Genomic DNA, 72,089 nt, shown 5'->3' on the forward strand with positions numbered 1-72,089 from the left:
CCCTCCAGCCCCTACCCCTCCTAATCTCTGTAATGCCCTCCAGCCCCTACCCCTCCCAATCTCTGTAATGCCCTCCAGCCCCTACCCCTCCTAATCTCTGTAATGCCCTCCAGCCCCTACCCCTCCCAATCTCTGTAATGCCCTCCAGCCTCTCTTCTCTCACTCTGGCATCTTGTGTGTTACCTGTTTTAATTTCTGCCCCTTTAATAGCCGTGCCATTAACTTTATTGGCTTCTATCAAATCTCCTCTCAGTCATTCTTCTCTCCAAGGGAAACAGTCCCAACATCTTCAGTATCGCTTCATCCCTGAAGCTTCTCATTCTGGGAACCGTTCTTGTGAATCGCTTTCTGCACTGCACTCACATCCTTCCCATAAAATAGCATGCACAACTGTACACAAATCTCCTGCAGCTTATGTAAACAAGCATCCTGTACAAGATCATTATCCTCTCCTCTTACTCGACACCCCGACGAGTAAAGCTGGGGGTCGGTGTGTATTATTTAGCTGTCTCCCAGTCTCTTGCCACCTTCAAAAATCTGTGCACACATCCTCCTGTGTTCCCTCCTACTTTCCCTTTAGAATTGTACCCCTGTTTTATATGTTCTTCTGACCAAAGTTCATTGTCTCACATCTCTCTGCATCCAACCCCATCTTCTACCTATCCACCCACTCCAACAATTTGTCCATGCTCTTTTGGAGTTCTACACTATCTCCTCACAGTTTACATTTCTTCCAAGTTTACTATCCTCCTCAAACTGTGAAACCGCCCCTGCACACCAGATCATTATTAAACATCAGCATAAGCATGCGTCCCAATGCTGACCCTGGGGAACTCCACTACAAACTTCCCTCCAGCCTGAGAAATATCAGTTGACCATTACTCTCTGTTTCCTATCATGCAGCCAATTTTATATTCATGTTGCTACTCTCCCTGTTATTCCCAGACCTATAATTTTCCTCACGTGTCTGGTTTGTGATCCTCCATCGAACACCCCACCTGGAATTCCATGTGAACTGCATTAATCTCAACAACCCTCTCGGTCATCCCTTCAAACAAAACTCCAGCACTATATTGGTGTTTCCCACCCTCCCCGTGCCCTCCTCACCAATCAAAAGGGCTCTGGGAGGGTGAAGGGTGGGAATTTGAAGTGGACAAGGGGACAGCCATTAAGGGAGTGGACCTGTGTTGGAGTGGAAGTGCTGGGGCATTAGCTCAAGAGGTTTCAGTGTGAGGAGACTGAGTAGGGGCACAGGTAAGAACAGGTAAGGGCTCTTTAACTCTACTTTCTTCTGTCCAGACTGAAGGCAGTGGGGACGGTGGTTAGGGCAGTGGCATGCTTCTCCTGCTGGGTGTGGGATGTCAGGGAGATTTCCTGTGTCCCTGGTGGCTTTATACCTGTGAGATGTCTCCGTGAGACCTCTGCATCTCCTGTGTTAGGGAACGGGAGCTGCATGGACTCTGGATCATCCAGGGTGCAGAGAATATCATTGATAAGAGCTACAGTGAATGGTCACTCCTGAGGTGCAGGCTACAGGTAGCTGGGTGACGGCCGGAGGAGGTATGGGGATTAGAAGGCAGATAGTACAGGATTCCACTGTGGCCATTCTCCTTAATAACAGGTATGCTGCTTTGGATACTGTTTGTTGTGGGGTGGGGAGGGGGTGGGTGACGAATGACAGTAAGACAGAGCGATACTGATAGGAGACTCAATTGTGGGGGGGCAGACAGGAGTCTGACCACGGCAGAGACCCCAGGACTGTGTATTGCCTCCCAGGTGCCAGGGTCAAGGATGTCTCTGAGCAGCTGAGAACATTCTGAAAGGGGAGGGTGTACAGCCAGAAGTCACTGTGCACACCAGTACGAATGACATAGACAGGCAAAGGGATGGGGTCCTGTGAAATGGGTATAGGGAGTTAGGTAAGAAATTAAAAAGCAGGACCTCAAGCGCAGTGATCTCTGGATGACTACAAGTGCCACGTGCCAGTGAGGTGCAGAAATAGAAAGATAGGCCAGACAAATGTGTGGCTGAGGAGCTGGTGTAGGGGGCAAGGCTTTCAGCTCTTGGATCATTGAGATCTCTTCTGAGGTGGAGATGACATGTACAAGAGGGAGGGGTTGCACTTGAACTGGAGGAGGGCCGATACCCTCGCGGGGAGGTTTGCTAGTGATACCCAGGAGGGTTTAAACCAGTTTGGCAGGAGGGGTGGGCCTCAGACCAAGAGATGGGCCATCGAGAAGCCAGGGGAAAATAGGTTAGCCATTGAGAGCAAGTTTACTATTCAGGATGGCTCGGGTACAGTAAAGGGAGGGAAAAGAATTCTGGTTTAAAGTGTAATTATTTCAACGCACAAGGCCTGACTGGCAAGGCAGGTGAGCTCAGACCATGAATTGGCTCTGCAGCCTGGGATATCACAGCCGTAACAGAAACATTGCTGAGAGAAGGGCAGGACCAGCAGGATACAGAAGCTACAGGTGTGACAGAAGTACAAATAAGCGAGGAGGGGGAGCTGCCCTTTTGATGAGGGAGGACATTACAACAGTGCTTGGAGAGGACATTCTTAAGGGGTCATCAAATAAGGCCATATGGTTAGAACTGAGAAACAAGAAGGGGGTGGTCACCCTGTTGGGACTGTATTATAGACCCCCACATCGCCAGCGGGTACGAGAGGAGCAGATGTGTAGAGGGACTGCAGATACCTGCAGGAACAACAGTGTCGTATTGGTTGGAGATTTTAATTTCCCCTGTATAGACTGGTCTACCCAAAGTGTAAAAGGCCCGGATGGTGTAGAATTTGTCAGATCTGTCCAAGAAAGTTTCCTAAATCAGAATGTAGAGGGCTGTACTTGGGAAGGTGCAAACCTGGACCTACTCTTAGGAAACAAGGTCGGGCAAGTGACTGAAGTGTCAGTCGGAGAGCACTTTGGGTCCTGTGAGCATAACTCTCTTATGGAAGTTATGGAAAAAGATAGGACAGGTCCACAGGTTAAGGTGCTAAACTGGAGCAGGACCAATTTTGGGGCCATTCGGCAGGATTTAGCAGTGGTCAATGAGGTGAGCCTGTTTGAAGGAAAAGGGACAACTAGCAAATGGGAGGCTTTTAAAAGAGTTTAGGGACATATGTCCCTGTTAGGGTGAAGGGAAAAGCTGGCAGGTTTAGGGATCCCTGGCTGAGGAGGGATATTGAGGCTTTTTTGAATCCCTAAATGACTACATAAAGTGTTGGCGCACATGCAATAGGGAAGTCAGAGGGGCAAAAAGGAGGTGTGAGATGGAGATAGTAGGAACTGCAGATGCTGGAGAATCCGAGATAACAAGGTGCAGTGCTGGATGAGCATAACAGGCCAAGCAGCATCAGGGGAGCAGGAAGGCCAACATTTCGGGCCTGGAATCTTCATCAGAAAATGGATCTGGCAGATAAGGTTAAATATAATCCCAAGAGGTTCTATATACCTCCATTTGTGAAGAAGGGTCCCGACCTGAAACGTCAGCTTTCCTGCTCCTATGATGCTGCCTGACCTGCTGTGTTCCTCCAGCTCCTCACTGTGCTATCTCTGACTCCAGCATCTGCAGTTCTTACTATCTCCAAAGAGGCTCTATAGCCACATTAAGAGTAAAACGGTGGCTAGCAATATATCCCTTTAAAGATCAGCATGGCCGTCTATGTGTGGAGCCACAGGAAATGGGGAAAATTTTTAATGAATATTTCTCCTCAGCATTCACTGAGGAGAGAATGGATATTAAGGAAATAAAGGAAACAAATGGGGATGTTTTGGACCACATGCACATTACCAGAGAGCTGGTTTTTGCAGCCTTAAAGCGCATTAAGGTAAATAAATCATCTGAGCCTGATCAAGTCTCTCCTCAGATGTTGTGGGAGGCTAGGGTAGAAATAGCAGAGGCCCTTGAAGAGATTTTTGCTTCATTTTTAGCCATTGGTGAAGTTCCGGAAGACTGGAGTGTTGTTAATGTTGTTCCACTGTTTAAGAAAGGTAACAAAGACAAGCCAGGGAGCCACTGGCCAGCGAGCCTGACATCAGTGGTAGGCAGGTTATTGGACAAGACACTGAAGGACAGGATCAATCAACATTTGGATAGTCAATGTCTGAATGGGGATAGCCAGCATGGATTTGTGCACGGGAAGTCATGTCTGACAAATCTTTTGGAGTTTTTCAAAGAGATAACCAAGAGGATGAATGAGGGTAGGTGTTGTGTACATGGACTTTAATATGAAGGTGAGGTCACACAGTGTCCAGGGAAAGCTAGCTAATTGAATTTAAAATGGCCTGTGACTAGCGGTGTCCCACAGGGGTCAGTGCTGGGACCTTTATTATTTGTTATTTACATAAATGATCTGGATGTGAGTGTACAAGGCGTGATTAGTAAGTTTGCAGATGATACAAAATTAGGAGGCATTGTTGAGAGTGAAGAAGGTTATTAAAAATTACAGAGAGATTGCGATCGTGTGTGGAAGTGGGCTGAGGATTGGCAAATACAATTCAATACAGATAAGTGTGAGGTGTTGCACTTTGGAAAGCCAAACCAAGGTAGGACTTGTACAGTAAATGGTGAGGTCCTGGGGAGTGTTGTGGAACAGTGGGACCTGGGAGTACAAGTACATGGTTCTTTGGAAGCGGCGTCGCAGGTGGACAGGATGGTGAAGAAGGCATTTGGCATGCTGGCCTTCATCGGTCAAGGCACTGAGTGTACGAGTGGGGACATTGTGTTACAATTGTAAACATTGTTGGTGAGGTTGCACTTTGAGTATTGTGTACAGTTTGTTTGCCCTGTTGTAGGAAAGACGTAGTTAAACTCTCTGGTGCTTGGAGTGATACCTGACACATAGGAAACCTGTTGTGGTTGTTGGAGGTCAGTCATCTCAGCTCCAGGACATCTCTGCAGGATTCCTCAGGGTAGTGTCCTAGGCCCAACCATTTTCAGCTGCTTCCTCAATGACCTTCCCTCCATCATAAGGTGAGAAGTGGGGATGTTTACCGATGACTGCACAATGTTTGGCACCATTTGTGACTCCTCAGACACTGAAGCAGTCCATGTTCAAATGCAACAAGATCTGGACAATATCCAGGCTTGGGCTGACGAGTGACAATAGACAATAGGTGCAGGAGTAGGCCATTCGGCCCTTTGAACCAGCACCACCATTCATTATGATCATGGCTGATCATCCACAATCAGTATCCTGTTCCTGCCTTATCCCCATAACCCTTGATTCCACTATCTTTAAGAGCTCTATCTATCTCTTTCTTGAAAGTATCCAGAGACTTGGCCTCTACTACCTTCTGGGACAGAGCATTCCATATACCCACTACTCTCTGGGTGAAGAGGTTTCTCCTCAACTCTGTTCTAAATGGCCTACTTCTTATTTTTAAACTGTGTCCTCTGGTTCTGGACTCCCCCATCAATGGAAACATACTTCCTGCCTCCAGATTGTCCAATCCCTTAATAATCTTATACGTCTCAATCAGATCCCCTCTCATCCTCCTAAACTCAAGTGACATTCGTGCCACACAAATGCCAGGCTATGACCATCACTAATAAGAGACAATCTAATCACTGCCCATTAACATTCGATGGTGTTACCATCACTGTGTCCCCCACTATCAACATCCTGGGGGTTACCATTGACCAGAAACTCAACTGGACTCACCACATAAACTCAGCGGCTACAAGAGTGGGTCAGAGGCTGGGAATCCTTCAGTGGGAAACTTACCTCCTGACTCCCCAAAGTCTGTCCACCATCTACAAGGCGCAAGTCAGGAGTGTGATGGAATACTCCCCATTTGCCCTGGATGGGGGCAGCCCCAACAACACTCAAGAAGCTCGATACTATCCAGGACAGAGCAGCCCCCACTTGGTTGGCATCACATCCACAAACACCCCACTCCCTCCCCCACCGATGCTCAGTCGCAGCAGTGTGTACCATCTACAAGATGCCCTGCAGAAATTCACCAGAGATCCTCAGGCAGCACCTTCCAAACCCACAACCACTTCCATCTAGAAAGACAAGGGCAGCAGATACATGGGAGGATCACTCCCTGCATGTTCCCCTCCGAGTCACTCAACATCCTGACTTGGTAATATATTGTCGTTCCTTCACCGTTACCGGGTCAGAATCCTGGAATTCTATCCCTAAGGGCATTGTGGGTCACCCCACAGCAGGAGGACTGCAGCGGTTCAAGAAGGCAGCTCGCCATAGCAATGGCTCAATGTAGCAACCACCGATGCCGGGCCCCATGCTCGTCCCTGCCAACTCCTCTGCTGCCATTTACTGGAGTATTCCGCCCTGAGTTCATGCCGGGCTCTGTCGCTGCAGTTGATGCTGTTGACAGAACCAGGCTCTTCACAGAAGGTAAGTACAAGGAGGACAAAAATGATGAGAAAAGAGAAAAGGAAGAAAAGAATTGAAAAGAAACGCCAAAGTAGCGGATGTCTCCCAGGCCCAGGAGCACAACTCCACTGCCATCTGATCAGAAGCATTGTCGGCGTGAAGAGGGGAGCTGAGATTTGGGGAAGGATGACGTTGTAAGGGCTAGCTGTTCGCAGTGAGAGCACCACAATCTGGAGCTCCTTCTGTGGAGTTAAAGGCAGAGAAATCTTTCTGCCCAAAACCGAGAGGCAGCTTCTACCAAGAGAATGTCATTGGTGCTTCACTGGTGCCTTGTGATGACATCACCTGGAGTACACCAATGGCAGCATGAGTAACAGTGGGTCCTTGGAACGTTGAGCAAAGAAATTCGAAAACTGCGTGCAACACCATGCAGAAAAGTTAATGAGCAGCATATTTCTTAAATCCAATTAGAATGTATTGATGAGAATGGTACCTTTAATAACTGGTAATATATGATATCTGTATCCTGCATGTCTTATTATAATATATGATGAGGGGTACCTCTCATATCTAATTACAGGATATAATGAGGGTCCAGTGACTCTAATATTGGAGTATAATATATTTATGATTGCTATCTTTGAAATCTAATTATAACTTATTAATGGTTGAGCTTTCAGATCGAAGTATATTAATGAGCCATACCATTCCACATCTAATTATAATTTATTAACAACTTATACCTTTAATATCCAATGATAATATATTAATGAGAGAGGCTTTATACAATCAGAGTGCTTTAATTGGTCCGGTCCCTACAATGGAACAGGTAATGGAAATGTTACACACAATGTAGATAACGAATAACTAAAGTCTGTGTCAGGTCTCAGTGTACAATATGCTTTTTCATCAAAGCTGCTCAAAGAAAGTTACAATGATGCACAGCAAGAGCCCAGTAACAGTTTAGCATTTCCTGGTGCGTTCTGAAGGAACTCTGGGTTTTGCTTCAGGAGTTCAGAGTTCGTGCGCAGCGCATGAGGAACGACTGCCAGGAGGAAAAGAATGGGAATTGTCTTCGTTGTTAGCATGCTGTCAGTCTGCTGTTTGAAATCCCGCCTCAGCGATTTCTGAGCCGTCACCCCTTCATATTGTTTCTGAGCACCTCTGACATAAAGACACACAGTCAGAGAGTTATACAGCATCAGAACACCTCAGTCCAAGCTGTCCATACCAACCAGATATCCTAAATGAATCAGGTCCAGCATTTGGCCCATATCCCTCTAAACCCTTCCAATTCATAAACCCATCTACATGCCTTTGAAATGTTGTAGCTGTACCAGCCTCCATCACTTCCTCTGGCAGCTCATTCCATACACCTTCTACATGAAAATAACTGCCCCTTAGGTCCCTTTTAAATCCTTCCCCTCTTATTTTAAACCTATGCCCCTCTAGTTTTGGACTCCCCTACCTTAGGGAGAAAGACCTTTGCTACTCACCCTATCCATGACCCTCATGATTTTATAAACCTCTATAAGGTCACCCCTTAGCCTCTGAAGCCCCAGGGAAAATAGCCCCAGCCCATTCAGCCTCTCCCTGTAGCTCAAACCCTCCAACCCTGGCAACATCCTTGTAAATCTTTTCTGAACCCTCTCAAGCTTCACAACATCCTTCCCATAGCAGGGAGACCAGAATTGAACACAATATTCCATAAATGGCCCTAAACAATGTCCTGTACAGCTGCAACATGCCCTCCCAACTCCTATACTGACCAATAAAGGCAAGTGTGCAAAATACCTTCATTACTATCCTGTCTACCTGTGACATTTTCAAAGAACTATGAGCCTACAAATCAGCGTTGAGACATCTCAACTCTCCAAGAGTAAACTAGAGTTCCTGGCACTGGCGAAGTGATGTGGTGATATGAAACACTGCACAGAGGCTGGTCACCCTGTACTTACATGTGCAGAGTACATGGGCTCTGACCAGCCAGCTCAGAGCCAGTCCCTGAACTGCGGAGACCTTCTGAATCTCCTGCTTATATCTGTCAGACAGGACTCCCTGATTGGACCAGGTTTACAGCCCAGTCAGGGATCTCACATTCTACAAGGTCCAGCTGGCCCTGGTAGAAACATGAGGTTCTAGACGTGTTCGCTGAGCCGGTGTTTAGTTACAGACGTTTCGTCACCCTGCTCGGTGACATTATCAGTACAGCTTTGGAGGACTCACTGACAATGCTACGGTGATGCCTGTAATCAAACACACCGGCTCAGCGATCAAGTCTACACCCTCATCCACAATCCTGAGCTACAAACCTTCTCAAAAACATAGAAACATAGAAGATAGGCGCAGGAGTAGGCCATTCGGCCCCTCAAGCCCGCTCTGCCATTCGATCGGCGAGCTCAGTACTCTAATCCCACCCTCACCCCCATCATCCCATTAGCCGCAATGGTTATATCTATCTCCTTTTTGAAAACACAAAGTTTTGACCTGAAACACTTTCTGTGGTAGAGAATCCCACATGCTCCCTGTTCCCTGGGTGAAGACATTTCTCCTTATCTCAGTCCTAAACGGTTCACAAACGGCGACCCCTGGTCCTGGACTCCCCCACCTTCGGGAAAATCCTTTCTGTCCAGCCCTATGAGAACCTTATAGATTTCTAGTCAATCCTCTCTCATTCTTCGAATCTCCAGTGAGTACAATCCTAAGCAATTCAGTCCATCCTCCTGCGTCAGTCCCAGGATTTAGTCTGGTAAACCCTTGCTACACACCCGCTATAGCGAAAGCATCCTTCAAGTGAATTTCCAGTGATAACAGATAAACCTCTTGTTGAATTAAATTAGCTTTATTGTGAAAAGTTTACGAGTTGCCACTTATTGCACCTCCTTAGGCACAAAGGTACCTAGGTACAGACTTTTGAATACAAATTTGTTGGAAAAAAATAGAAAAACAATGAAATAAACATTTCAAAATAACAGCCCTTCCATGATAATGTTGTAAAGAAAAGAAGTAAGAGAGTTTAAGGCAGTCTACACTTAGCCCATTTTATGGCTCTGGGCTCAAGGACCCAACCCCTCTCCAGTTGGAATCCTGGCTGAACCCACTGCAAAAACTGAAGAAAATATTGTATGGATACACAGGCTGACTGAAACACAGGGAGATCTGTTCACAGGAGGGGACATTGCTGGCTAGGCCACCATTTGGTGCCCATCCTTAATTGCCCTTGAGAAGGTGGCAATGAACTGCAGCAGTCACCCCCTCCCTTGGGATGTCAAGGTAAAGTGGCTAAGTCCCAGAGGACCATGGGGCTGCTCTCTCATTAGAGACAGTGAAAACTGACCTGTGAGTGTTCAACCTGAGGTTAGCCACTCCTCAGGCAGGGGGAGAGGATGATAAGGTGGGAGCTTGGAATGTGGATCAACCCAAAATGCCCTTAGGGAGGGAATTCCAGAATTTTGGCTCAGCAACACTGATTTTTTTCCAAGTCAGGATGGTGAGTGGCTCGGAGGGGAATGTTCCAGGAGTGGTGTTCCCATGTATCTGCTGCCCTTGTCCTTCGAGATGGACTTGGTCTTGGATTTGGATTTCTGAGGATCTTTGATGAGTTTCTGGCCCCTGTCTTTTTGCTGTTTGTTGGAGCTTGTTGTGCAGATATTGGGTGCTACTTTTCCAATGTCACAACAGTAAGAATTTGCATTTGTGTAGCACCTTTGAGATACCGACAGGTCTGAACGTGTTTCAAAGAAATGCTGGCAACATTTGAACCAGACATCACGAGGTGATGGTGAGAGAGGACAGTTTGAAGGAATATTTTAAGGGAGACAGAGAGAGAGAGGGAAAGGGTGAGGGGGAAATAGAGGGAGTGACAGCCAGATTGCGGGGAAGGGGAGAGATGGAGAGAGAGAGACAGGGAGAGGCGGAAATGGAGGGAGACAGGGAGAGAAGGAGAGGGAGAGCAGAGAGTAGGAGATGCAGAGAAAGAGAGAGGGGAGGGGGAGACAGTGAGCGAGGGAGAGACAGTAGGAGAGACGGAGAGAGGGATGGTGGAGGGAGGGGGAATGGAAGGAGAGAGAGGGAGGCTGAGAGGGAGAGATGGAGACAGAGGGAGAGAGAGAGGAGGAGAGGGAGAAAGACAGAGACAGAGAGACAAGGAGTGGGAAATGGAAATGGGGAAGGGAGAAGAGGGAGAGGGGAAGAGAGAGAGAGAAAGTAAGAAAATTTTGGAAGGAATGTCACAGCATGTGACCCTGTATGAAAACAATTCAATTATGGTTCATCGACCGAGAAGCACATTGGGCCATCCTTTGGTATTGAACAGTGCTACACAAAGGCAAAGCCCCTTTTCACCCCCTAACAAGGTCAGACGTAGTTAATATTGGGTGAGATAACATGGGGAGTTCCCTTATTCCTAACGCTGCCAGCAGGTGCTGCACAGTGCATTACACTGGAGATGATTGTTGGGTTATTCTCGTTTCGTTCAGGCTTGCTGACAGCTCACTAACAACACCCTCACCCTTTCTAAACCCTGGAAAACAATATCGGCCCTTATTTCAGTCTCGAGGTGTCAGCACTGACTCTGAGTGGATATCTGATGATTCTAGAATCTTCTGTCAATGTAGCACCTACACATGTGCCTGTGAGAGTCACCGTGGGCTGTAAGGAAGGTAAAACTTCACTGAAGCGAAGACCTTCACTTGTTTCTGTTTCCCTCGACTCTCTGAGGCAGTGTAGCCTACACCAGGCCCTTCTCTTTCCAACAGGACTTTTACCTGGTTCCAGATGAACACTTTTTTAAAAAATCCAATGTGAAGTTTACGAAGGTGCAATCAAGGAACAGGATTGGGCCATTCAGCCCCTCAAGGCTGCTCTGCTGTTCAATACGATCATGACTAATGGGATTGTCAGCTTAAATCCCAGTTAACGGGTGGCATGCTGGCTCAGTGGTTAGCATTATTGCCTCACAGTGCCAGGGACCTGGGTCCAATCTGACCCTCAAGTGACTGTCTGTGTGGGCACAACCAAAGATTAGGTGGATTGGCCATGCTACAGTGTCCATGGATGTGCAGGCTAGGTGGGCTAGCCATGGGGAAATGCAGGGGGAGGGGAGGTGGGATCTGCTTGGGATGCTCTTCACAGGGTCAGCACAGACTCAATGGGCTGAATAGCCTGCTTCCACACCTTTCTGATTATTGGAGTTCTAAAGATTCACAACCCTCTGACAGAAAAGGTCTTGGCCTCATCTCTGGCGGAAATCTTTGATTTTTAAATAGTGACCCCTCCCTCCCAACCCCCACCTGGATCCTTCCATAAGAGGGGACACCCTCTCCACATCTACCCTTCAGGTAAAACCCCTCAGGAACCTCTGTTTCACTCGAGCTTATCTCTTATTTTTCTACCCCGTAAAGGGGAACAATGGCCGAGTGGTATTGCTGGACTGTTAACCAAAAGACCCAGATAATGTAGAGGGCCTGGGTTTGAATTCTGCCACGGCAGATGGTGGAATTGAATTCAATAAAAAAAACGAGAACAAAGAGTCTCATGATGAATCCATTGCCGACTGTCAGGAAAAACCTATCTGGGTCACTGCTGTCCTTCAGGGAAGGAAGCTGCTATCCTTACCTGGCCTGGCCTACACGTGACTCCAGACCCACAGCAATGTGGTTGACTCTCGACTGCCCTCTGAGCAATTAGGGATGGGCAATAAATGCTGTCTGGCCAGTGACGCTCTCATCCTGTGAACGAATAAAAAAAAAACAGGATGAAAACTGACTTTCTCTCGAGGGTGAGGCCCCTCACTCCAGAGATTAATCTGGTGAACCTTATGATTGCTCATGGTGTGGAAGCAGGCGATTTGCTTCATTGAGCCCACTACTGAAACACATGCCACCCAGACCCACCTACCCTACCCTCCTGCTGCATTGCCCATGGCTGATCCCCCAAGCCCACACACCCCTGGACACTACGGGGCAATTTAGCATGACCAATCCACCCTAATCTGCACATTAGTGGGCAGTGGGAGGAAACCCACGCAGATAGTCTGTGGAACAGCAACAAACCAGCTCAGCGAGCCAACCAACCACAAGACAGTCACCCGAGGATGGAATCAAACCTGGGCCCCCTGGCGCTCTGAGGCAGCAGTGCCGCCCCACAGGGAGCTCTGAACTGTTCCCAACGCCATCACAATCTTTCCTCCAATAAGACCCCCATCACACCTTTGCCCTGTCCTCTGCAGATCCCTCTGCACCACACTGAGAGCACATTTGCTTTCCCTTCCCCACAGAGATTTCTGTCCCTCACTGCGAGGGGGGATGTAAGAATTTGTAATCGCGATCTTTGGAGATGGAGAGGCTGTTGCTTTGAAGATACCACAAGATTCTGGCTCTGAAAAACTCCAACTCTTACTGCAGACACATCTGAAGCATTTGCAAGTTCATAAGCCCGGTTTATGAGCATATCTTCCACGGCCTATCAAGACCAGGGGTGGGATTTGAACTCAGAACTTCTGGGTCAGAGGTGAGGGCCACTATCCACCTCCCCATATCTGAGTGGCATTGAAGTCTCGTTGCCCTGTCTGAGGACCGTTCTCAGCTCCTTCAGCTTCTGAGACTGAGGTGTGGCCCCCTTTGATGAGGAGACAGGCTATGGGCTTTTCTGCCAACTCCCTGGCAGTGGCTTGCAATTAAGTAGTGCCTTCCAGGGGAAGAATCTTCCCAAGGTACCCCAGAGAAACATGATGAAGCTAAGGAGGAGACATGAAGGTGGGGCAGGGAGGGCAGTGAAAGCAAGAATGTGATCAAACAGGCATAGTTTGAAGAGCATGAGTGGACTGGGGAGGCCGTGTCATTCCAGAGTCTAGACAGCTGGAGGCACTGCAACCCACCTCTGGATGATGGCAGTCAGAGTAGTGAGGGAGGGGTTTGCAGGGGACGGGAGGGCCAAGGATATGTAAGGGCTGAAACTGGGGGCATCAGGAGCGATGATGATGTTGTCTAAAATCTCTTTGCTGGATGGGATCTGAGTGAGTGAGTGTTGGATGTGAGTCTGCCTGGGGAGAGTACAGCAATGGTCAACCAGCTGGAAATGAAATACTCCCAAAAGCTACAAATCTCCAATCAACACGAGGCAGCGACAGATCAGCCAAATCACAAAGGTAGCTTGAGCTGCCATCTTGAATCTTTCCCCATGGAGAAATCCCTGGAAGATTAAATCCTTTATTTTTGAGTAAAATGCTTGTTGGTCTTGATAATGTTGGCAGTCCTGGGGTGTACTTGAACTTGCAGAAGGCTTTTCTGAGACGCCTATTCTTGGGACAGAAGCCTGGGGCTCAATTTGGAGTGACTTTGTGGATTTAAGATCCATTTCTGAGGATGAGAGCTGGAGCCAAGCAATAAAACATAGTGAACCAGTAACATAGTCCCATCACCCTCCCTTTTCATTTAATGTTTTATTTTTAAACACAGTTTGGGCATCCCCTGTGTTTGAGGGTAATTAGGGGCAAGCAACAAACAGAGTCGTTTGTTCAGCCATTTCACAAGGCAATTACAAGTCAAGCCCGTTGCTGTGGGCCTGGAGTCACATGTAGGCCACACCATGTAAAGACAGCAGATTTTCCAGCATATCATTTTATTAATTGTTAGTCCAGATTCCACCCCCCAACCCTACCTCTTTTCAGGATGTGAGGCCAAATTTCCATGAAAGGCTTATTGGTTAATTCCAGCAGGAAGTGAACCTACAACCCAGCCTAAGCTATCAGATCACACAACCCAGCAGCCTTACTGCGAGGCCATATTCCCCATGTGTGCACTGACTCCCTTCCAGCTCATATTCTTCACTCATGACAATCCTCACCTCAGTCCCCCCTTAACACTGTTAAGACACTGTTCAATAACCCATCAAGCATGTTGAGACTGATGCACTAATATGCCCTGATCCGGGTTTTCTTTTCTCTGGCAAGCCCTCCCTGTGGTGAAGGTGCCATATAAATGCATTGTGTTGTTGATATCTGACTTGCTCAGGGAGAATAGCCAATCTGCCAAAGGATCAGCTGACTGCCTATGTGCCTCTAAAACTGTAAGATGTGGGAACAGAACTGGGCCATTCAGCCCATCGAGTTGCCAGTCAGATTGTGGCTGGCCTTAAATCTGATGTCCCACCTTTCCCCTCGATTCCCTGACTGAATAAAAATCTCTCTGCCTCAGCCTTGAATATACTGAATGGCCCAGCCTTGAGAGCCCTCTGCGGTAAAGAATTCCTTAGATTCACTCCGCTCTGCGGGAGGAAAGTCCTCCCCACCTCCATCCTCAATGGGCGACCCCTTATTCTGAGACGATGTCCCTCTGGCCCCAGACTCTCCCCCACAAAGGGAAGCATCTCCCTGTTAAACCCCCCAAGAATTTGACACGTTTCACTAAGGTTGCCTGTCATTTCTACTAAATTCCAATGAGTACAGGGCTAGTCTACTCAAACTCTCCCAATCAGGCAGTCCCCCCAAGGCCCCTATCAGATGGGTGACCCTCAATTGAACTGCCTTCAATGACAGTCTCGATTTCCTACCATGTGCAGCAGAGAGAAATCCTATTGGATTCTTGTCCAAATGGTGGTGTGCCTTTAAGAGATGCTCAGGACAATCAAAGATACATCAATCAACTGTGAGACACAAGTGCAACCCCCCCCCACCACTCCCTCCCCCAGCGCCCCAACTCTCCTTCTCTTGTTTTATCCCCAATATGCTTCATTAATTGACTTTGTTTCTCATGCTTATTGCTCTAGACTTCAGCCTTGCTTCCTCCTCCCCTGTGAATACGGTCAGAGTTTCTCCTTTGTTGTGCTCTGACAGGGGTATAATTGAATGATTAATGTCCCTGCCTTACCCTGTCATTGACTGCTGGTGTTGGCCCTCAGACAAGAGGTTACTGTGGCTAGTCTGACACCGCCTGACCAACAATCCCATCGTTTCTCTTCTCCCCCAACCTCGGTGAGCACCATTGAACCACGCCATCTGTTTACAACCTTCGCCTTTACTTTTAAATCTTGACTTTCCTTTTGAGAATGGGGAGCTTGCTTCCCCAGCAGATATCCCTCACGAATCCACGTTGACCTCATTCTTGGTAGAAAGCAGTTACGTGGTTTTCCAGACCCTGCACTTTGCTGTGAGCAACTCGCAGCGATTTGGTGTCGGATTCCACAAAAGGTTTCTGCACCCAGAATCAACTTGAGGCGAGAAGGGGCACATTCGGCCTGCTCTGTCAGTGCTGGCCCTCTGATTCAGCAATTTTCACGAGTGAACCTGCCTCCCCCCAACACCCTCAGACAGTACATTCCAGATCATAACCCCGCGAGTGAACCTGCCTCCCCCACACTCTCAGACAGTACATTCCAGACCCTAACCCCTCGAGTGAACCTGTCTCCCCCCGACACTCTCAGACAGTACATCCCAGACCCTAACCCCTCGAGTGAACCTGCCTCAGCCCCACACTCTCAGACAGTACATCCCAGACACTAAACCCTCAAGTGAACCTGCCTCACCCCGACACTCTCAGACAGTACATTCCAGACCCTAACCCCTCGAGTGATCCTGCCTCACCCCGACACCCTCAGACAGTACATTCCAGATCCTAACCCCGCGAGTGAACCTGCCTCCCCCACACTCTCAGACAGTACATTCCAGACCCTAACCCCTCGAGTGAACCTGCCTCCCCCCGACACTCTCAGACAGTACATTCCAGACCCTAACCCCTCGAGTGAACCTGCCTCCCCCCGACACTCTCAGACAGTACATTCCAGACCCTAACCCCTCGAGTGAACCTGCCTCACCCCCACACTCTCAGACAGTACATCCCAGACCCTAACCCCTCGAGTGAACCTGCCTCACCCCGACACTCTCAGACAGTACATTCCAGATCCTAACCCCGCGAGTGAACCTGCCTCACCCCGACACTCTCAGACAGTACATTCCAGACCCTAACCCCTCGAGTGAACCTGCCTCACCCCGACACTCGCAAACAAGTACATTCCAGACCCTAACCCCTCGAGTGATCCTGCAACCCCTAAACTCTCAGACAGTACATTCCAGACCCTAACCACTTGAGTGAACCTGCCTCCCCCCCACACTCTCAGACAGTACATTCCAGATCCTAACCACTCGAGTGAACCTGCCTCCCCCACACTCTCAGACAGTACATCCCAGACCAAAACCCCTCGAGTGAACCTCCCTCCCCCACACTCTCAGATAGTACATTCCAGACCCTAACCCCTCGAGTGAACCTCCCTCCCCCACACTCTCAGACAGTACGTTCCAGACCCTAACCCCTCGAGTGAACCTGCCTCCCCCACACTCTCAGACAGTACATTCCAGACCCTAACCCCTCGAGTGAACCTGCCTCCCCCACACTCTCAGACAGTACATTCCAGACCCTAACCCCTCGAGTGAACCTGCCTCACCCCGACACTCTCAGACAGTACATTCCAGACCCTAACCCCTCGAGTGAACCTGCCTCACCCCGACACTCGCAAACAAGTACATTCCAGACCCTAACCCCTCGAGTGATCCTGCAACCCCAAAACTCTCAGACAGTACATTCCAGACCCTAACCACTTGAGTGAACCTGCCTCCCCCCCACACTCTCAGACAGTACATTCCAGATCCTAACCACTCGAGTGAACCTGCCTCCCCCACACTCTCAGACAGTACATCCCAGACCAAAACCCCTCGAGTGAACCTCCCTCCCCCACACTCTCAGATAGTACATTCCAGACCCTAACCCCTCGAGTGAACCTCCCTCCCCCACACTCTCGGACAGTACGTTCCAGACCCTAACCCCTCGAGTGAACCTGCCTCCCCCACACTCTCAGACAGTACATTCCAGAACCTAACCCCTCGAGTGAACCTGCCTCCCCCACACTCTCAGACAGTACATTCCAGACCCTAACCCCTCGAGTGAACCTGCCTCCCCCACACTCTCAGACAGTACATTCCAGACCCTAACCCCTCGAGTGAACTTGCCTCCCCCACACTCTCAGACAGTATATTCCAGACACTAACCCCTTGAGTGAACCTGCCTTCCCCCACACTCTCAGACAATACATTCCAGACCCTAACCCCTCGAGTGAACCTGCCTGCCCCCACACTCTCAGACAGTACATTCCAGACCCTAACCACTCGAGTGAACCTGCCTCCCCCCACACTCTCAGACAGTACATTCCAGACCCTAACAACTCGAGTGAACCTGCCTCCCCCCACACTCTCAGACAGTACATTCCAGACCCTAACCACTCGAGTGAACCTCCCTCCCCCACACACTCTCAGACAGTACATTCCAGACCCTAACCCCTCGAGTGAACCTGCCTCCCCCACACTCTCAGACAGTACATTCCAGACCCTAACCCCTCGAGTGAACCTGCCTCCCCCACACTCTCAGACGGTACTTTCCAGACCCTAACCACTCGAGTGAACCTGCCTCCCCCCACACTCTCAGACAGTACATTCCAGACCCTAACCCCTCGAGTGAACCTGCCTCCCCCCACACTCGCAGACTTTACATTCCAGACCCTAACCACTCGTGTTAACCTGCCTCCCCCACACTCTCAGACGGTACTTTCCAGACCCTAACCACTCGAGTGAACCTGCCTCCCCCCCCAATCTCAGACAGTACATTCCAGACCCTAACCACTCGAGTGAACCTGCCTCACCCCGACACTCTCAGACAGTACATTCCAGACCCTAACCCCTCGAGTGAACCTGCCTCACCCCCACACTCTCAGACAGTACATCCCAGACCCTAACCCCTCGAGTGAACCTGCCTCACCCCGACACTCTCAGACAGTACATTCCAGATCCTAACCCCGCGAGTGAACCTGCCTCACCCCGACACTCTCAGACAGTACATTCCAGACCCTAACCCCTCGAGTGAACCTGCCTCACCCCGACACTCGCAAACAAGTACATTCCAGACCCTAACCCCTCGAGTGATCCTGCAACCCCTAAACTCTCAGACAGTACATTCCAGACCCTAACCACTTGAGTGAACCTGCCTCCCCCCCACACTCTCAGACAGTACATTCCAGATCCTAACCACTCGAGTGAACCTGCCTCCCCCACACTCTCAGACAGTACATCCCAGACCAAAACCCCTCGAGTGAACCTCCCTCCCCCACACTCTCAGATAGTACATTCCAGACCCTAACCCCTCGAGTGAACCTCCCTCCCCCACACTCTCAGACAGTACGTTCCAGACCCTAACCCCTCGAGTGAACCTGCCTCCCCCACACTCTCAGACAGTACATTCCAGACCCTAACCCCTCGAGTGAACCTGCCTCCCCCACACTCTCAGACAGTACATTCCAGACCCTAACCCCTCGAGTGAACCTGCCTCACCCCGACACTCTCAGACAGTACATTCCAGACCCTAACCCCTCGAGTGAACCTGCCTCACCCCGACACTCGCAAACAAGTACATTCCAGACCCTAACCCCTCGAGTGATCCTGCAACCCCAAAACTCTCAGACAGTACATTCCAGACCCTAACCACTTGAGTGAACCTGCCTCCCCCCCACACTCTCAGACAGTACATTCCAGATCCTAACCACTCGAGTGAACCTGCCTCCCCCACACTCTCAGACAGTACATCCCAGACCAAAACCCCTCGAGTGAACCTCCCTCCCCCACACTCTCAGATAGTACATTCCAGACCCTAACCCCTCGAGTGAACCTCCCTCCCCCACACTCTCGGACAGTACGTTCCAGACCCTAACCCCTCGAGTGAACCTGCCTCCCCCACACTCTCAGACAGTACATTCCAGAATCTAACCCCTCGAGTGAACCTGCCTCCCCCACACTCTCAGACAGTACATTCCAGACCCTAACCCCTCGAGTGAACCTGCCTCCCCCACACTCTCAGACAGTACATTCCAGACCCTAACCCCTCGAGTGAACCTGCCTCCCCCACACTCTCAGACAGTATATTCCAGACACTAACCCCTTGAGTGAACCTGCCTTCCCCCACACTCTCAGACAATACATTCCAGACCCTAACCCCTCGAGTGAACCTGCCTGCCCCCACACTCTCAGACAGTACATTCCAGACCCTAACCACTCGAGTGAACCTGCCTCCCCCCACACTCTCAGACAGTACATTCCAGACCCTAACAACTCGAGTGAACCTGCCTCCCCCCACACTCTCAGACAGTACATTCCAGACCCTAACCACTCGAGTGAACCTCCCTCCCCCACACACTCTCAGACAGTACATTCCAGACCCTAACCCCTCGAGTGAACCTGCCTCCCCCACACTCTCAGACAGTACATTCCAGACCCTAACCACTCGAGTGAACCTGCCTCCCCCACACTCTCAGACGGTACTTTCCAGACCCTAACCACTCGAGTGAACCTGCCTCCCCCCACACTCTCAGACAGTACATTCCAGACCCTAACCCCTCGAGTGAACCTGCCTCCCCCCACACTCGCAGACTTTACATTCCAGACCCTAACCACTCGTGTTAACCTGCCTCCCCCACACTCTCAGACGGTACTTTCCAGACCCTAACCACTCGAGTGAACCTGCCTCCCCCCCCAATCTCAGACAGTACATTCCAGACCCTAACCACTCGAGTGAACCTGCCTCCCCCACACTCTCAGACAGTACATTCCAGACCCTAACCCCTCGAGTGAACCTGCCTCCCCCACACTCTCAGACAGTACATTCCAGACCCTAACCCCTCGAGTGAACCTGCCTCCCCCACACTCTCAGACAGTATATTCCAGACACTAACCCCTTGAGTGAACCTGCCTTCCCCCACACTCTCAGACAATACATTCCAGACCCTAACCCCTCGAGTGAACCTGCCTGCCGCCACACTCTCAGGCAGTACATTCCAGACCCTAACCCCTCGAGTGAACCTGCTCACCCCCACACTCGCAGGCAGTACATTCCAGACCCTAACCACTCGAGTGAACCTGCCTCCCCCCACACTCTCAGACAGTACATTCCAGACCCTAACAACTCGAGTGAACCTGCCTCCCCCCACACCCTCAGACAGTACATTCCAGACCCTAACCACTCGAGTGAACCTCCCTCCCCCACACACTCTCAGACAGTACATTCCAGACCCTAACCCCTCGAGTGAACCTGCCTCCCCCACACTCTCAGACAGTACATTCCAGACCCTAACCCCTCGAGTGAACCTGCTCACCCCCACACTCGCAGACAGTACATTCCAGACCCTAACCCCTCGAGTGAACCTGCCTCCCCCACACTGTCAGACTTTACATTCCAGACCCTAACCACTCGTGTTAACCTGCCTCCCCCACACTCTCAGACGGTACTTTCCGGACCCTAACCACTCGAGTGAACCTCCCTCCCCCCCCACTCTCAGACAGTGCATTTCAGACCCTAACCCCTCGAGTGAACCTGCCTCCCCCACACTCTCAGACAGTACATTCCAGACCCTAACCCCTCGAGTGAACCTGCCTCCCCCCTACACTCTCAGACAGTACATTCCAGACCCTAACCACTCGAGTGAACCTGCCTCCCCCACACTCTCAGACAGTACATTCCAGACCCTAACCACTCGAGTGAACCTGCTTCCCCCCACACTCTCAGACAGTACATTCCAGATCCTAAGCCCTCGAGTGAACCTGCCTCCCCCCACACTCTCAGACAGTACATTCCAGAAACTAAGCCCTCACAGTATCAGCAGGTTTTAACTCTTGTTGTTTCGATTATTAATGACGTTAAATCTGTCTCCTCAATTCTTTCATGATGTTTAACTTCTCAAGGATTCTGTCTGATCTCACAGCGTTTCACACTTCTGTCAAATCCAGATGGCCTCTGGGTCCGAGTTGCCTGGCATTCGTGGAAAAAATATTGGCAGGAATGGATGTCCACTCAGGTGGGGGTAACCGTGGAGACCCCTTGAATTGTGCGCGTCCTCATGTTCCAGAGTTTCCAGGGAATTCTGGATGAGTTAGAAGCCTCTAACACAGTGACAGGGCCACCTCCTTCCCCAACCCCACCTCTCACCTTTTGGCAATATTCTGTAAAACCTCACCGTGGGCTGTGGGCATCACTGGCAAGGCCAGCATTTGTTGCCCATCCCTAACAGCTTTTGAACTGAATGGCTTGCTCAGGCTGTTTCAGAGGCCAAGAGTCACTGACGTTGACATGGGTCTGAAGTCATGTGTAGGCCAGACTGGGTACAGGACAGATTTCCCTTCCTAAAGGGCCTGGAAATGTGTTAGACGGTGGGCAGGTTTACTTTGGCATTCGAGAGGGTAAGTTAAATAGAAACAGCATGCTGTATCATGGGGGGAAAAGGCAGGAGCTTGGCATTGAGGCAGGGGGCCAGTATCGAAGCGATGGGCTGAACCGCCTCGAGGTCATGTGGGCAGGCTGCCTTACCATGACAATTGACACAAAGTCACCTTTGGTTCAGCTTCTTTTGGATTGAAATTTCGCCGTTGTTTGGCGTTTGACACCATGCCCCAAAACTGTGAGGCAAAGCCTACTGGTTTGTTGACACCTCTGCTCTCCCAGCAGGCCCCAGGCCTTCCCCTGGTCAATAAATAGTGGCCTGATAATGATGTGTGTTAGGGAGGCCACTCAGTCCCTCAGCTTCACACTGGATTCTGAAAGGGAGGAGCATTGGATAGACCACAGACCCTTCACTGCCTTCCCCCCGACTTCACCCCTAGGCCTCAGGAAGGGCATGTTGGTGAGAGTGTCACAAATTCAACCAATTTAACCGATAAAGAGTCAGTTTTACAGCCCGCACTCGTGTTCCCTTATGTCAGGGGTACTTGAGGTATTTATGCTGATTAAAGGGTCAGACAGCAAGATTTACCACCAATGGGGGAGCACAAAACAATAACTTTAACATTAAAGTGAGGTCATTCAGGCAGCATGGAGTCGAACAGCACAGAGACAGGCCCTTTGGTCCAACCATCCATGCCTACCTGATATCCTAAATTAGGGTGTTTAGACTGAGGGTCTGCTCGAAATGTGGCCTCTGAGGGTTGTTTGGTATTGTTGTGGCAAGGGTTATTAAGAGCTATGGAGCTCAAGTGGGACAGTGGAGTCAAGCGACTACTCCAAGCTCTAATGGAATGGTGGAACAGCCTTGATGGGCTGAATGGCCTCATCCTGGCCCTTTAAGGAGTAGCTAAGACCATGGCCCACTCCTGCCAAGTAAAGGTGGAACAATTTAATTCAGCCAGAATTGAATGCCTTGTCGCAAAATTGTCAAGTCTCTTTGAGTGGCTAGAGTCCGTCCGTTGCCTGCTCAGCCATCTCTGTGTCTGCTGGTCTCCAATCTTCTCAGTTCTTGATATTTTAGCACCCTTTAATAATCCATTCATGGGCCATGGGGATCGCTGTCTGGGGAAACACTCACTCCCCATCCCTAATTGCCCCCCTGAGAAGGTGTTGGTGAGTTGCCTTCTTGAACTGCTGCAGTCCATGTGATTGTACATTGAGCACAGGAACTGGGAGGGTCATGTTGCAGCTGTGCAGGACAGGACATTGGTTGGGTCACTTTTGGAATCGTGTGTTCTGTTCTGGTCTCCCTGCTGTAGGAAGGATGTTGTGAAACTTGAAACGGTTCAGAAAAGATTTATGAGCATGTTGCCAGGGTTGGAGGGTTTGAGCTACAGGGAGAGGCTGAATAGGCTGGGACTATTTTCCCTGGAGTGTCAGAGGCTGATAGAGGTTTATAAAATCATGAGGGCATGGATAGGGTGAGTAGCTAAGCTTTTTTCCCCAGGGTAGGGAGAGACCAAAACTAGAGGGACATAGGTTTAAGGTGAGAGGGGAAAGATTTAAAAGGGACCTGAGGGACAACTTTTTCACACAGAGGGTGGTGCGTGTGTGGAACGAGCTGCCAGAGGAAGTGGTGGAGGCTGGTACAGTTACAACATTTAAAAGGCATCTGGAAATGTATATGGATAGGAAGGGTTTAGAGGGATATGGGCCAAATGCTGGCAAATGGGACTGGATTAATTTAGGATATCTGGTCAGTCTGGATGAGTTTGGCCGAAGGGTCTGTTTCTATGCTGGACAGCTCTATCACTCAATGTACAGTAGATGGACCCACAATACCATTAGGGAGGGAATTCCAGGATTCTGACCCAGCGGCACTGAAGGAACAGCGATATATTTCCAAGTCAGGATGGTGAGTGGCTCGGAGGGGACCTTGCAGGGGCTGGTGTCCCCATGTATCTGCTGCCCTTGTCCTTCTACATGGAAGTGGGTCGTGGATTTGGAAGGTGCTGTCTGAGGATCTTTGGGGAATTTCTGCAGGGTATCTTGCAGATGGTACACACTGCTGTGACTGAGTGTTGGTGGGGGAGGGAGGGGAAATGGAAGGTGATTGATGGGGTGTTAACCCGAATGGGCTGGTATTGAATGTCTTGAGTTTAAAGGCACTTCCAAAGTTGTAAAGGGTTAGAAAGATATGAGAAATGCAAGTTGTTCAGTGGCCGTTGAGCCCGGGGTTTGGTAGCTAGGACAGTGTCAATGGAAGACCAGGCAGAGCTCTCCAAGGCTGTATGGCTGGTCGTGTGAGAGTCAAAATGAAGAGATGTTGGAACAAGTCTTAGGTTCGACACAATGCAGATGTAATTGCAAACAGGGTGTAACGGGGAAGGGTCAAAGGAGAACGGACAGAACACAGCACGGATTTGGAAAGTAGGAGTGAATGGAAACTTGCATTCTTACTAATCCACACCTATCTACAGCGACCCTTCCAAATCTACAACCACTTCCATGTAGAAGGATATGGAAACACCACCCCTTCCAAGCCACTCGCCATCCCAACTCGGAAGAATATCGCTGCTCTTTCACTGCCGTTGTTTCAAAATCCTGGAATTCCCTCCCTAAGGGCATTGTGGGTCAACCTACAGCACATGGACTACAGTGGTTCAAGAAGGCAGCTCACCTCCACCTTCTCCAGGGGGCAATTAGGGACGGGAAAGAAATGCTGGGCCCTGCCAGTGACGCCCACATCCCATGAACGAATAAAAATACATGAATTAGGAGGCCATTCAGCCCTTCAAGACTATTCTGCCATTCGGAGATCTGAGTTGTTTGGGTTGCATATTCCGCATCCCCATTAAACCTTTCTTAACGAGAATCTAACCACCTCTGCATAATCTTTACCCCTGACCCCACAGGATTTGTGAGCAGAGATAATGGGAACTGCAGATGCTGGAGAATCCAAGATAAAAAAGTGTGAAGCTGGATGAACACAGCAGGCCAAGCAGCATCTTAGGAGCACAAAAGCTGACGTTTTGGACTGAGACCCTTCATCAGAAAAGGGGGATGAGGTGAGGGTTCTGAAATAAACAGGGAGAGAGGGGGAGGTGGACTGAAGGTGGATAGAAGAGGAGATAGGTGGAGAGGAGAGCATGGGTGAGGAGGTAGGGAGGGGATAGGTCAGTCTGGGGGGGACGGACAGGCCAAGGGGGCGGGATGAGGTTAGTAGGTAGGAAATGGGGGTGCAGCTTGAGGTGGGAGGAGGGGATAGGTGAGAGGAAGAACAGGTTAGGGAGGTGTGGATGAGCTGGGCTGGTTTTGGGATGCAGTGGGGGAAGGGGAGATTTTGAAGCTTGTGAAATCCACATGATACCATTGAGCTGCAGGGTTCCCAAGCGGAATATGAGTTGCTGTTCCTGCAACCTTCGGGTGGCATCATTGTGGCACTGCAGGAGGCCCAGGATGGACATGTTGTCTGAGGAATGGGAGGGGGAGTTAAAATGGTTCGCAATTGGGAGGTGCAGTTGTTTGTTGCGAACCGAGCGGAGGTGTTCTGCAAAGCGGTCCCCAAGCCTCCGCTTGGTTTCCCCAATGTAGAGGAGGCCACACCGCGTACAGTGGATGCAGTATACCACATTGGCAGATGTGCAGGTGAACATCTGCTTGATGTGGAAAGTCATCTTGGGGCCTGGGATGGGGGTGAGGGAGGAGGTGTGGGGGCAATTGTAGCACTTCCTGCGGTTGCAGGGGAAGGTGCCGGGTGTGGTGGTGTTGGAGGGGAGTGTGGAGCGGGCAAGGGAGTCATGGAGAGAGTGGTCTCTCCGGAAGGCAGACAAGGGTAGGGATGGAAAAATGTCTTTGGTGGTGGCGTCGGATTGTAGATGGCGGAAGTGTTGGAGGATGATGCGTTGGATCTGGAGGTGGGTGAGGTGGTATGTGAGGACGAGGGGGCCCCCTTGGCCTGCTGTGCTCATCCAGCTCCACACTGATTTGTGAGCAGCTTATTCATTCGGAGTGCTGCTTTGTGATACAGGGCGATGCCAACAGGGTGGGTTCAATTCCCACACCAAATGAGGTTAAGAACTCTCCTCTTGTCTGAGGCTTGGTAACCCTCAGGTTAAACCACCACGAGTCACCTCTCTACCAAATGAGAGAGCAGCACTAAAGCCTGGCAACATGCTTTTGATGCTGCCTGGTTGTTCGGGGACCCTCCCAGCGCCAGGTTTGTCCTCATTACCTGTGTCTGGGTGACCTTCCCACCCACGTCACTGGCATTCCCCCTTTTGGGGCCTAAACATCAGGGAGCACGACCCCAAAAGGGGGCCCAGAAATAGCAGCAGGTGAGCCAACTCCCTGGAGTTAACTTGTTCTCAAGGAGACAGACCATTTCAGAGCTTCATGGCTGGACATGGTCAGGGAAGGGACCTTCACTACCATAGCTCCTGTCATGATCTCAGCTCAGAAAGCATGTTATGGCCAAACAATTCTTCCGAAGGTTGGGCTGCCGAAGTGACGTAGGGAATGTGGTGGGCGGTACTGATCAGCAAGATCCCTCAAAACCCAAGCGCCCCAGCGACCGGGCAACACGTGTACAAATCATGCAGGATGCAGTGACAAATCTCTATCAAGAACTGAAGCCCAAAATCTCCATAGAAACAGTGGCCAAGGTGGCCTCAGTACGGACAGGAGGAGGTGGTGAGAGGCCCTGGCCAACAATATAGGCCACAGAGTACAACGTGGGCCACAGAGTACAATCTGGGCCATGGCCGATAATGCAGGCCACAGAGTACAACACACACCACAGAGTACAACGCAGGCCACAGAGTACAACACGGGCCACAGAGTACAATGCGGCCACGGAGTACAACACACACCACAGAGTACAACGCAGGCCACAGAGTACAACACGGACCACAGAGTACAACACGGACCACAGAGTACAACGTGGGCCACAGAGTACAACGCAGGCCACAGAGTACAACACGGGCCACAGAGTACAACACGGGCCACAGAGTACAACACGGACCACAGAGTACAACGTGGGCCACAGAGTACAACGCAGGCCACAGAGTACAACACGGGCCACAGAGTACAACACGGGCCACAGAGTACAATGCGGCCACGGAGTACAACACGGGCCACAGAGTACAACACGGGCCACAGAGTACAACACGGGCCACAGAGTACAATGCGGCCACGGAGTACAACACACACCACAGAGTACAACGCAGGCCACAGAGTACAACACGGGCCACAGAGTACAATGCGGCCACGGAGTACAACACACACCACAGAGTACAACGCAGGCCACAGAGTACAACACGGACCACAGAGTACAACGTGGGCCACAGAGTACAACGCAGGCCACAGAGTACAACACGGGCCACAGAGTACAACACGGGCCACAGAGTACAACACGGACCACAGAGTACAACGTGGGCCACAGAGTACAACGCAGGCCACAGAGTACAACACGGGCCACAGAGTACAACACGGGCCACAGAGTACAATGCGGCCACGGAGTACAACACGGGCCACGGAGTACAACACGGGCCACAGAGTACAATGCGGCCACGGAGTACAACACGGGCCACAGAGTACAACACGGGCCACAGAGTACAACGTGGGCCACAGAGTACAATGCGGCCACGGAGTACAACACGGGCCACGGAGTACAACACGGGCCACAGAGTACAATGCGGCCACGGAGTACAACACGGGCCACAGAGTACAACGTGGGCCACAGAGTACAATGCGGCCACGGAGTACAACACGGGCCACAGAGTACAACACGGGCCACAGAGTACAATGCGGCCACGGAGTACAACACGGGCCACGGAGTACAACACGGGCCACAGAGTACAATGCGGCCACGGAGTACAACACGGGCCACAGAGTACAACACGGGCCACAGAGTACAATGCGGCCACGGAGTACAACACGGGCCACAGAGTACAACGTGGGCCACAGAGTACAACACGGGCCACGGAGTACAACACGGGCCACAGAGTACAATGCGGCCACGGAGTACAACACGGGCCACAGAGTACAACGTGGGCCACAGAGTACAACACGGGCCACAGAGTACAACGTGGGCCACAGAGTACAACACGGGCCACAGAGTACAACACGGGCCACAGAGTACAACACGGGCCACAGAGTACAACACGGGCCACAGAGTACAACGTGGGCCACAGAGTACAACGCAGGCCACAGAGTACAACACGGGCCACAGAGTACAACACGGGCCACAGAGTACAATGCGGCCACGGAGTACAACACGGGCCACGGAGTATAACGCGGGCCACGGAGTACAATGCAGGCCACAGAGTACAATACGGGCCACAGAGTACAACACGGGCCACGGCCTACATTACAGGCCGACACCTCGCAAAGAGAAAACCAACACCGAGACGTGAGCAGGAGAGAACAAATTCCGGCCAGAATTGGTAAAAGTGGGCTTTTTATTTTAAAAAAGAATGTCTTTACTTGGTGGCATTTTCAATTTTCACTTTGATGCCTTCACCAACCCTCCGTCCAAAGATTCTCAACAAAAAAAATGCATGGCTCGCGAAATGAAAGCAAAGATATAAATTAAACGATATAACCGAGCTCCTCGGAGACTCTCTCTAGGGAAATGGGTCCGAGAGCATTATCATCTGCGACAAGAACAGTTTGGGCTGAAGCAAATGCTTTTTCTGCGCCGGTTGGCCACGAGTAGTCAGCAGCCCCTGGCTGTCAAGCGGAGTAGGCCGGGGATGATAAATGAGCCAAGCTGCGGTGGCAGAAGGCTGAGGGAGTGGGAAAATGGGGCCATTTATCATCGCTTGACATGTGTCACTCAGCCACCTTGCTCTCAACTGAATGGGCAACTCGTAATTTTCTCCTTTCCTCAAAGTAAGTAATTCTTAAACGTGATTGCCTCACATTGTCTCTCCCCAGAGAGGCAGCCAGCCCCTACCCCCTCACCCTCCTGCCTGTTGACCCTGAATTGCTAAACAGGGTGAAAAATAGGAGGAACTTAAAAGATCACAGCCGCACCACACAACAAAATTGCCCTGTCCCCTGGTCTCCCCTGGGGAGAAGGGACAGTAACCCTCCTCCCAGAAATACAACTTTAATTAGATTTAATCATGTTTTTGCCAGGCCTTGGAAACCTAATGTGAGGCATTTGAAATGAAAGTTGATTTTTCTATGAACAGATCCCGCCTCGTGTTCTAGAGGTCGGGGCGGGGGGGCGGGGTCTTTGTTTTGTTTCACCGCTTTTAGCCTTTACCGCAATTGTTTGTTGAAATCATTTAAGGAGCAGGCGTTGCGACGTTGTTAATAAATTCACTGATGGGAGTTGGGCTGCTGTGTCTAAGCCAGTGTTTGCTAAATCCCACCAACATCCCCCGCCTCACCCCAATTCATCCTACAGGAGGGGGTGCTGGGTAATGTTGCCCCTAAGCCAGGATGGCACTCTGCACAAGTCCATCACTGTGTCAACGAATGGCCTCCACACAGCGTTCCAAGCACCGGGAATGAAAACATTACAGGGAATATTGGCGCTGTCTCCTTGCAGTCTGTGTCAGTGCCCTTAGGGAGGGAATTCCAGGATTTTGACCCAGCGATAAGGAGGAACGGCGATATATGTCCAAGTCGGGATGGTGAGGGCTTGGAGGGGAACATGCAGGGGGTGGTGTTCCCCTGTATCTGCTGCCCCTGTCCTTCCAGATGGAAGTGGTCGTGGGTTTGGAAGGTGCTGCCTGAGGATCTTTGGTGAATTTCTGCAGGGCATCTTGTTGATGGTACACACTGCTGCTACTGAGCATTGGTGGTGGCGGGAGTGAATGTTTGTGGATGTGGTGCCAATCAAGCGGGGCTGCTTTGTCCTGGATGGTGTCGAGCTTCTTGAGTGTTGTTGGGGTTGTCCCCATCCAGGGTCAAGTGGGGAGTGTTCTGTCACACTCCTGACTTGTAGATGGTGGGGCAGGCTTTGGGGAGTCAGGAGGGGAGTTACTTGCTGCAGGATTCCTAGCTTCTGACCCGCTCTTGTAGCCGCTGTGTTAATGTGGTGAGTCCAGTTGAGTTTCCGGTCAACGGTAGCCCCAGGATGTTGGTAATGGGGTATTCAGTGATGGTAACACCATTGAACACCAAGGCCCAATGATCTGTTCTAATAAGGCAGTCATTGCCTGGCCACTGCATGGCTCAACTGTCTAACAGTTACACTGCCTGCCTGATTCATAATCTATGCAATACCCAACATTGGTCCTTGTCTCCTCGCACAGAATCCACAGTGGTAATCCCGCACCATTCACCAGCACTGACCCACTCAGCTCGGCGAGGCCAGGATCCCACAGCGAGCCGGGCACACAGGGTAAGCAAGGGCTCTCACTGAGTGAGGTGCAGTTGGGTGTGGGCATTGTCCCTTTGGGGGAAGGTAGAGCCATATGGTGGTGGTTCCCAATGCTGGAGCTCGGTTTTCACAGACAAGGAGGTTCATAGAAGCATACAGCTGTTCATAGAATCACAAAAGCAGACCATTCTCCCTGCAGGGTCTGAACTGATTCCCTGAATGAGGAAATTAGGCAGCACTATGTCTCCTCCTCGTGCTGCATGTTGGTCCACTCGAGATAAAAGTCTCATTTCCTTTTGGACCCTATCTCCACTGCACTCCACTCAGCCACAGACTGCACCAAATTTCATTTACAAATCACAGAATCCTTACAGTGTGGAACAGGGCCATTCATTCAGGCCACTGAGTGTGCACTGACCTTCCGAAGAGACCCAGACCCAGCCCTATCCCTGTAACCCTGCATTTCCCACAGCCAGTCCACATTAACCCGCATATCTTTGGGACTGTGGGAGGAAACCCACACAGACACAGGGAGAACATGTAAACTCCACACAGACAGTCACCCAAGGGTAGAATTGAGCCCAGGTCCCTTGCGCTGTGAGGCAGCAGCGTGAACCACTGAACCACTGTGCAGCCCCCAATGTCTTCATTGAAGACCATTCTTCAGGTCTTGTTTTGGAGTAGACTGTTTTGTTCCTTGTACTCACTCTAGTGTTTAATAAAGATGTTAATTGATCTGATTGAGGCCTCACACTCACATTCCAGCCTGCTTCCGATAACTTTTGACTCCTTTCCTGGCAACAAAATTCTCCTCAGTTCCAGTGTAAATGGGACATTTGTAATTTTTAAAGTGTGTCCCCAGTTCTCGTCTCTCCTGCAACGGGAAACATCCACCTGGTCAGCTCCCCTCAGGATCCTTTATTCTTCGATAAGACCTCCTATGACATTTCTAACTCCATTGGATACAGACTCAGGCCGTCCAAACTTTCTCTCATAGAATAACCCCCTCATCCCAGGAATCGCTGGACTGTTAATCCAGAGACCCGGGTAATGTTCTGGGGGCCTGGGTTCGAATACTGTTGAGGCAGATGGTGGAATTTGAACTGAATAACAAAAATATCTGGAATTAAGAGCCTCATGATGACCGTGTATCCATTATCGATTGTCGGGAAAAACCCATCGGGTTCACTCATGTCCTTTAGGGAAGGAAGCTGCCATCCTTACCTGATCTGGCCTACATGTGACTCCAGACCCACAGGAATGTGGTTGACTCTCAACAGCCCTCTGGGCAATTAGGAGTGGGCAATAAGTGCTACCTGGTCAGCGACGCCCTCATCCATGAATGAATACATCAGTCAAGTGAACTTTCTCTGAACTGAACTGAATACTTCTATTGAATTGAATTAGCTTCATTGTCCCATGAACTCATGTGAGTGGCTCAGAGGTTAGTACCGCTGCCTCACGGCGCCAGGGACCCGGGTTCGATTCCACCCTCGGGCAACTGTCTGTGTGGAGTTTGCACGCTCTCCCTGTGTCTGCGTGGGTTTGCTCCGGTTTCCTCCCAAGGTCCAAAGATGAGCAAGTTCGGTGAATTAGCCATGCTAAATTGCCTTGGATTAAGTGTGTCTGGGTGAGATGCTCTGAGGGTCAGCGTGGACTTCTTGGGCCTGTTTCCACACTGTGGGGGTTCTCGGAGTGCAGTGAAATGTTTACAAATCACCACTTACTGCTCCATCTTAGGCATAAAGGTACCTGGGTGTGGGCTGTTCAGTACCATTTCTCAGGAAAATTAATTAGACGAACAAAAAAAACTCAGCGTTACAAATCTTCGGAATAAATTAGTTTATATCCTTTCTTTAATAAGGAGTCCACACAGCACACACAGTACACTAGATGTGGTCTCAATGACGGTCTATACAATTTCAGGAGAACATTCTGACTTTTCTATTAAAACACAGAACTGCGGATGCTGAACATCTGAAACAAAAACAGGAATTGCTGGAGAAATTCAGCGGGTGTGGCCGCATCTGTGCAGATGGAGAGAAAAGTTAATGCTCTGAGTACAGTGACTTCATCAGAACCAATAGCAGGTCAGAAAAAAGTGAAGATGAAGTCTTGGGGGGGGGGGGAGGTGTAGGGGATAGATGCGCAGACAGGTGGAGACACAGCCCAGAGTGAGAAAGAGAGCTATGAGAGGGGTAGGAAAATCAAGTTATTATTATAGTAGACCTGAATAAGAATTAGTGAGAGCTAGGAACAGGTTGAGTATGTGTAAAATTGTGGGGGGCATGGATGGGGTCAATAGTCAAGGCCTTTCTCCCCCAGAGTAGGGGAGTCTGAAGCTACAGGGTGTACGTTTAAGGTGAGAGGGGAAAGATTTTAAGAAGGGTCTGGCAGCATCTGTGAAGAAACAAAAATCAGAGTTAACTCTTTGGGTCACCTGACCCTCAGAACTGGGGTGTTCTGAGTTCTGAGGGAGGGTCACCGGACCTGAAACATTAACTGGTCTTTTTCTTCACATATACTGCCAGATCTGCTGAGCTTTTCCAGCAACTTCTGTTTCTGTTCCTGATTCACAGCATCTGCAGTTCTTTCGGTTTTTATTTAAGATTTATAAAAGGGGCCTGAGGGGTAACTTTTTCCACACAGAGGGTGGTGCGTGTATGGAATGAGCTGCCATCTAGATGGGTATATGGATAGGAAGGGTTTAGAGGGAAATGGCCCGAATGCTGGAAAATGGTACTGGATTAATTCAGGATATTTGGTCAGTACGGATGAGTTGGGCCTCTTTCTGTGATGTATGACTATGTCATCTGTTAAGTGGGCTAAGATTGATTAATTGATTTATTGTTGTCACATGTACTGAGATACAGTGACAAGTGTAGTTTTGCGTGCTATGCAGGCAGATCAAAGTGTGTCAGTGTAACGGGACAGAGTGCAGAATATAGTGTTACAGCTGCAGAGAGAGAGAGATCAACATTAACATTTGAGAGGTCCATTCAGCATTCTGATAACAGCGGGGAAGAAGCTGCCCCTGAATCTGTTGGTGCGTGTATTAAGCTTTTGTATCTCCTGCCTGACGGGAGAGGGTGGAAGAGATTATAACTGGGGTGGGACGGGGTCTTTGATGATGTTGGCTGCCTTCCTGAGGTGGGGGTGGGGGGGTCAAGTGTAGATGGAGCCAATGGATGGAAGGTTGGATTGTCTGACGGACTGGGCTGTGTTCACATCTTCCTTTAGCTCCTTACATTCCTGAGCGAGGCAGTTGCCGAACCATTCTGTGATGTATTCAGACAATGTGGTGAGAATGGGTTGGCTGTGAAGAAAATAGGACCAGGGTGTGGGGACGGGTAAACGGAACTCGGATGAAGGAATCATGCACCAGGTCCCAGTCTCCGGTCTGGGAATCTGCAGCTTTTAAGGCTGACCCCTAACCGCAAAGCCAAAAGTGAGAAAGGACACTGCTCTTCTGAGGGAACAAAAAAAAAACCCAAAACTGAGATTTGGAAACAAACAGTCCTGGGCAGACTGAAACTGGGGAGGCTGGATGAATGAGTACAGAGGGCAGGAGTTGCTGATGGGTTCTGGGGTACAGGGCGGGCAAATTGAAGATCATGGTGTTCGCTTCCAAAGGGCAAACCTAGGTGGATGGTGTGCCCCAGTGTGTGTGTGTGTGTGTGTGTGCGCCCGAGTGTGTGCCCTTTTATTGTGCCCAAGTTTGGAGAGGTTTTTAGGGAAAGAATCTTCCTCTGTTTATCTCTCAAAGAAATATTTCCTGTGTTGGAGGCCCTACGTTGTCAAAGCCATCAGATTTAAATTTAATTGGATTTTGGTATCTAGGTAACTTATTCAAAAATGATTGGCTAAATCCAAAGCTCCACAGAGGCTGGTGTCCTGTCACCCCATCACCCTTTGCTTACGTGTGGGGAATCCTTGACACTGAACCAGCTCCCTCAGAGTGAAGAGAAACCATTTCTGATGAAGGGACTAGGCCCGAAACGTCAGCTTTCCTGCTCCTCTGATGCTGCTTGGCCTGCTGTGTTCATCCAGCTCCACACCTTGTTATCTCTGACTCCAGCATCAGTAGTTCTTGCTATCTGACATTCTTGTTTATATCTGTCAGGCAGGGCTCCTTGATTGGACCGGCCCCAGTCAGGGAACTCACATTACCCACAGGCCATGGAAGAAAACATGTCCTGGTTTGTGGGAATTTGATCTGCGAATGCTTTCTACATTATAACATTTTAGAAAAATGAAGCAAAATTGAAAGCTCTTACTCTTGTGTTCTGGATGAATCCAGGTTTCTGATGTGGGGGGTTTCCCAAGGAACATGAAGAGTACTTCACTCGGGCCACACTAGAGGGAGCTCCCACACCAATGTTGGCAGCCGAGGGAGGCTCTCTCCCAATTGGCTTATTCTCATCATTTACGGGGCATGGGGTTTTTTCCCCCTTTATTCATTAACAGGATGAGGGGTATCGCTGGCCAGGCAGCATTTATTGCCCATCCCTAATTGCTCAGAGGGCAGTTGAGAGTCAACCACATTGCTGTGGGTCTGGAGTCACATGTAGGCCCAGACCAAGTAAGGATGGCAGTTTCCTTCCCTGAAGGACATTAGCGAACCAGATGGGTTTTTCCGACAATTGACGATGGATTCACACTCATCATTTGACTCTTCATTCCAGACATTTATTGAATTCAAATTCCACCATCTGCCTGGATGGGATTCAAGCTCAGGCCCTGGAATGTTATCTGGGTCTCTGGGTTAAAAGCCCAGCAATAGTACCACAAGGCCATCGACTCCCCTGGCAGGGCCCAGCAGTTATTGCCCGTCCCTAATTGCCCCTTGAGAAGGGAGCAATGAGCTGCTCACTTGAATCGCTGAAGTCCATGTGCTGTAGGCAGACGCACAGTGCCAGTCCAAGCCACGCTGAAAGAACAGCGATATGTTTTCTAAAGGTGGAACTTCTGGACATTTCCGAACCACCCTGCTCAGGGATGCTGTAACAGACCCCGTGGAGCGGGTGGGGCTTGAACTCACATCTCCTGGCCCAGAGATGGAGACACCACCTCTGCTTTGTATTACACTTGCGGATGAAAACAGGAGCAGTTTGAAATGGAGATTGGATCAAGGCGAGCAATGCCATGAGGAGTCTGTGACTGAATGGATGGGATGGGCCTGTTTTCCCTCAGGAAAGTTGGGGGGTGGGGTGAAGGAGGGTGGTGTTCAGTGACAGGATGGGGGGAGGGATGGCAAAGTGGCCAGTGGCAGAGTTTGAGGAGACATGAGGTAATTTTGTTTTCAGCCAGAGGGTGGTTGGATCCGGGACTTACAGCCTGAGAGGGTGATAGAACATAGAACAGCACAGCACAGAACAGGCCCTTCAGCCCATGATGTTGTGCTGAACATTGATCCTCATGTATGCACCCTCAAATTTCTGTGACCATATGCATGTCCAGCAGTCTCTTAAATGACCCCAATGACCTTGCTTCCACAACTGCTGCTGGCAACGCATTCCATGCTCTCACAACTCTCTGTGTAAAGAACCCGCCTCTGACATCCCCTCTATACTTTCCTCCAACCAGCTTAAAACTATGACCCCTCGTGTTAGCCATTTCTGCCCTGGGAAATAGTCTCTGGCTATCAACTCTATCTATGCCTCTCATTATCTTGTATACCTCAATTAGGTCCCCTCTCCTCCTCCTTTTCTCCAATGAAAAAAGTCCAAGCTCAGTCAACCTCTCTTCATAAGATAAGCCCTCCAGTCCAGGCAACATCCTGGTAAACCTCCTCTGAACCCTCTCCAAAGCATCCACATCTTTCCTATAATAGGGCGACCAGAACTGGACGCAGTATTCCAAGTGCGGTCTAACCAAAGTTTTATAGAGCTGCAACAAGATCTCACGACTCTTAAACTCAATCCCCGTGTTAATGAAAGCCAAAACACCATATGCTTTCTTAACAACCCTGTCCACTTGGGTGGCCATTTTAAGGGATCTATGTATCTGCACACCAAGATCCCTCTGTTCCTCCACACTGCCAAGAATCCTATCCTTAATCCTGTACTCAGCTTTCAAATTCGACCTTCCAAAATGCATCACCTCGTATTTATCCAGGTTGAACTCCATCTGCCACCTCTCAGCCCATCTCTGCATCCTGTCAATGTCCCGCTGCAGCCTACAACAGCCCTCTACACTGTCAACGACACCTCCAACCTTTGTGTCGTCTGCAAACTTGCTGACCCATCCTTCAATCCCCTCATCCAAGTCATTAATAAAAATTACAAACAGTAGAGGCCCAAGGACAGAGCCCTGTGGAACACCACTCACCACAGACTTCCAGGCAGAATATTTTCCTTCTACTACCACTCGCTGCCTTCTGTTGGCCAGCCAATTCTGTATCCAGACAGCTAAGTTCCCCTGTATCCCATTCCTCCTGACCTTCTGAATGAGCCTACCATGGGGAACTTTATCAAATGCCTTACTGAAGTCCATATACACCACATCCACAGCTCGACCCTCATCAACTTTTCTAGTCACATCCTCAAAGAACTAATCCAGTGATCCAGGCAGAATCCCTGACTTCGAGTCATACAGGCCCTTCGGCCATCCCAACCGGGCTTCCCCAAACTGAACTAGTCCCATTTACCTGCGTTCTGCCCATATCCCTCTAAATTTTTCCTATCCATGCACCTGTCCAAATGGCTGTTAAATTTTGTAATTGTGTCCATTTCCAGGGTATAGATCATCAACTGGAGATGGGATAAAGCTGGAGGTAGGCAGGAAGGTGGTGCAAAATGTTTGCACCTCGGCCAGCACAGATATGATGGGCAGATTGGCCTCCTCCTGATCTGTGAATGTTTCCGCATCTTCTAAATATTACAAACTCCTCAAGGGTAAGGATGTGTGGGAGAGCGCTGGAGAGGGACTATAATGTAATTGCTCCCAAGGAGGGCTAGGAGAGGTTTGATGGCTCAAATGGCCTTCTCCTGTGCTGGGACAATTGTCTGGTTTGATGATCAAAGAGGTGGAGGTGAATCAAAAATGGAGGAGAAGACACATTGCTGGGCGTGAGGTGGACAGAGACTCTTTAGCCTTGATATCAAATGAAAGCTTTTGACTTTTACCGTTGGTTCCCAACTGCAATCAGGTGGTTTCCTGGAGGCGCCATTGCCTGGTATCCCAGAATGCCTCACTTCATTTTTGCCTTACACATAGTTAAACAGAAGAGATTAACTGAATTCACAGTAAAGTAACCATTATTTCTGAGATAACAAAGCGTGGGTCTGGATGAACTAGCAGGCCAAGCAGCATCTTAGGAGCACAAAAGCTGATGTTTCGGGCCTAGATCCCTTTTCTGATGAAGAGTCTAGGCCCAAAACATCAGCTTTTCTGCTCCTAAGATGCTGCTGGGCCTGCTGCGTTCATCCAGCCCCACACTTTGTTATCTCGGATTCTCCAGCATCTGCAGTTCCCATTATCTCTAACCATTATTCCTATTGCCTGCCTCACCATCCTTGTGAGTTTCAGCATGGAGTGGCTGGACATTAATATCCAAAGGACAATGCTGGAGATTGGCGATAGGTCAGGGTATATGGGCTCTCCTGTAGGGAGGTGGGGAGCTAAAGCATTACATGGGACCAGGGATGGAATAAAGTTTATTGTAGGGGTAACAATCCTCTCCCTCGTGACAGCGAGGAGGGGAAATAAGGTTGGCCCTGGTGAGATATTTGTGGCCCGTCATCTCCTTCCTGCCCCTTCCTGTTCTGGATGGGAGTGCCCTTTGGGATGCTTGTTGTATCACAGGCTCAACAGTTACAGGAGAGATGTGGAAGTGTTGGAAAAGAGGAGATTTACCCAGATGTTGCCTGGAATGGAGGGAAGGTCTTATGAGGAAAGGTTGAGAGAGCTAGGGCTTTTCTCTTTAGAACGACGAAGGATGAGAGGTGACTTGACAGAGGTGTATAAAATGATCAGAGGTATAGATAGAGTGGACAGCCAGAGACTTTTTCCTAGGGTGGAGGTAGCTATTACAAGTGGGCATAGTTTTAAAGTGAGTGGAGGTAGATATAGGGGAGAGGCCAGAGATAGGTTCTTCACTCAGACAGTGGTAGGGGCGAGGATTGCATTGCTGGAGAGGGTAGCAGAGTTGGCCTCATTGGGGGCATTTAAGCAGCTATTAGATAGGCATATGGATAATTATATAAAGGTAGGGGTGGAGGTAAGATAGGCCTTAGGTTTAGGGTAAAAATTTGGCAGAACACTGTGGACCTGTATTGTGCTGTACTGTTCTATGTTCTATGTTCACCAATGACATTACATGCCTCTGGAGCAGTTAGGACTTGAACCCAGGCTTCCTGAGCTAGAGGTAGGGACAGTACCACTATGCCAGCTTCTTGACCTGCCAAGAATTAGGAGTCCAAAAGTGGTTAATTGACAACCATTTGAGGACCTTAAAGCACCAATTCCCTGATCATCAGCCATCCCAGTGGGCGATAAATGTGGTTACTTTCCCAAATCAGAAACCATGGCAACCTGTCCACCTAGCTGGGGGGTGGACTTCATTTGCCTCAATCTTAGGGCATTTGGAGGCATGGATGGGAAAAGGGGTGTCCCCGCTCTTGCCTCCAACCACTACCCCGACCCTACTCTCATCTCCTTGTGAGCCACAAGAAAATACAAATGTACTTACCTTCTCACTGCTAGATTCCCTGAGGATTAGGCCTCAACCAGCGGCGTTTTTGACACAGAGACAGCCAGCCTGCTATTGGTTGGAGAGCTGGCACACCAGTGTCGAGGCCTATCATTGGCCAAGAACCTAGCCAATGGTCAGCCTGTGAGGCAGTCCAAAGAAAGCTCGCTTGGTTGATCTCAGGTCTAAGCAAACTGTCTAATGGCAGGGCAGTGGGGCAGTGGCAGCGCCCATATCTCTGAACTGGGAGTCCTAGGTTCAAGTCCCATCTGCTGCATAGGCCTGTATTAACAGCTTTGAAGAGATTAGGGAAAATAAGGTTCAAAAAAATGGGAACAGGTTGGACTTGTACTCATTGGAGTTTAGAAGAATCAGAGGGAACCTTAGAGAAACATGTAAGATTCTCAGGGCAGGGGAGATGAGGAGGAGTGGTTTCCCCTGGTGTGGGAGAATCTGGGACCTGAGGGGCATCATCTCAGTGTAAGGGATCACCCATTTTATCAGAGATGAGGAGGAATTTCTTCTCTCAGAGGGGAGTGAATCTGAGGAATTCTTCCCCACAGAGGGAACTCGAGGCTGGGTTATTAGGCATACTCAAGGCTGAGACAGATTTTTAATCAGGAAGGGAAAAGACAGGAGAAGGGAGTTCAGGATGATCAGATCAACTATGATGTCATTGAAAGGCAGCACAGACTCAATGGGCTGAGTGGCCTACTGCTACTCCTGTATCTTATGGCCTTACTAACCTGATTGATACTCAACTGGTTGAGTTTTCTCAGCTATGGAGGTGGCCTCTTAGTTGCCCACTTAAATGCCCATCCCCATAGTTTGGAGAAAGGTGGACAAAGCACTGACCAGTGGGTATGGCATCAGCGAAGTGAGGAATGAGGAACCGAGTGTGCAGGGTCACAGACGTGCCCTCTTCTATCCTCCCTCGACCATAAGGTTTTGTTTGATACCCTACCCACTATCAGTACAAACTGGCCAGATGCTGCTACGCATTGCTGTAGGGACAGTAATTCCGAAGGAACAGAGGCACATGGATCCCAGGGCACCCTTCCAGAGATCAAATTGATTTGAGGGGAAATCCGGCACCTAATGTAGTCACCTCCATAAATAACCATCACCAATCCATCAAAGCAGAGCCAGGGTTGTGTTGAGAGTAATGACCCTACCTCTGGGCGAGGAGGGCTGGTTTGGAGTTCCTCCTACCTTGGAGATGTAGCATGCCGTGTTTAACCAGTGGGAAGATAAAAGAACTGATTTATTTTTAGATTCCTACCAACTAAACAAGGAGGCCACTCGGCCCATTGTGCGCTGCTGGCTGAAGGTGACCCAGGTGACAGCACTTCCAATGCCACTTCAAAGATCCTTTGACTGTAGTGAGAGTTCCTGCCTCTCCTACTCCATTCGGTATTCTTACTCTCTTCCTCACCCAAACCGTCCCCTGGGTGAAAGGAATTGTCGCTAAGGTCCTGCTAATTTTTCCCACAAATGCTGCCTCATGGTTATTGGCATCAGTGCCAAGTGGAGCAGGGCTATTAGATTTGCTCAATTTAGTCTCTCATTGTCTGCCCAGCGGAAGGTCAGGCCGAAAGGGCCGGGAGCTGCGCTATAGGCTGGAATGGGGATTGAACCCCCCAGTATACAGGGGATCTGAGTCAGGATGGCTACTCACGCGTGTTGTGGGCCAAGGACGGTGATAGCAAGAGACAGTCATTTCCACAGCTACCTGGGAACCTCCTTCACTCTCACAACCCGCCATTGATGAGTGTCATGAAGGATTTAGCATCAGGTTCTGGAGTGGGCTTGAACCTGGGTCTCCCAGTGAAGAGGCAGGGATGCTACCGTACTGCACCACAAGACCTGGCCATCATCATCACAGCCCTGCAGTCTCCTCTTAACTTTGTGCACCCCAATTAAATCCCCCTTAAGCAACTTCCGTTGTCTCTAAGACATTCCCATTCCTTCCGTTGACCAAGAGCAACCTATTCTAGCTTTGACCGTAAGAAAGTGCAGTCTCCCACAGGCCACATGATCCCATCCCCACCATACCATGTGATCAACGATATTCTGCAACTCGATGGATGAAGCTTGCTCAGGGCGCCGTTGTGAATCATCCTCCATTGCCCCCATGTGAGTGTTAATACCCACCGGGGAGATTGACAGAGAACCCAAAGAAACACTGACCACTCTCAGGCATCCCATAGAAACACTGACCACTCTCAGGCATCACATATAAACACTGACCGCTCTCAGGCATCCCATAGAAACACTGACACACTCTCAGGCATCCCCTAGAAACACTGACCACTCTCAGGCATCCCATATAAACACTGACACACTCTCAGGCATCCCATAGAAACACTGACCACTCTCAGGCATCCCATAGAAACAATGACCACTTTCAGGCCTCCCATAGAAACACTGACCACTCTCAGGCATCCCATAGAAACACTGACAAACTCTCAGGTATCACATATAAACACTGACCACTCTCAGGCATCCCATAGAAACACTGACAAACTCTCAGGCATCCCATAGAAACACTGACCACTCTCAGGCATCCCATAGAAACACTAACCACTCTCAGGCATCCCATAGAAACACTGACACACTCTCAGGCATCCCATAGAAACACTGACCACTCTCAGGCATCCCATATAAACACTGACCACTCTCAGGCATCCCATAGAAACACTGACCACTCTCGGGCATCCCATAGAAACACTGACCACTCTCGGGCATCCCATAGAAACAATGACCACTCTCAGGCATCCCATAGAAACACTGACACACTCTCAGGCATCCCATAGAAACACTGACCACTCTCAGGCATCCCATAGAAACACTGACACACTCTCAGGCATCCCATAGAAACACTGATCACTCTCAGGCATCCCATATAAACACTGACCACTCTCAGGCATCCCATAGAAACACTGACCACTCTCAGGCATCCCATAGAAACACTGACCACTCTCAGGCATCACATAGAAACACTGACCACTCTCAGGCATCCCATATGAACACTGACCACTCTCAGGCATCACATAGAAACACTGACCACTCTCAGGCATCCCATATGAACACTGACAAACTCTCAGGTATCCCATAGAAACACTGACACACTCTCAGGCATCCCCTAGAAACACTGACCACTCTCAGGCATCCCATATAAACACTGACACACTCTCAGGCATCCCATAGAAACACTGACCAGTCTCAGGCATCCCATAGAAACAATGACCACTTTCAGGCCTCCCATATAAACACTGACCACTCTCAGGCATCCCATAGAAACACTGACAAACTCTCAGGTATCACATATAAACACTGACCACTCTCAGGCATCCCATAGAAACACTGACAAACTCTCAGGCATCCCATAGAAACACTGACCACTCTCAGGCATCCCATAGAAACACTGACACACTCTCAGGCATCCCATAGAAACACTGACCACTCTCAGGCATCCCATATAAACACTGACCACTCTCAGGCATCCCATATAAACACTGACCACTCTCGGGCATCCCATAGAAACACTGACCACTCTCGGGCATCCCATAGAAACAATGACCACTCTCAGGCAACCCATAGAAACACTGACACACTCTCAGGCATCCCATAGAAACACTGACCACTCTCAGGCATCCCATAGAAACACTGACACACTCTCAGGCATCCCATAGAAACACTGACCACTCTCAGGCATCCCATATAAACACTGACCACTCTCAGGCATCCCATAGAAACACTGACCACTCTCAGGCATCACATAGAAACACTGACCACTCTCAGGCATCCCATATGAACACTGACAAACTCTCAGGTATCCCATAGAAACACTGACCACTCTCAGGCATCCCATAGAAACACTGACCACTCTCAGGCATCCCATAGAAACACTGACACACTCTCAGGCATCCCATAGAAACACTGACCACTCTCAGGCATCCCATAGAAACACTGACAAACTCTCAGGCATCCCATATAAACACTGACCACTCTCAGGCATCCCATAGAAACACTGACCACTCTCAGGCATCCCATAGAAACTCTGACCACTCTCAGGCATCCCATAGGAACACTGACACACTCTCAGGCATCCCATAGAAACACTGACCACTCTCAGGCATCCCATAGAATCACTGACCACTCTCAGGCATCCCATAGAAACACTGACCACTCTCAGGCATCCCATAGAAACACTGACCACTCTCAGGCATCACATATAAACACTGACCGCTCTCAGGCATCCCATAGAAACACTGACACACTCTCAGGCATCCCCTAGAAACACTGACCACTCTCAGGCATCCCATATAAACACTGACACACTCTCAGGCATCCCATAGAAACACTGACCACTCTCAGGCATCCCATAGAAACAATGACCACTTTCAGGCCTCCCATAGAAACACTGACCACTCTCAGGCATCCCATAGAAACACTGACAAACTCTCAGGTATCACATATAAACACTGACCACTCTCAGGCATCCCATAGAAACACTGACAAACTCTCAGGCATCCCATAGAAACACTGACCACTCTCAGGCATCCCATAGAAACACTAACCACTCTCAGGCATCCCATAGAAACACTGACACACTCTCAGGCATCCCATAGAAACACTGACCACTCTCAGGCATCCCATATAAACACTGACCACTCTCAGGCATCCCATAGAAACACTGACCACTCTCGGGCATCCCATAGAAACACTGACCACTCTCGGGCATCCCATAGAAACAATGACCACTCTCAGGCATCCCATAGAAACACTGACACACTCTCAGGCATCCCATAGAAACACTGACCACTCTCAGGCATCCCATAGAAACACTGACACACTCTCAGGCATCCCATAGAAACACTGATCACTCTCAGGCATCCCATATAAACACTGACCACTCTCAGGCATCCCATAGAAACACTGACCACTCTCAGGCATCCCATATAAACACTGACCACTCTCAGGCATCCCATAGAAACACTGACCACTCTCAGGCATCACATAGAAACACTGACCACTCTCAGGCATCCCATATGAACACTGACAAACTCTCAGGTATCCCATAGAAACACTGACACACTCTCAGGCATCCCCTAGAAACACTGACCACTCTCAGGCATCCCATATAAACACTGACACACTCTCAGGCATCCCATAGAAACACTGACCACTCTCAGGCATCCCATAGAAACAATGACCACTTTCAGGCCTCCCATATAAACACTGACCACTCTCAGGCATCCCATAGAAACACTGACAAACTCTCAGGTATCACATATAAACACTGACCACTCTCAGGCATCCCATAGAAACACTGACAAACTCTCAGGCATCCCATAGAAACACTGACCACTCTCAGGCATCCCATAGAAACACTGACACACTCTCAGGCATCCCATAGAAACACTGACCACTCTCAGGCATCCCATATAAACACTGACCACTCTCAGGCATCCCATATAAACACTGACCACTCTCGGGCATCCCATAGAAACACTGACCACTCTCGGGCATCCCATAGAAACAATGACCACTCTCAGGCAACCCATAGAAACACTGACACACTCTCAGGCATCCCATAGAAACACTGACCACTCTCAGGCATCCCATAGAAACACTGACACACTCTCAGGCATCCCATAGAAACACTGACCACTCTCAGGCATCCCATATAAACACTGACCACTCTCAGGCATCCCATAGAAACACTGACCACTCTCAGGCATCACATAGAAACACTGACCACTCTCAGGCATCCCATATGAACACTGACAAACTCTCAGGTATCCCATAGAAACACTGACCACTCTCAGGCATCCCATAGAAACACTGACCACTCTCAGGCATCCCATAGAAACACTGACACACTCTCAGGCATCCCATAGAAACACTGACCACTCTCAGGCATCCCATAGAAACACTGACAAACTCTCAGGCATCCCATATAAACACTGACCACTCTCAGGCATCCCATAGAAACACTGACCACTCTCAGGCATCCCATAGAAACTCTGACCACTCTCAGGCATCCCATAGGAACACTGACACACTCTCAGGCATCCCATAGAAACACTGACCACTCTCAGGCATCCCATAGAATCACTGACCACTCTCAGGCATCCCATAGAAACACTGACCACTCTCAGGTATCCCATAGAAACAATGACCACTCTCAGGCATCCCATAGAAACACTGACTCACTCTCAGGCATCCCATAGAAACACTGACCACTCTCAGGCATCCCATAGAAACAATGACCACTCTCAGGCATCCCATAGAAACACTGACTCACTCTCAGGCATCCCATAGAAACACTGACCACTCTCAGGCATCCCATAGAAACACTGACTCACTCTCAGGCATCCCATATAAACACTGACCACTCTCAGGCATCCCATATGAACACTGACCCACTCTCAGGCATCCCGTAGAAACACTGACCACTCTCAGGCATCCCATAGAAACACTGACCACTCTCAGGCATCCCATATAAACACTGACACACTCTCAGGCATCCCATATAAACACTGACCAGTCTCAGGCATCCCATAGAAACACTGACACACTCTCAGGCATCCCATAGAAACACTGACCACTCTCAGGCATCCCATATAAACACTGACACACTCTCAGGCATCCCATATAAACACTGACCAGTCTCAGGCATCCCATAGAAACACTGACACACTCTCAGGCATCCCATAGAAACACTGACCACTCTCAGGCATCCCATAGAAACACTGACAACTCTCAGGCATCCCGTATAAACACTGACACACTCTCACGCATCCCATATAAACACTGACCACTCTCAGGCATCCCATAGAAACACTGACAACTCTCAGGCATCCCGTATAAACACTGACACACTCTCAGGCATCCCATAGAAACACTGACCACTCTCAGGCATCCCATATAAACACTGACACACTCTCAGGCATCCCATATAAACACTGACCAGTCTCAGGCATCCCATAGAAACACTGACAACTCTCAGGCATCCCGTATAAACACTGACACACTCTCAGGCATCCCATAGAAACACTGACACACTCTCAGGCATCCCATAGAAACACTGACAAACTCTCAGGTATCCCATAGAAACACTGACACACTCTCAGGCATCCCCTAGAAACACTGACCACTCTCAGGCATCCCATAGAAACACTGACACACTCTCAGGCATCACATAGAAACACTGACCACTCTCAGGCATCCCATAGAAACACTGACAAACTCTCAGGTATCCCATAGAAACACTGACCACTCTCAGGCATCACATAGAAACACTGACCACTCTCAGGCATCCCATAGAAACACTGACCACTCTCAGGCATCCCATAGAAACACTGACACACTCTCAGGCATCCCATAGAAACACTGACCACTCTCAGGCATCCCATAGAAACACTGACCACTCTCAGGCATCACATAGAAACACTGACACACTCTCAGGTATCCCATAGAAACACTGACCACTCTCAGGCATCCCATAGAAACACTGACCACTCTCAGGCATCCCATAGAAACACTGACAAACTCTCAGGTATCCCATAGAAACACTGACCACTCTCAGGCATCACATAGAAACACTGACCACTCTCAGGCATCCCATAGAAACACTGACCACTCTCAGGCATCCCATAGAAACACTGACACACTCTCAGGCATCCCATAGAAACACTGACCACTCTCAGGCATCCCATAGAAACACTGACCACTCTCAGGCATCCCATAGAAACACTGACCACTCTCAGGCATCACATAGAAACACTGACACACTCTCAGGTATCCCATAGAAACACTGACCACTCTCAGGCATCCCATAGAAACACTGACCACTCTCAGGCATCCCATAGAAACAATGACCACTCTCAGGCATCTCGTAGAAACACTGACCACTCTCAGGCTTCCCATACAAACACTGACCACTCTCAGGCTTCCCATACAAACACTGACCACTCTCAGGCATCCCATAGAAACACTGACCACTCAGGCATCCCATAGAAACACTGACCACTCTCAGGCATCCCATATAAACACTGACCGCTCTCAGGCATCCCATAGAAACACTGACCACTCTCAGGCTTCCCATACAAACACTGACCACTCTCAGGCTTCACATAGAAACACTGACCACTCTCAGGCATCACATATAGACACTGACCACTCTCAGGCATCCCATAGAAACACTGACACACTCCCGGGGGTCCCCTTTAAACACTGACACACTCGCGAGGGTCCCCTATAAACACTGACATACCCCCGGGGCTCCCCTATAAACACTGACACACTCCCGGTGGTTCCCTATAAACACTGACACTCTCCCGCGGGTCCCCTTTAAACACTGACACACTCCCGGGGGTGCCCTACAAACACTGACACACTCCTGGGGGTCCCCTATAAACACTGACACACTCCCGAGGGTCCCCTACAAACACTGACACACTCCCGGGGGTCCCCTTTAAACACTGACACACTCCCGAGGGTCCCCTATAAACACTGACACTCTCCCGGGGGTCCCCTATAATCACTGACACACTCCCGAGGGTCCCCTATAAACACTGACACACTCCCGAGGGTCCCCTATAAACACTGACACACTCCCGGGCGTCCCCTACAAACACTGACACACTCCCGGGGGTCCCCTATAAACACTGACACACTCCCGGGGGTCCCCTACAAACACTGACACGCTCCCGGGGGCCCCCTACAAACACTGACACACACCCGGGGGTCCCCTTTAAACACTGACACACTCCCGGGGGTCTCCTATAAACACTGACACTCTCCCGAGGGTCCCCTATAAACACTGACACACTCCCGAGGGTCCCCTATAAACACTGACACACTCCCGGTGGTTCCCTATAAACACTGACACACTCCCGAGGGTCCCCTACAAACACTGACACACTCCCGGGGGTCCCCTATAAACACTGACACACTCCTGGGGGTCCCCTATAAACACTGACACACTCCCGAGGGTCCCCTACAAACACTGACACACTCCCGGGGGTCCCCTTTAAACACTGACACACTCCCGAGGGTCCCCTATAAACACTGACACTCTCCCGGGGGTCCCCTATAAACACTGACACACTCCCGGGGGTCCCCTATAATCACTGACACACTCCCGAGGGTCCCCTATAAACACTGACACACTCCCGAGGGTCCCCTACAAACACTGACACATTCCCGGGGGTCCCCTTTAAACACTGACACACTCCCGGGGGTCCCCTACAAACACTGACACGCTCCCGGGGGCCCCCTACAAACACTGACACACACCCGGGGGTCCCCTTTAAACACTGACACACTCCCGGGGGTCTCCTATAAACACTGACACACTCCCGAGGGTCCCCTATAAACACTGACACACTCCCGAGGGTCCCCTACGAACACTGACACACTCCCGGGGGTCCCCAATAAACACTGACACACTCCCGGGGGTCCCCTATAAACACTGACACACTCCCGGGGGTCCCCTATAAACACTGACACACTCCCCAGGTGTTACCCTGTTAACATTGGTTCTGTCCGATTGAAGAATTGCAAATATTAAAACACTCCATTGAGATTCAATAAATACCTAGTGACCCCAATCTGTGCCTCTGAGTCTCAGTGGCGATACATCTGTCGTAGACAAACAGGTCTGCCCTCACTGGAACATTTAACTACACATTGCCACTCCATATTTAGGTCCCAGTAGTAGCTCTCGGAGATAATAAGTTTTATTTTTTAACCATTTGCAAGAGCAACAGATCTTAAGACCATAAGATATTGGATCAGAATTAGGCCATTCAGCCCATCACGTCTGCTCTGCCATTGGATCATGACTGATGAGTTTCCCAACCCCATTCTCCTACCTTCTCCCCATTACCCTTGAACTCCTTACCAATCAAGAACCTACCTATCCCTGTCTTAGAGACACTCAGTGGCCTGGCCTCCATAGCCTTCTGCAGCAATGAGTTCCATAAATTCACCATCTGACTGAAAAAACTCCTCCTCATCTCAGTTCTCAAGGGCTGTTGCTTCACTCTGAGGCTGTGCCCTCAGGTACCAGTCTCTCCTACTCATGGAAACATCTTTTCCAAGTCCACTCCATCCACGCCTCTCAGGATTCTGTAAGTTTCAATCAGATTCCCACCCCCCTCATCCTTCTAAACTCCATTGAGAACAGATCCTTCATCCCTGGGACCATTCTTGCAAACCTCGTCTTCACTCCCTCCAAGGCCAGCTTATCCTTCCTTCGCTACAGAGCCCAAAAACTGCCCACAATATTCCAAATGCCTCAGCAGTACATCCCTGCCATTGTATTCTACACATCTCGATCATAAACAGATCAACGGGTCCTGTTTCACTGAGTGTGGGAGAGGAAAACTACTTGCTGGTCTAAGTAGAAGATGATAAAAACATAAAGTTTATTACCCATTGGCAACAATTGAAAAGCTAATTGTTGTTACCGATATTCTGAAGACTATCTGGATGATCAGTCTCACTGCTCCTAGACCCTAAGCTGATTGGCTCAGAAGTCCTTGTGATATCCCAACAGCCAGTGCTGCTTGTGAGCCTCTTCCATTTTAACCCATTCAGATCCTCACACCCTTCTCGAAAGAAACCATCCCTCTTCTCTCTTGATTGAGGCATTCCTAATAACCAACACCATTGGCAAAACCTTACAATGCCAACAGTGCAGAAGCAGGCCATTCAACCCATTGAGTGCATACCAACCCTCCAAAGAGCATCCCACCCAGATCCAACCCCCCTGCCCGACCCCTCTATCACTATCCCTATGGCCAGCTGTGTGAGGGACTTTGATGTAAGTGACACAATTTGCTGGACAGTGAAAATTTTCTCCCGTTACGAGAGTGGAAATTTTACTGTAGGGAGACATCAGATGTTAATCCAGCTTTCTTTCAGCCTTGCTATTTGTTGAGACTTATTATCTCCGAGAGCTACTTCTGGTTAGATCAGAAAGTGGCTTTCCTCTCCTATGCTAGATCAATCATGCTCCATGGGTCCTTTAATGATCTTGACTGGTGAAAAATGAAAGCTTGCTTGATAGATTATTAGTTCTATTTTGGTAATTTGGTTACCAGCATGGTCAGTCACTGAACAAATCCACACGAGGCTGTCAATGTGCATTGAACAAAATAACATAATTCATTGTGCAAAAGAAAAGAGCTATAAATAGCTCAATGATGAAAGATCTTATCAAACAGCAAAAAGAAAGATTCACCCTTTTCCCCAGCAGTATCCTTTACAGATACTCAGCCACAAAGATGTATCATCCCTGTCTTAACTCCAAAATATCTTAGAATAACTGATATTTCCTGTTGGCATCTCTGACCGTCCTCAGAGCACACAGGTATGGGCTAACTCCATGAATGTTCCCACTGAAATCGAATGAAAATCCTCAAAGTTTTTTATCAATTGCTTTGATTATTTTTGAGGTTATTAAACAGGGCATGTGCTGGTATGAATCTTTTTATCTGAACTGAGCCAGCACCTACATTTTCGATCTTTCTCTCTCTCCAGTTTGTCAATATGAACTTAGTAAACATTTCACCCATTGTCTCACCAGGTAGCTTGAGTCAGATGATTTCTTAGAAATGCTGAGTTGACTCTGACCTGGGGGTTCAGCTACATATTTCTTTGAAATTTGCATCACAGATAGACAGAATGGTGTCGAAGGCGTTTAGCACACTTGCCTTCATTGCTCAGACGTTTGAGTGTAGGAGTTGGGACGTCATGTTCAGGTTGTACAGGACGTTGGTGAGGCCTCTCCTGGAGCACTGTGTGCAGTTCTGTTTTCATGGAATCCCCACAGCGTGGAAACAGTCCCTTCAGCCCAACATGTCCACGCTGACCCTTGGAGCATGCGATCCAGGCCCATCCTCCCTGAAATCCACCTAATCTACACATTCCTGGTCATTATGGACAATTTAGCATGGCCAAACCACCTAAGCTGCACATCTTTGGTCTGTGGGAGGAAATCAGAGGAAACCCACGCAGACACAGGGAGAATGGGCAAACTCCACACAGACAGTTACCTGAGGCTGGAATCGAATCTGGGTCCCTGGCACAGTGAGGCAGCAGGGCTAACACATGAGCCACCGTGATGCCCATAAATTCTCGTTGCCCTGTTGCGGGAAGGACATTATTGAATTGAAAAGGTTCAGAAAAGATATACTAGCATGCTGCTGAGAATGAAGGGTTTGAGTTACAAAAGTAGACTGTGAAGGCTGTAACTCTTTTCATTGGAGCGTCGGAGGTTGACGGCTGACCTTACTGAGGTTTATAAAATCATAGTGAATGACAAAGGTATTTTCCCCAGGGTAGGGGTGTTCAGAACTAGGGGGCATATTTTTAAGGTGAAAGGGAAAGATTTAAAAAAGACATGAGGAGCAACTTTTTTACACAGAGACAGTGGTTCGTGTGTGGAATGAACTTCCAGAGGAAGTGATGGATGTGGGTTCAGTTACAATGTTTAGAAGACATTTGGATAAGTTCATGAGATAATGGGAACTGCAGATGCTGGAGAATCCAAGATAACAAAGTGTGAAGCTGGATGAACACAGCAGGCCAAGCAGCATCTCAGGAGCACAAAAGCTGACGTTTCGGGCCAAGACTCTTCATCAGAAAAGGGGGAGGGGTAGAAGATTCAGGAATAAATAGGGAGTCAGGGGGAGCCGGGCTGAAGATGGATAGAGGAGAAGATAGGTGGAGAGGAGAGTATGAGTGGGGAGTTAGGGAGGGGTTAGGTCAGTCCGGGGAGGACGGACAGGTCAAGGAAGCGGGATGAGATTAGTAGTTAGGAAATGGAGGTGCGGCTTGGGAACCCGGCAGCCTAATGGTATCAATGTGGATTTCACCAGCTTCAAAATCTCTCCTCCTCCAACGGCATCCCAAAACCAGCCCAGCGCGTCCCTGCCTCCCTAACCTGTTCTTCTTCTCACCTATCTCCTTCTCCCACCTCAAGCCACACCTCCATTTCCTACCTATTAACCTCATACTGCCACCTTGACCTGTCCATCCTCCCTGGACTGACCTATCCCCTCCCTACCTCCCCACCCATACTCTCCACTCCACCTATCTTCTTTTCCCTCCATCTTCGGTCCGCCTCCCCCTCTCTCCCTATTTATTTCAGAATCCTCTCCCCATCCCCCTCTCTGATGAAGGGTCTAGGCCTGAAACATCACTTTTTGTGCTCCTGAAATGCTGCTTGGCCTGCTGTGTTCATCCAGCCCCACACTTTGTTATTTTGGAGAAGTACATGAATAGGAAAGGTTTGGAGGGATAATGGCCAAGCACAGGCAGGTAGGACTAGTTTAGTTTGGGAACATGTGTGGCGTGGACTGATTGGGCTGAAAGGCCTGTTTCCATGCTGTATGAGTCTAACTCTACTTTAGATCCCACATTCAAAATAACATTATACTGTAGACCTTTATCACAATGCTGCTGTTTAGAGAGAATGATGACAGAAAACCCACCACATGGCTTGGTCTCCTTTCAAGTACCTTCCCTAACACACAGAGGGATCTGGGTGAACAGGTCCACAGTTCCCTGAAAGTGTCAACACAGGTGGGATAGTGTGGCACAGAAGATGCCTATATGGTTTGGGCCCAGAGTGCAAGAGCTGGCAAGCCATGGTGCAACTGCATCGAACTGTACAGTCAGGCCACACTTGGACTGTTGTGTACGGTTTCTGGTCACCACACTACCAGAAGAAGGTGGAGGTTTAGGGAAGGGGGTTTTACCAGGATACAACGCATTATCCTCCGACACTTCCGCCATTTACAATCCGACCCCACCACCCAAGACATTTTTCCATCCCCACCCCTGTCTGCTTTCCGGAGAGACCACTCTCTCCGTGACTCCCTCGTTCGCTCCACACTGCCCTCCAACCCCACCACACCCGGCACCTTCCCCTGCAACCGCAGGAAATGCTACACTTGTCCCCACACCTCCTCCCTCACCCCCATCCCAGGCCCCAAGATGACATTCCACATTAAGCAGAGGTTCACCTGCACATCTGCCAATGTGGTATACTGCATCCACTGTACCCGGTGCGGCTTTCTCTACATTGGGGAAACCAAGCGGAGGCTTGGGGACCGCTTTGCAGAACACCTCCGCTCAGTTCGCAACAAACAACTGCACCTCCCAGTCGCAAACCATTTCCACTCCCCCTCCCATTCTCTTGATGACATGTCCATCATGGGCCTCCTGCACTGCCACAATGATGCCACCCGAAGGTTGCAGGAACAGCAACTCATATTCCGCCTGGGAACCCTGCAGCCATATGGTATCAATGTGGACTTCACCAGTTTCAAAATCTCCCCTTCCCCCACTGCATCCCTAAACCAGCCCAGTTCATCCCCTCCCCCCACTGCACCACACAACCAGCCCAGCTCTTCCCCCCCACCCACTGCATCCCAAAACCAGTCCAACCTGTCTCTGCCTCCCTAACCGGTTCTTTCTCTCACCCATCCCTTCCTCCCACCCCAAGCCGCACCCCCAGCTACCTACTAACCTCATCCCACCTCCTTGACCTGTCCGTCTTCCCTGGACTGACCTATCCCCTCCCTACCTCCCCACCCACACCTTCTCCACCTATCTTCTTTACTCTCCATCTTCGGTCCGCCTCCCCCTCTCTCCCTATTTATTCCAGTTCCCTCCCCCCATCCCCCTCTCTGATGAAGGGTCTAGGCCCGAAACGTCAGCTTTTGTGCTCCTGAGATGCTGCTTGGCCTGCTGTGTTCATCCAGCCTCACATTTTATTATCTTTACCAGGATGTTGCCTGGTTTGGAGGGTACGATCTATGAGGAGAGACTCGACAAACTTGGTTTGTTTTCACTTGAACGTTGAAGGGCCGGGGGCTGGTTGGGGGGCAGGCAGAGGTGGTGCGAACTGACAGAGATTTACAAAATTGTGAGACGTACAGATAGAATTGGGCAGTCAGAGTGCATCCCCCAGGGTAGAAGTGTCAAATGCGAGGGGACGTCATTTTAAGGTAAAAGAGGGGAAAGGCTGAAGGAGATGTGAGAAGCAGGTTTTTTTTAACACAGAGGGTGGAGAGCGCCTGGAATGTACTGCCAGAGAGGGTGGATATAATAGCTGTAGTAATTGTAATGAGGTCAGTCAGCTGGACCTCATAGAGTACGAGTTCTCTAATCGGGGCTGTTAACAGATGCAAATGGTAGTGTCAGGGTTTTGCTCACTCTCGGATCCAGCTGTGTGCTAGCTGGGTGAGTGTTGAGTACTATGCACATGAGAATAAAGAATGATGTGGTGGTACTATACCAGCCTTTGTGAAGTTCTTTCAATGATACTGTTGAAGAGGCAGACATATGAACAGGCAGGGAACAGAAGGATATGGGCTGCCTAGAGGCAAAGGATTTTTGCTTCAGAAAGGCATCATGTGTCGGCACAGGCTTGGTGAGGGGAAGGGCCTGAACCCGTACTGTACTGTTCTTTGTTCTCTTTGTTCTAGTCTGCCACTGTTGTTTGAGATGCGTATACATCTTTAACTCCCTTCCCCACTTTGTGCTGAACACACTGTAGTGTTGCACATCAAACAGATTGCACCGCGAAGTAGTAGTTGTGGAAACAATCTTAAGAGTCGAGAGCGAATCAGAGGCTCCGTGAGCAAAATAAAAATACCCAGTGGGCAAGGGCAACCTTTAGAACCATATCACAGCCTGTGAAAGCGAAAATTAAGGAAGGCCAGATTCAGCTTTAGTGAGGCACAGAGACAGTCAGGAAAATCCAGGGTCACAGAGACAGTCAGGAAAATCCCGGGTCACAGAGACAGTCAGGAAAATCCCGGGTCACAGAGACAATTTAAATGGCAATAACACATCTGGTGACATTGCCATTCCAGAATTAAAAAGACAATGGGGCACATAGGAATCCTGGACAGTCCCAATCCAATAAAATGTAATAAGTTAGGAGCCTGTATCAAAGGCCATACTGGACCTGGTGCTGGGGAATGAGCCCGAGCAGGTGGTTGAAATTATAGTAGGAGACTACTTTGGAAATAGTGACCACAATTCCGTAAGCTTTACAATACTCATGGACAAGGATGAGAGTGGCCCTAAAGGAAGAGTTCTAAACTGGGGGAAGGCCAACTATGCCAAAGTTTGGCAGGATCTGGGGAATGTAGATTGGGAGAAACTGTTTGAAGGTAAATCCACATTTGGTATGTGGGAGGCTTTTAAGGAGAGGTTGATTAGAGTGCAGGAGAGACATGTTCCTGTGAAAATGAGGAATAGAAAGGGCAAGATTAGGGAACCATGGATGACAGTGAAATTGTGAGACTAGCCAAGAGAAAAAAGGAAGCATACATGAGGTCTAGGTGACTGAAGACAGACAAAGCTTTGGAAGAACATCGGGAATGTAGGGTGAACCTGAAACGAGGAATTAAGAGAATAAAAGGGGACATGAAATATCTTTAGCAAACAGGGTTAAGAAAAATCCCAAAGCCTTTTATTCATATATAAAGAGCAAGAGGGTAACTAGAGAAAGGATTGGCCCAATTAAGGACAAAAAAGGAAAGTTATGCGCTGAGTCAGAGAAAGTGGGTGACATTCTTAACGAGTACTTTGCATCAGTATTCATCAAGGAGAGGGACGTGACAGATGTTGAGGTTAGGGATAGATGTTTGCTTACTCTAGGTCATGTCAGCATAAGGAGGGAGGAAGTGTTGGATATCCTAAAAGGCATTAGGGTGGACAAGTCCCCAGGTCCAGATGGGATCTATCCCAGGTTACGGAGGGAAGCGAGAGAGGAAATAGCCAGGGCATTAAGACGGGTGAGGCCCTGGAGGACTGGAAAATTGCTAAATGTTGTCCCCTTGTTTAAGAAGGGCTGCAAGGATAATCCAGGTAATTATCGACTGGTGAGCCTGACGTCAGTGGTAGGGAAGCTACTGGAGAAGATACTGAGGGATAGGATCTATTCCCATTTGGAAGAAAATGGGCTTATCAGTGATAGACAACATGGTTTTGTACAGGGAAGGTCATGTCTTACCAACTTAATAGAATTCTTTGAGGACGTGACAAAGTTGATTGATGAGGGAAAGGCTGTAGATGTCATATACATGGACTTCAGTAAGGCGTTTGATAAGGTTCCTCATGGCAGGCTGATGGAGAAAGTGAAGTCGCATGGGGTCCAGGGTGTGCTAGCTAGATGGATAAAAAACTGGCTGGGCAACAGGAGGCAGAGAGTTGTAGTGGAAGGGGGTTTCTCAAATTGGAGACCTGTGACCAGTGGTATTCTGCAGGGATCTGTGCTGGGACCACTGTTGTTTGTGATATATGTAAATGATCTGGAGGAAGGTGTAGGTGGTCTGATCAGCAAGTTTGCAGATGACACGAAGATTGCTGGAGTAGCAGATAGTGAAGGGGACTGTCAGAGATTACAGCAGAATGTAGATAGACTGGAGAGTTAGGCAGATAAATGACAGATGGAGTTCAATCCAGGCAAATGCGAGGTGATGCATTTTGGAAGATCTAATTCAAGAGTAAACTATGTGGTGAATGGAAAAGCCCTGGGGAAATTGATGCACAGGGAGATCTGGGTGTTCAAGTCCATTGTACCCTGAAGGTGGCAATGCAGGTCGATAGCATGGTCAAGAAGGCATATGGCATGCTTTCCTTCATCTGACAGGGTGTTGAGTAAAAGAGTTGGCAGGTCATGTTACAGTTGTTTGAACTTTGGTTTGGCCACATTTGGAATACTGCGTACAGTTCTGGTCGCCACTTTACCAAAAGGATGTGGATACTTTGGACAGGGTGCAGACGAGGTTCACCAGGATGTTGCCTGGCATGGAGGGTGCTAGCTATGAAGAGGGGTTGAGTAGATTAGGATTATTTTCATTAGAAAGACAGAGGTTGAGGGGGGACCTGATTGAGGTCTACAAAATCATGAGGGGTATAGACAGGGTGGATAGCAAGAAGCTTTTTCCCAGAGTGGGGGACTCAATTACCAGGGATCATGAGTTCAAAGTGAGAGGAGGAAAGTTTAAGGGAGATATGCGTGGAAAGTTCTTTACACAGAGGGTGGTGGGTGCCTGGAACACGTTGCCAGTGGAGGTGGTAGACACAGACACGATAGTGTCTTTTAAGATGTATCTGGGCAGTTGCATGGATGGGCATAGGGCAAAGGGATACCGATCCTTAGAAAATAGATGGCAGTTTTAGACAGAGGATCTCGATCGGCACAGGCTTGGAGGGCTGAAGGGCCTGCTCCTGTGCTGTAATTTTCTTTGTTCTTTGTTCTACAAAAAGGAGACCCTTCATCGAGGCACCTGACAGGTGGGGAGCATTTATTTAAACTGTGAAGAGTGAGATTCACCTGGAAAGAGCTGTTGAAGAAATAAGAAGTCATTTAATGCTAAAGACTAAATATTAGAAACAGGTATATTTATGAAAGCCACAGACAGCAGTGTTCCTTCAGTAAAATCATTGGGGAAGCCATTCCTCAGGAAGAATAGATGGAGTCGATGGATGGGAGGTTGGGTTGTTCGTGGATAAGTATCACAGATTGTAGCTTTAATAAATAACACCTATTTCCCCAATGGTTTTACTGAAGGAACACTGCTGTCTGTGGCTTTCATAAATATACCTGTTTCTAATATTTAGTCTTTAGCATTAAATGACTTCCTATTTTTTCAACAGCTCTTTCCAGGTGAATCTCACTCTTCACAGTTTAAATAAATGCTCCCCACCTGTCAGGTGCCTCGATGAAGGGGTTCCTTTTTGTAGAACAAAAAACAAAGAAAATTACAGCACAGGAACAGGCCCTTCAGCCCTCCAAGCCTGTGCCAATCGAGATCCTCTGTCTAAAACTGTCATCTATTTTCTAAGGATCGGTATCCCTTTGCTCCCTGCCCATCCATGTACCTGTCCAGATACATCTTAAAAGATACTATCGTGTCTGCGTCTACCACCTCCGCTGGCAACGTGTTCCAGGCATCCACCACCCTCTGCGTAAAGAACTTTCCACGTATATCAGGAAGGCAGCCAACATCATCCTACCCTGGTTACAAGCTCTTTCAACCACTTCTGCCAGGTGGAAGATGTAAAAGCTTAAACACATGCACCAGCAGATTCAAGAACAGCTTCTTCCCCACTTTTATCAGGCTTTCTTAATGGACTCATCAAAGTTTAAATTTAATGTTGATCTCACTCTTTGGGCACATTCTCTGCAGCCGTAACATTGCATTCCTCGCTCTGTTCTCTTAGCATAAGGCACTTTGTAGGGTGTGATCTGCCTGTACTGTACGCTAAACAACTCTTTTCACTGTGCCTAGATACATGTGACAATAATAAATCAAGTCAAATCAAATCAAATAAAACTTTGCAAAAGGGAGAACTTTGCCATTTTGAACTTGAAACATAGGAAAACCCTCAAATATAGTTTCTCCTCTTTAATACAACATAAAAGACTTTGGAGCTAGGGAAATGAATAACTACATTCAGGGCACATCAGATCTAATATTGATGGGAACATTTAATTTCAGAGATGTGCATGAATGGGGCATAGAGTGGACATCTTGCCGAAATAATTCTTTAAGATACAAGATATCTTCTAAATTATATACCAGATCAGGGGCTGAATAAGCCAGAGCACTGTCATATACAATTGACAATATAACTACTGATATTATAAGAGAGAAGCAAGGCTATCACGAAGAAGTAGTGAAACCCTTTGACAATTACTCGAACCACAGAACTAATAACTTTCTTGAAAGAGCAAGATTTAAGAGAGAAGTTCGGCATCAACGTATTAAATAAAGAATTTTATTAATGATTTGTACAGGCACATGTAGAAATTTCATTACAGTGACTTTCAGGTTAGAATTAATAAAGAAAACAGAATTTTAGGAATTGCTGATGAGTCTTTGTCAGTTTTATTATAGCCCAAAGAAGACCTGATTTAAGAGAATGCCATTCAGATGGTGCATGAAGCTGAAGTTGGGAAACAACATAGATAATTCCTTAGTGGAAAAGATGAATTTTGGCCTAGAAATGAGCAAAATCCATTCAATTCTTAAAGGCCAGGACTGGAAATGATACATACAGGAAACCAGCAATGAGTAGGATAGTTCCAGATGTTCAAAGTCCTTGTCAATGCTGCGGACTAAAGAAACCTTATGGGTACAAAGAATTTCCTGGGATAAGAAGTGAATGTTTTATCTGGAACTTATTAGAAGCAGGACACAGGCTCAGAAGAGCAAGAAAGACGTGGTATTGGATCTCTTGAAGAGCATTAAGGTGGATAAGCTCCTAGGGCACAATGGTATCTACCCCAGGTTATTGAGAGAGGCAAGAGGGGCGATTGCTGGGGTCATGACCAAGATCTTTGTCTCCTCACTAGACAATGGAGAGGCCCTGGAGGACTGGCAAATAGATAATGTTGTTCTACTGTTCAAGGAAGGAAATAGGGACAAAGCAGGAAACCATAAAGCAGTGAGTTTCACATCGATGGTTGGGAAGTGATTGGAAAGAATCCTTAGGGAGAGGATTTAAGCACATTTGGAAATGTGTGGCTAATTAGGGACAGTCAGCATGGCTTTGTGTAGGGCAGGTCATGTCTTAGTAACTTGACTGAATTCTCTGAGGAGGTGATGAAGGTCATCAATGAGGGTAGAGCAGTGGATGCTGTTTTCATGGAATTTAGTAAGGTTTTCAACAAGGTCCCTCATGGTAGGCTCATCCAGAAGATTAAGATGCAAGGTAGCCACACGGATTCAGAATTGGCTTGCCCTAGAAGACAGATGGTAGTGATGGAAGGGTGTTTTTCCAGCTGGAGGTCCATGACTAGTGGTGTTCTGGAAGGATCCATACTGGGGCCTCTGCAGTCTGTGATGTATATAAATGACTTGGATGGAAATGTAGATGGGTGGGTGAGTAAGTTTGCAGACAATACAAAGGTTGGTGGAGTTGTGGAAAGGACAGAAGGTTGCCATAGAAGACAGTGGGACATAGATCAGCTGCATATATAGACGGAGAATTGGCACACGGAGTATAATCTGGGTAAGTGTGAGGTGCTGCATTTTGGGAGATGTTAAGGAAAAGTGTGCAGTTAATGGGGACTCTGAACAGCATTGATGTACCAAAGTCCACAGCTCCCCGAAAGTAGCCACACAAGTAGATAGGATGGTAAAAAAGGCGTACGGCATGCTTGCCTTTACTGGCCGAGGAATTGAGTACAAGGGTCAAGAAGTAATGTGGCAGCTTTATAAAACTTTGGTTAGGCTGCAGATAGAGTATACTGAGATAACACGGTGTGAAGCTGGATGAACACAACGGGACAAGCAGCATCAGAGGAGCAGGAAAGCTTAACATTTCGGATCGGGATCCTTCTTCAGAAAAAGAGTCTAGGCCTGAAATGTCAGCTTTCCTGCTCCTCTGATGCTGCTTGGCCCGCTGTGTTCATCCACCTCCACACCGCGTTATCTCAGATTCTCCAGCATCAGCAGTTCCTACTATCTCTGTGACATAGAGTATTGTGTTCACTTCTGGCCACCACATTACAGGAAGAATGTGGAGGCTTTGGAGAGGGTACTGAAGAAGTTTACCAGGATGTTGCCTGGATTAGAGGGTATGAGCTATAAGGAGAAGTGAGAAAAAAAATTGGGTTGTTTTCTCTTGAGCAGTGCAGGCTGAGGGGAGATTTGATAGAAGTCGATAAATTAATCAGACTTACAGATAGTGTTGACAGTCAGAATCTTTTTCCTAGAGTTGAAATTTCTAAAACTAGGGGCGTGCATTTAAGGTGAGGGGGAAAGTTCAAAGGAGATGTTAGGGTTTTTTACACAGAGAGTGGTAGGAGTCTGGAACACACTGCCAGGGGTGATGGAGGCAGATACGAGAAGGGCGTTTAAGGGACTTTTAGATAAGCTCATGCATGTGCAAGGAATGGAAGGATATGGAGCAAGGGCAGGAAGAAGGGATTTCATTTGGCATATGTTTGGCACAACATCGTGGAATGAGGTGTTCGATCCCGTACTGTCCGGTTCTGAATTCTATGTTCCATGTTCTAAATCAAATAGTTAACAGGGCAAAGAGCTTACAGAAATAGACTAGTGTGCAATAAAGCAAAATCTAAAGTGTTCTTCAGGGAAATATGTGATCCAGACCAAGTATTTTGAGAAGCTGATATTTATGCTTCTGTGAAAATTCAAGTGAGCCTTTGGGGTACGTGTGGTGATGTTATCAGGTGGTGAGGAACAGCAGGGAAAACATTGACTACAGCTAACAACAGGGAAACAAAATCATCCAGGAGGAATTGCTCTCAAGATTAAAGTTGTGCTATGTGAAACTCTCCAATACAATGGTCGCCAAGCAGTAGAAATGCTACAGGTACTTCATAAAGAGGAATTCTTACTACAGAAATCTGCATACTGACCGCTAACTGCAGAAGGAGTTAAGACAGCAAAGTGTGGAGCTGGATGAACACAGCAGGCCAAGCAGCATCTCAGGAGCACAAAAGCTGACGTTTCGGGCCTAGACCCCTCATCAGAGAGGGGGATGGGGTGAGGGTTCTGGAATAAATAGGGAGAGAGGGGGAGGTGGATCGAAGATGGAGAGAAAAGAAGATAGGTGGAGAGGAGAGTATTGGTGGGGAGGTAGGGAGGGGATAGGTCAGTCCAGGGAGGACGGACAGGTCAAGGAGGCGGGATGAGGTTAGTAGGTAGGAGATGGAGGTGCGGCTTGGGGTGGGAGGAAGGGATGGGTGAGAGGAAGAACAGGTTAGGGAAGCGGAGACAGGCTGGACGGGTTTTGGGATGCAATGGGGGGAAGGGAAGAACTGGGCTGGTTTTGGGATGCAGTGGGGGAAGGGGAGATTTTGAAGCTTGTGAAGTCCACAGTGATACCATTGGGCTGCAGGGTTCCCAAGCGGAATATGAGTTGCTGTTCTTGCAACCTTCGGGTGGCATCATTGTGGCACTGCAGGAGGCCCATGATGGACATGTCATCTAAAGAATGGGAGGGGGAGTGGAAATGGTTCGCGACTGGGAGGTGCAGTTGTTTATTGCGAACCGAGCGGAGGTGTTCTGCAGAGCGGTCCCCAAGCCTCCGCTTGGTTTCCCCAATGTAGAGGAAGCCACACCGGATACAGTGGATACAGTATACCACATTGGCAGATGTGCAGGTGAACATCTGCTTGATGTGGAATGTCATCTTGGGGCCTGGGATGGGCGTGAGGGAGGAGGTGTGGGGGCAATTGTAACACTTCCTGCGGTTGCAGGGGAAGGTGCCGGGTGTGGTGGGGTTGGAGGGTAGTGTGGAGCGGGCAAGGGAGTCACGGAGAGAGTGGTCTCTCCGGAAGGCAGACAAGGGTGGGGTTGTACCCGGTGTGGCTTCCTCTACATTGGGGAAACCAAGCGGAGGCTTGGGGACCGCTTTGCAGAACACCTCCGCTCGGTTCGCAACAAACAACTGCACCTCCCAGTCGCGAACCATTTCAACTCCCCCTCCCATTCTTTAGATGACATGTCCATCATGGGCCTCCTGCAGTGCCACAATGATGCCACTCGAAGGTTGCAGGGACCGCAACTCACATTCCGCTTGGGAACCCTGCAGCCCAATGGTATCACTGTGGACTTCACAAGCTTCAAAATCTCCCCTTCCCCCACTGCACCCCAAAACAAGCCCAGTTTGTCCCCTCCCCCCACTGTATCCCAAAACCAGCCCAGCCTGTCTCTGCCTCCCTAACCTGTTCTTCCTCTCACCCATCCCTTCCTCCCACCTCAAGCCACACCTCCATTTCCTACCTACCACCTCATCCCACCTCCTTGATCTGTCCGTCTTCCCTGGACTGACCTATCCCCTCCCTATCTCCTCACCTATACTCTCCTCTCCACCTATCTTCTTTTCTCTCCATCTTCGGTCCACCTCCCCCTCTCTCCCTATTTATTCCAGAACCCTCTCTCCATCCCCCTCTCTGATGAAGGGTCTCGGCCCGAAACGTCAGCTTTTGTGCTCCTGAGATGCTGCTTGGCCTGCTGTGTTCATCCAGCTCCACACTTTGTTATCTTGGATTCTACAGCATCTGCAGTTCACATTATCACTGCAGAAGCAGTTAAACTGGTTTTTAGTAACAGTGATGGTAATCCTTAGTAATAATGATATAGATCATCAGTAACAGTGACGGTAATCCTCAGTAACAACGATGGAGATCCTCAGTAACAGTGACGGTAATCCTCAGTAACAACGATGGAGATCCTCAGTAACAGTGACGGTAATCCTCAGTAACAACGATGGAGATCCTCAGTCACAGTGATGGTAAAACTGGTGGGTGATAAACAGGTCAGGGTAAATCTGTGGATGAATTTGAAGGCTCATAAAGAACCCAAACAGAGTACAGAATCTATTGAGATTAACTGTGTCAATATAAGACATTTGTTTCACTCTGTTGAGAAGGTGGATAATGGGCTGGTAGAAATATTTGCAGTTCCTTTCAGTAGTGAGAGAATTCAGAATGCAGCAACCAGTAAGCAAGAAAAAATGAACAGGATGCTGTAATCAAGCTAATCAGTATATCGAAACAATATAACACACAGTGCAACACACATTAGTGAATGAAAAGTTATGTGAGATACGACACTGAACTTAGATTCAAAGTGACTCACAAGAGACGAATTCAAATCAGAAATGATCAACCCCATTTTCCTGGGTTGACACTCAGAAACTGATAGAAATCCTCAGTAACAGTGACAGCAATCCTCAGTAATAGTGACAGTGATCCTCAGTAACAGTAACAGTGATCCTCAGTAACAGTGACAGTGATCCTCAGTAACAGTGATAGTGATCCTCAGTAACAGTGATAGGATATCCTCAGTAAGAGTGATAGGGTATCCTCAGTAACAGTTACAGTGATCCTCAGTAACAGTGACAGTGATCCTCAGTAACAGTGATGGGGATCCTCAGTAATAGTTACAGTGATCCTCAGTAACAGTGATGGGGATCCTCAGTAATAGTTACAGTGATCCTCAGTAACAGTAACAGTGATCCTCAGTAACGGTGACAGTGATCCTCAGTAACGGTGATAGGGATACTCAATAATAGTTACAGTGATCCTCAATAACAGTGAGATGGCTACTCAGTAACGGTGACAGTGATCCTCAGTAACAGTGATGAGGATCCTCAGTAACAATGTCAGTGATACTCAGTAACAGTGATGAGGATCCTCAGTAACAGTGATACCAAGTAACAGTGACACCCAGTAACAGTGACAGTGATCCTCAGTAACGGTGAGATGGATACTCAGTAACGGTGACAGTGATCCTCAGTAACAATGTCAGTGGTACTCAGTAACAATGATGGTGATAACAAAGTGTGGGGCTGGATGAACACAGCAGGCCCAGCAGAACTTAGGACCACAAAAGTTGATGTTTCAGGCCTATTCCCAATTCCTTCACCTCCGTTGCATCTGCTCCCAGGATGAGGCATTCCACTCCTGCACATCCCAGATGTCCTCGTTCTTCAAGAACCGCAACTCCCACCCCCCCCCCCCCCCCCCCCCCCCCCCCCCGGAGTGGTCGAGAATGTCCTCGGCCGTGCCTCCCACATTTCCTGCACCTCATCCCTCACACCCTGCCCCCGCAATAACCGCCAAAAGATGATCCCGCTTGTCCTCACATACCACCCCACCAACCTCCGGATACAACGCATCACCCTCCGACACTTCTGCCATTTACAATCCGACACCACCACCCAAGACATTTTTCCATCCCCACCCCTGTCTGCTTTCCAGATAGACCAAACTCTCCGTGACTCCCTTGTTCGCTCCACACGGCCCTCCAACCCCACCACACCCGGCACTTTCCCCTGCAACCGCAGGAAGTGCTACACTTGCCCGCACACCTCTCCCTCAGCCCCATCAGAGGCCCCAAGATGACTTTCCACATCAAGCAGATGTTCACCTGCACATCTGCCAATGTGGTATACTGCATCCGTTGTACACGGTGTGGCTTCCTTTACATTGGGGAAACCAAGCGGAGGCTTGGGGACCGCTTTGCAGAACACCTCCGCTCGGTTCGCAGTAAACAACTGCACCTCCCAGTCGCGAACCATTTCAACTCCACCTCCCATTCCTTAAACGACATGTCCATCATGGGCCTCCTGCAGTGCCACAAGGATGCCACCCGAAGGCTGCAGGAACAGCAACTCATATTCCGCTTGGGAACCCTGCAGCCTAATGGTATCAATGTGGACTTCACCAGCTTCAAAATCTCCCCTTCCCCCACTCCATCCCAAAACCAGCCCAGTTCTTCCCTTCCCCCCATTGCATCCCAAAACCCGTCCAGCCTGTCTCCGCTTCCATAACCTGTTCTTCCTCTCACCCATCCCTTCCTCCCACCCCAAGCCGCACCTCCATCTCCTACCTACTAACCTCATCCCACCTCCTTGACCTGTCCGTCCTCCCTGGACTGACCTATCCCCTCCCTACCTCCCCACCAATACTCTCCTCTCCACCTATCTTCTTTTCTCTCCATCTTCGATCCGCCCAGCTCGTCCCCGCCTCCCTAACCTGTTCTTCCTCTCACCTATCCCCTCATCCCACCTCAAGCTGCACCTCCATTTCCTACCTACTATGATCCTACTTTTACCTACTTTGATCCGTCCATCCTCCCCGGACTGACCTATCCCCTCCCTACCTGTCCACCCACACTCTCCTCTCCACCTATCTTCTCCTCTATTCTCCTTCGCCTCCCCCTCTCTCCCTATTTATTCCAGTTCCCTCTCCCCACTCCCCTCTCTGTTGAAGGGTCCACGCCAGAAACGTCAGCTTTTGTGCTCCTGAGATGCTGCTGGGCCTGCTGTGTTCATCCAGCCTCACACTTTGTTATCCTGGATTCTCCAGAATCTGCAGTTCCCATTATCTCTGATCACAACAATGATGGTGATTCTCAGTAACAGTGACGGGGATCCTCAGTAACAGTGATGGAGACCCTCAGTGACAGTGATGGAGACCCTCAGTAACAGTGATGGAGACCCTCAGTAACAGTGATGGGGATCCTCAGTAACAGTGATGGAGACCCTCAGTAACAGTGATGGAGACCCTCAGTAACAGTGATGGTGACCCTCAGTAACAGTGTCAGTGATTGTCAGTAACAGTGACGGTGTTTACTGATCTTGTTAATGTTGTCCAGTGCATCCCCTGTGCAATGTAACCTGTATGCCTCTGTCTAAGCCTTTTTGACCTGTCTGACCTTTGCTTACTGCGACCTGCCTGAACTACTCATAAACAAAGCTGTTCACTGTATTCCGGTACATGTGACAATCAATCAATCATCTCTACAGCCTCTTCTCGTTAGACCAGACAGTGCATTTGCTCAACCATATTTGACAAAATGAACATAACACTTAAAGAGGATGGGTTTATCCCTTAGTGAAGCACAGCCTCAACTAAGCTGCTAAAATAGTCGCGGTGTGTGTGGCACAGTGCCCTTAAACAGTTTAGAAAATAATTTCTACACAACATAGAAGTTCACTGCTGATGCCTGGAGTTTTTCTTTGTTCTTGGAACGTAGGTATTGCCTGTAGATTTGTGTAGGTAAAGCCTGTCTTTATTACCCATCCCTAGCTGCCCCTTGGGAAGGTGGGGGTGAGCTGACTTCTTGAACCGCTGGAGTCCCCCTGCTGTGTGTTGACCCACCATGTCTTTAGGGAGGGAATTCCAGGATTTTGACCCAGTGACAGTAAAGGAACAGCGATATATTCCCAAGCCAGGATGGTGAGTGGCTCGGAGGGGAACTTGCAGGGGATGGTCTTTGCATGTATCTGCTGCCCTCATCCTTCTAGATGAAAGGGGTCGTGTGTTTTGGTGAGTTCCTGCAGGGCATTTTGTAGATGGTACACACTGCTGCTACTGAGCGTCGGTGGTGGAGGGAGTGGGATGTTTGTCGGTGCCAATCAAGCGTGGGCTGCTTTGACCCGGATGGTGTCAAGCTTCTTCAGTGTTGTTGGAGCCGTCCCTATCCAGTCAAGTGGGGAGTATTCCATCACACTCCGTCAGCAGCGAAGGGAATGGGATTTTGGGGAAGAACACAGACTGAAGGAGTGTAGGGGGGCTGGAAGCATTACAGAGCTGATGGACATTACACTGAGATGTGGAGAACATGTTGTTGGATGCTCAGTATAACAGCAGATACGATGTCAAGGTTTTGAACTGACTGGAAAAAAAATTGCTCATGTGTTTAATATCTGTGGGTCACAGTTTCTGTCTGGAATCACAAACTTTGGTCCCGTTATGCCTGAGGTTTAGTTGGAAGGATTTTGGAATTGATGGAAACAAGGCTGAGAAAGAACACTGAGGATCATGATGCAGATGGAACAAGAGACTGAGGACAGGTGGACAATGGAGAGGGATGGGGCCATGAACTGTGTCAGAGTATGTGCACAGGATAAAAAAAACAAGGAATTGCCCTCCTACTGTTATTTTACCATCTCGGGGCGTAAAGTAGAATCAAACCCAGGAGATGCAAAATATAATGGAGCAATAATGGAAGACCATTAATGGAATGTTTCTTGATCGCAGGATGTCCTGAATTACTTTTTGCTGACTATAAAACACTCCTAGAAGAGCGGCTTTGTGAGACTGACCTTGTAGTGGTAATATCGTTAGGCTAATAATGTCAAGATCCAGGATAATATCTCGTTCAAATCCCACCACAGCATCTGGTGGTATGTAAACTCAATTAATAACTCTGGAGTTGAAAGTTACTCTAACAGGGAAAATTACAACCAGTGTTTACTTTCTTAAAGCCCCATCTGGGTTTACTCATGGACTTTAGGGTGGGAAATCTGCCATCCTTACCCTATCTGGCTGACATATGACTCCAGATCCACAGCAATGTGGCTGTCCCCTCTGAAATGGACAAGCATACCCCTTCAGTGCCAGGGCAATTAGGGATGGGCATCAAATACTGGCCTTGCCCAGCTTTTGGTTTTATGTATTCACACTGGCTAGGTCCAGCATTTATTGCCCACCCCTAATTGCCCACAGTGTAGTTAAGAGTCAACCACATTGCTGTGGGACTGGAGTCACATGTAGGCCAGACCAGGTAAGGATGGCAGTATCCTTCCCTAAAGGATATTAGTGAACCAGATGGGTTTTTCCTGACAATTGACAATGGATTCATGGTCAGCAGTAGACTCAGGTGATGTGGCTGTAGCTCAGTGGTTAGCACTACCACCTCATAGGCACTAGGAATCCTGGGTTCAATTCCTGCCTTGGGTTACCATCTGTGTGGAGTTTACATATTCTCCCTGTGATTGCATGGGTGTGCTCCAGTTTCCCCTCATAGTCTGAAGATGTGTAGACTATTTGGTTTGACCATTAGGAATTACCCATAGAGTCCAGTTTTTTGGGTAGGCGGGTTAGCCGTGGGAAATGCAGGGTAAAAAGGTCGGGGGTGGGTTCCTCTTTGGAGGGTTGCTATGGGCCAAATGGCCTGATTCCACACACTGTAGAGATTCTGGATTCCAGATTTTTAAAGTTATTGCATTAGCTGCAGGATTGAAGAATCTGTGTCTACGATTCCCTCGCTAACACACACGGTGATAAAACAAGGATCTCTGCATGTGATTCCCTCACTCATACACCCAGCTGATAGGTCTCCGGAACATTACCTGGGTCTCTGACAGGCCAGCCATAATGCCACTAGGCTCCTAATGATTAAATTATAAAGAAATACTTTAATGTAGGAATAGCGGCAGGCGATATACACTTGGCGAACTGTGAGAAGCATCAATACAGAATGATGACTATCGTTGCTTATTGACAGTGCTTGAGAAGACAAATATTGGCCAGGACACCATTGGAAATCCCTTCGTACTTCTTTAGACAGTGCAATTTTGATATTTGACGTCTAGGTAAGAGAATAGACAGGACCTGCAGAGATAGTAGGAACTGCTGATGCTGGAGCCTGAGATAACAAGGCGAGGAGCTGGATGAACACAGCAGGCCAGGCAGCATCAGAGGAGCAGGAAAGCTGACGTTTTGGGTCCGAAATGTCAGCTTTCCTGCTCCTCTGATGCAGACGGGAACTGAAGGCTTGAAGTATCATCATGTGCAGCACACTCATTGTCGCCCACTGGCACTGAAGACTCTGAATGTACCAACTGCCTGCTTTCGGGGACAAGAGATATTTACTTAACCAGGACGGGCAGGATTGTATACTGAACACATCAGTACCTTCTTTCATAAATAACAAGAAAGTCTGGGAATATTGCTGCCTGCTTCATTTTGGATTGGAATTATTACTTTATCTCTGGAAAGCCTCAGGTTGTACAGGATGGAAGGGCGGCCATTTGGCTGCATTTCTGTCTCGGAGACTTGGCGGAGGGAGGACAGATGACAGAGCTGGTTGTGGGGGGGAGGTAGCAGGAAAAGAAAAGGACAAAGGGCAGTGACACGAAGTAAGTGATCATGTCGCAGGCTAAGGGAACAGCACACAAATTAATTTGCACTCAGGGAGAAAATTATTTTTCTCCCTGTGTCAACTGCTTGATTAAAACTCGTTGTTAAGTGAGCTCCAGGGATGAGCTCTTCAAAGATTTATGAGTAATATTGCAAGTGATATTTAAGAGGAGCCCTGATGAGTGGTGTAATGGGTCCCACGGCTGGCCATTTTACTGCCTGCAAATTTGTCAACAGTCTCATATTTGCCTAGCCTCATGCAAACAGTCATTATTGTCATCCATCTTACACCGAGCACTCCAATCATGAGCTGCCAGGGGGCCTTTGGATAATGCAGCTGCAGCAGGAACTAGCCTGACTATTAACACAGGCAGAAAGAATGCAAATTCACTCATTATTGCATTATAACAAACAGAATTTATTGGCCGCTTTCTCCTTCATTTTGGTGATCAATTATTCATAACCGCCAAGGGAACGAGAGAAAAACACAACCGTCAGATTCTTGCGAATCGGTATATTTTTGTTGTCAAACCTTGCAGGGCAGATTCCGGGCGTGATTCCAAAATGTCAGCCACAAGGCCGGTTGGCTCCTGACAGTTATTCACGGTGCCCTCCCTGCCTTCCAGTGTCTCGATGTGGCTGCTGCCCGGGGTGACGCCCAATCCTGGAAGGGCCTTGGGAAACATCCTGAAGCATTTCCCTGCTCCGTCCGTTCTGATTTTTCTCATTTGGGTGCATGGGGCAGCCATGTTGTGCGGTGGCCATTTTGTGCGGTCGCCATGTTGTGCTGCAGCCATATTGTGTGGCAGCCATGTTGTGCTGCAGCCATGTTGTGAGGCAGCCATGTTGTGAGGCAGCCATGTTGTGCTGCAGCCATATTGTGCGCCAGCCATGTTGTGTGCCATGCCGAGTCATAAACTGCAGCAAAAATTATAAAATGAAAGCTTAGTGTTTCTCAGGGGCCTTTCATAACTTTGGGCCATCTACCAGCCAATGGAGCGTTTTGTTCTGAGGTGTAGTCATTGTCATGATATAAGAACCGTGGCAGCTGATTTGTGCACAGCGAGATCCCACAAACAACAAGTGCTGGATAACCAGTTTCGGCAATGCTGGTTGAAAGATAACTTATTAACCCAGGACTTTGGGGAGTAAGCCCCTTCCCCACCCCCATCCCTCTTTGGACAGGCTGCAAGGGCAGGCTGAGTTTAACTGTTTGCCCCAAAGACAGCGCCTCGGACAAAGCAGCACCCCCTCAGCGCCTCGCTGGAGGAGTGGCAGTTCAGATTCTGTGCTGAGAGTCACTGTCTAATCCATTTAGGGAGGTTTGAAAGGGAGTAGGCCTCATGGTTAGCCAATTGTCACTAAAGATGGCCGAACAAATGGCTTGACTCACCCCAAGTGATAAAACTTATGTCTATCGTCAATAGAGAACCTGGGGATTGTCTTAGAGACAGGGGAGAATGTGGAGCATGTTACCACAGACTGTCACTGAGGCAAATAGTTTTGATGCATTTCAGAGGAACCTGGATAACTGAGGACCAGCATGGTGGCTCAGTGGTTAGCACTATTGCCTCACACATCACTGACCCTGGTTCAATTCCACCCACAGGTGGCCGTGAGGGGTTTGCACTCTGTATCTGTCTGGGTTTCCCCTGGGTGCTCCGGTGTTCTCCCAGTGCCCAAAGATGTGGAGGTTAGGTGGCTCAGTCATGCTGAATAGCGTCCAGGGATGTGTGAGCTAGGGGGTTAGCCAAGGGAAATGCAGGGCTATTGGATAGGGTAGGGGTGTGGGACGGGGAGGGATGCTTGCCAGAGGGCTGATGCGGACTCGTTGGGCTGAATGGCCTGTTTCCACACTGTTGGGATTCTATGAACAGACAAGGATGAACATAAGTCATTGAGATAGTAAGAACTGCCGATGCTGCAGTCAGAGATAACGTGGTGTGGAGCTGGAGGAACATAGCGGGGGCTGAGGACCATCGGCAGCAGAAGGGCCCTGATCCGAAACGTCAGCCTTCCTGGTTCTCTGATGCTGCCTGGCCCGCTATGTTCATCCAGCTCTACACCGTGTTAGCTTAGGGATAAAGATAAACTGTTCTCATGGGTTGGAGATTCTAGAACTAGGGGGCATAGTGTGAGAATCAGGGCCAGACCATTCAGAAGAGGCCTTCAGAAGCACTTCAACACACAGAGGCTGGTAAGGGGTTTGTAACTCCCTTCCACAAATGGTAGTGTTTGCTGAATCAGATGCCCATTTAAAATCTGAGCTAGATAGATTTTTGTTAAGCAAAGATATTAAGGGATATGGGCTGAAGCCAAATGTATGGAGTTAGGCTACAAGTCACCATGGACTCATTGAATGGTGGAATAGGCATGAGGGACTGAATGGCCTACTCCTGCTCCTATGATATCTTGACTGGATGAGATGAAGGAAGGAGAGAAGAAGCTTTTGCGGATGATTGGCATTTTGGACCAGAGGCCTTATTTCTGCGCAGCGCTGTTGGGTGCTGGGTGAAGGAGCGGCAGGGGCAGCAATGCTAGGACAAAGAGATGGCCCCGCCCCAGCCTGAGGCCTCCTGGTGATCGAGGAACATGTCCCAGGCTGACACCCCCGGCCCAGGCTTGCTGGCTAGACCAAGGCTCCAGGTTGACAGCTAGGCCCGGGCTCCTGAAAGAGGAGAAAGGCGGCCTTGGCCCGGCACATCGTTCTCCCTGTGCGTCGGTTTCCCTGCGTAGTGATCCTGTCCTGGCATGGGAGTCAGTCCCCATGTGGAGATCATCTTCTGGGTTGAGGTATTCCAGTGGTATGGTGTGGCGATCTTGTCCAGGAGTGACAGTCTTCTTCAGCAAAGGCTTCTGGCCTAGAATCCAGCGACCGAGTGTGGAGGCCTCATCCTGATAACCTTTTTAAGGTATTCAATCGCCCCCCTGTGCCCAGGAGCCGTAAAATGAACTGTGACAAATTTTGTCTTAATTTTACTCTTTTTATTACTACGGTTGATTTCTGT

At 49.0% G+C, this 72,089-nt stretch overlaps 1 long non-coding RNA gene across 1 annotated transcript; it reads right to left on the minus strand.

The window, feature by feature from the left end:
- Positions 1 to 7,408: 7,408 nt before the first annotated feature.
- LOC132206625 (uncharacterized) lies at positions 7,409 to 38,654 on the minus strand. Its single transcript, XR_009443056.1, has 3 exons — positions 38,622 to 38,654; positions 11,963 to 12,075; positions 7,409 to 7,510 (listed from the first exon to the last, which is right to left on the minus strand). It is a non-coding gene; the product is annotated as an uncharacterized LOC132206625 (long non-coding RNA).
- Positions 38,655 to 72,089: the final 33,435 nt, after the last annotated feature.

This window comes from Stegostoma tigrinum, chromosome 39 (assembly GCF_030684315.1).
Source record: "Stegostoma tigrinum isolate sSteTig4 chromosome 39, sSteTig4.hap1, whole genome shotgun sequence".
Classification (NCBI taxonomy): Eukaryota; Metazoa; Chordata; class Chondrichthyes; order Orectolobiformes; family Stegostomatidae; genus Stegostoma; species Stegostoma tigrinum.